Source organism: Tripterygium wilfordii, chromosome 4 (genome assembly GCF_013401445.1).
Source record: "Tripterygium wilfordii isolate XIE 37 chromosome 4, ASM1340144v1, whole genome shotgun sequence".
Taxonomy (NCBI): Eukaryota; Viridiplantae; Streptophyta; class Magnoliopsida; order Celastrales; family Celastraceae; genus Tripterygium; species Tripterygium wilfordii.
In genome coordinates, this window is record NC_052235.1 from 10,047,981 (window position 1) to 10,120,069 (window position 72,089).

At 36.3% G+C, this 72,089-nt stretch overlaps 4 protein-coding genes and 1 pseudogene across 15 annotated transcripts; 2 read left to right on the forward strand and 3 right to left on the reverse strand.

The window, feature by feature from the left end:
• Positions 1-1,225: 1,225 nt before the first annotated feature.
• On the forward strand, positions 1,226-2,436 carry LOC119996302. Of its 2 annotated transcripts, none has more exons than XM_038842886.1 (3): positions 1,226-1,477; positions 1,565-1,854; positions 1,960-2,436. In XM_038842886.1, exons 1-3 carry the CDS (start codon positions 1,268-1,270, stop codon positions 2,015-2,017), a joined length of 558 nt encoding a protein of 185 aa, XP_038698814.1. In that variant the 5' UTR covers positions 1,226-1,267; the 3' UTR covers positions 2,018-2,436. The 2 variants fall into 2 exon arrangements, with proteins under 2 accessions (XP_038698814.1, XP_038698815.1); XM_038842887.1 differs by having other exon boundaries at positions 1,235-1,477; positions 1,571-1,854.
• Positions 2,437-31,676: 29,240 nt separating this feature from the next.
• Positions 31,677-31,776, reverse strand: LOC119998026 (annotated as a pseudogene).
• Positions 31,777-34,175: 2,399 nt separating this feature from the next.
• LOC119996478 lies at positions 34,176-39,549 on the reverse strand. Of its 6 annotated transcripts, XM_038843120.1 has the most exons (8): positions 39,392-39,549; positions 39,227-39,291; positions 38,624-38,774; positions 38,397-38,435; positions 36,012-36,104; positions 35,806-35,907; positions 35,360-35,717; positions 34,176-34,481 (listed from the first exon to the last, which is right to left on the reverse strand). In XM_038843120.1, exons 5-7 carry the CDS (start codon positions 36,099-36,101, stop codon positions 35,364-35,366), a joined length of 546 nt encoding a protein of 181 aa, XP_038699048.1. In that variant the 5' UTR covers positions 36,102-36,104; positions 38,397-38,435; positions 38,624-38,774; positions 39,227-39,291; positions 39,392-39,549; the 3' UTR covers positions 34,176-34,481; positions 35,360-35,363. The 6 variants fall into 6 exon arrangements, 5 of the variants coding, with proteins under 5 accessions (XP_038699048.1, XP_038699049.1, XP_038699051.1 ...); XM_038843121.1 differs by lacking the exon at positions 38,624-38,774 and having other exon boundaries at positions 39,232-39,291; XM_038843123.1 differs by lacking the exon at positions 38,624-38,774 and having other exon boundaries at positions 34,176-34,477.
• Positions 39,550-50,899: 11,350 nt separating this feature from the next.
• LOC119997072 lies at positions 50,900-65,033 on the forward strand. Of its 6 annotated transcripts, XR_005467956.1 has the most exons (10): positions 52,967-53,092; positions 53,428-53,525; positions 53,622-53,937; positions 55,385-55,547; positions 55,779-55,945; positions 56,569-56,673; positions 56,772-56,880; positions 57,056-57,171; positions 64,251-64,420; positions 64,679-65,033. XR_005467956.1 is itself a non-coding variant. In XM_038843855.1 (4 exons), exons 2-4 carry the CDS (start codon positions 53,023-53,025, stop codon positions 53,844-53,846), a joined length of 393 nt encoding a protein of 130 aa, XP_038699783.1. In that variant the 5' UTR covers positions 50,900-51,039; positions 52,970-53,022; the 3' UTR covers positions 53,847-54,085. The 6 variants fall into 6 exon arrangements, 1 of the variants encoding a protein (XP_038699783.1); XR_005467953.1 differs by lacking the exon at positions 55,779-55,945 and having other exon boundaries at positions 64,679-65,022; XR_005467955.1 differs by lacking the exons at positions 56,772-56,880; positions 64,251-64,420; positions 64,679-65,033 and having other exon boundaries at positions 57,056-57,780.
• LOC119997071 lies at positions 64,979-65,920 on the reverse strand. The gene is made up of 2 exons (XM_038843854.1): positions 65,451-65,920; positions 64,979-65,223 (listed from the first exon to the last, which is right to left on the reverse strand). Exons 1-2 carry the CDS (start codon positions 65,835-65,837, stop codon positions 65,005-65,007), a joined length of 606 nt encoding a protein of 201 aa, XP_038699782.1. The 5' UTR covers positions 65,838-65,920; the 3' UTR covers positions 64,979-65,004.
• Positions 65,921-72,089: the final 6,169 nt, after the last annotated feature.

Here is a 72,089-nt window from a genome sequence, read left to right on the forward strand (position 1 = left end):
AAACTTTATGTATGGACTCGGGCTAGGAATTTAATCTGATGACTCTTATTTGCACCCCATTTTTTGCTAAATACACCCCAATCTAGTGTATTTTCAAAGGGTGAATGAGGTGTACTTAGCAAAAAATGGGGTGCAAATAAGATTCATCTTTAATCTAGGTATTAGATTAAATTTAATAATAAATTTTAATATAAGAAATTTTAAGGCTAAAATATTATATATGTGCTTAGACTATAGCAGTTTTGTCGATTATGTCCTTAAACTATTTTTTTTCTTCATTCTATCCTCAAATTATTGTTTTCCACATGGTTTCTATCCTGAGTCAGCATTCCGGTGTTGACTCCGGCGAAAATGCTGACGTGGCATCTATGTGATTATAAAATAAAATAAAAAACTCGTCGGAGTTCAGATGACACGTCAGCATTTTCGTCGGAGTCAACACCGGAAAGTTGACTGAGGAGAGAAACCATGTGGAAAATAATAGTTTAAGGATAGAATGAAGAAAAAAAATAGTTTAAGGACATAATAGAGAAAAATGTGATAGTCTAAGGACATATTTAATATTTTAGCCGAAATTTTAATATAAGAATCATAAAATCTAGTATTATAATATCTTAATTGAACAGTTTTTTCACAAGTGTCAACTTTTAGTTCACCAAACACCTCACAGCATATTACAACTTTAAGCTCAGTTTTTTTTCTACAATTTTTCCACTAACATTAAAAATCAATATTTCCACTCTACCAAACGGACACCAAATCTACGATTTTCTTTTTGGTGGGGTTAGCGTCATATTTTCATTGGTGTTTTGAAAACCAGACCCAACCAGCCACAATTTTTTATCCACACACGCAAAATTATTTATTTATTCTCTCAATATTTGGTCATTCTTTCCATAAAATAAAACAACACAATGAGTGTGATATTTGGTGGAATCGCTCGCTGATGACATTGGAATTGGATCCTAATCGTCAGTTTGCCACATATTCCTCCACAAAGTAGTAAAATAAAGAGACGACCAAGAAATTGAACAAGTGTAAAATGTCCACTATACCATCCTACCAAGTCCACAGCACAACATCGCGCGATTCACTTGCGACACCGCTCGCGCCCGGTCTTAATCAAGCTGCATTACTGGCAAACTTCCCTTGCGTTACGCATCATTTAATTAGCTTTCTTTAATAATGTTTCAACTTTCATCGATTTTTTCCTACGTTACTTATTGATTTTTCATAACTTGCTACTTACGTCCGCATTGCTATATATATGTGCTTCATCTTTGTAGTTCAAAGCCCTTTGATAGTTCATTTCCAGAGCACAAAAATGAAGTTCTTGCTATCAAATCGTTGTGCGCTCTCTTCTTCACGCCCCGGGCTGGATAGAATTAAGAGTGGACGGAATTGGGTATGCAAAAGAAGTCCCAGAAAAAATATGGTCCGGGAAAGGTCCAAACGATTACTCAACACAAGGCAATCGGTAATAATCGAACTTACTTAGTCATGTTTTTATGTTCTGATTAGTTTCTAACATTGCGATTGATTTTTTTCATCTTTTTTTTTTGAGAATAAGAGAGTAGTACTGAATGGGAAAAAAATAAAGGAAGGCATAGCACGGCTGAAGTTGGAAATGGCAGAGATAAGTGCGGAGCAAAAGAGCATAGCGGAGGGACAGAAACATGTGCGAAAGAAGTGCGAGGAGATGCAGAGGGAACGCGAGCAACTGCATAAGGAAACAGAGCTCATTTCGCTGCAGAGTATGGGCATCCGCATTCGTCTAAATTTAATGTTCCAAATTTTGAAAGCAAGGGTCGAGAGCGATTCTGCTAAGGTCGCTCAACTTACTCGCTCTCTCAGGTAAGTATACTCTTCCAGAACCAGAACCAGAACTAGAACATGAATATGATGATATTTAAGTTGTGTGTAATCAGAGGCTAATACAATTCTAGCCTTGTTTGCCAGGGACTTGATAGCCAACCCAAAAGAAGAACACAAGGGAAGTGTTGATGAATCCGGATAGAAATAATGATTAGGCATATATGTGTGAAAGTTTCTATAGATTGCTAATTATATTTGTGTTGAAGATTGTATTTTATGATAAGCAAATAGCACAAATCGTTAAAAATTGATAGAAAGGCTGTTGAGGTCTTGATCTTTCATGGAGTCTCCAAGAGCAGCTTCCCTCGTGTCTTCCTGCCTCTTAGAGCCGTTGAAGATTTTCTTCTCCCATGGAGTCTCTAAGCTTCTTGCTCTTACATTGTCTTCTTCCCCAGTTAGTGTGCGAAGCTCCTCTTCTTGTTCCTACATTGTCGAACCTTGTTGGGCTTGGTCTCTGATTTGTGCCTCTGTTTCTTTGTTTTGGGCTTGGTCTCTGATTATAAGCAACGTTGTGGTCAGTTTCATTTACAGTTAAAATAATTATTATTTTATGTCCTCTGATCCTCTCAAGTGCACAGCCGTTGAGAGCAGTAAAACTCTTGTTTATATATTCTACAGGTTCAGCAGTCGTTGTAACTTTTTGAATTGAATCAATAATCTTACAATAGTGTGTTCTTCTTCATCTTCTCTCTTTCTCCTTCCCCTTCTCTTCTTCTCCTCCACTAATATACTAAAATCTACAAGTTATCTCATGGTATCAGAGCCGCAAGATAATCCAATTGTACATGTAGTCAATGGTGCTACAAATATAAATATGACTTGAAACACAATATCTGAGTTTCTGACATGCTCATAAGTGTAGAAGTTCTATCTTTAAGCATAACAGCTTCAGCTGCCAATCTCACCAACACTTGAGGAACAAATTCTGAAGTAGTTTTGAATCTCCTGAGGAGTGCCTATGCACTGTCATCTGCTGCAACTAGTCCAATCTTTGCAACTAGTTCAAACTGCAAAGGAATATCACCATCAACTCCAATGAACACTTACAATCAAAATCCTTTCCAAAATTCATATAAATCTCTACCTAATGACTTCACAATAAGTAAGTTGATTTCACTAGAGCTTAATAAGTAAGTTCGTGAGAAAAGAATAAGCCTGATCCTTCTATTTCACTTTTCTTGAATTAGGAGTGGGTAAAATAGAACCATGCATATTCCCATATCCCATATCCCTTGATGAATAAAATACTGAACTGGAAAATGCAGGCCGACATGGCAAGGTTGAAGACAGAGAGGCTGAGATCAGTGAGGAAAAAAAATGCAGTGCAGAAGGGCAGAGACAAGCGAGGAGGAAGCACGAGGAGATCCAAAAAGAGCACAAGCAGAAACAGAGCTCATATTGCGGCAGCATTAGGACATCTGAGTTCATCTAAACCTTATGTTCAAAATTTTGAAAGCTCTTACTTGAAAGAGATTCTGCCAAGGTTCCTGAACTTACTTGCTCTTTCAGGTTACTATTTAGTCATGCTCTTCATGCTTTATAAGGCCAACAAAAGCAGAACAGGCCTTTGACATTAGAGCCTATGCAATTTTATTTTCTAAAAGTAATCAAAATAACAAATGTGAAATCAAAAGATGTCCTAGAATGTAAGGTCAAACCAGTAGAACACATTTACTTTTCTGTATAATATATAGAATCAATTCCTAATATACTTCTGCTATGCATATATTTCATTAACAAAATTCCTCCGTCTATGATTTACTAAGGGATGTATGTTTTTCCATAAAATGGTCTCCAGAAATTGTGCTGTGATGGCGTTCAAACCCTTTTATGGGTCGACCTATATATAAGCTAAACAGTGTATTTGCTAGCTTATTCTTTATTATGGTTTATATATCTATCTATCCATATATACTATATAGAAATACGGAAGCTCAGAGAGGATTTCTCCTGCTTCTGAGTCTGCCACGTCATCAGATTGGTCTCATGGTAATCAGACACGTGTATTTATATATAGATAAACAAATGAATTACTAACCCATTACAAAACGAAACTTGGCTTTGGAAGACGGAACGACTCTACAACAGGTGATAAAGAAGGAAAGATCCCTCGGTTCCTCTTCTTCGCGACAATTCACGAGGTGGGTATGGTTGTTCGCCGAAGGAGATGGGTATTGATTTTGGATGGAGTGACACGTGTTTCTGCAAGGTGTTTAGTTTGGTTCATGGTTTTGGTGCGATCAGACAGCTCAGGTAAGTTGTCTTTGATTTCACTTTTGCTAGCTTTTCGATATGCTGCATGTGCTTCCTTCCTAATTTTGTGGTATTGTTTCATGTGTGCTTGGCATTTTTTTATATTCTCAATTTATACAATATTCCCTACGAATTATATTGGGCTATCTGGAATGGTGCTAAAGAGGAGAGGTAGAGCTATCATAGCTGAATGTTTTGCTTATGGTGGGGTTTCATTAACTGATTATCGTGTCATATTTGTATTCAGATATGCATCAATATGGGTAGCTCTTTAGAAGAGTATTGGCATTATTTGTTAGCTCTTCATATTTACTTCAAAGGTGTATGAAGGAGATGGGTGTTGATTTTGGGTGGAGTGACACATGTTGCGGTGAGGTGTTTAGTTTGGTTCATTGCTTTGGTGCAATATTGGGGATTTATCTTGGGTTCACGAGGTGGGTATCTGTGGTGTGATTGGTTGTTCACCGAAGGAGATGGGTGTTGATTTTGGGCGGAGCGACACGTGTTGCTGCGAGGTGTTTAGTTTGGTTCATGGCTTTGGTGTGATCAGACAGCTCAGGTCAGTTGGATAATCGTTTGTCTTCCTTTGTTAGCTCTTCATATTTACTTCTCAGGATATTCTTTTTTAACTTGGATTAATTCTTTATAATTTTGACAGTTACTGCTAAACCAAGGCATTTTTGGTCAGCATCTCAAATGACAATGATTTTCAGGCATTGATTTACAGTCTATGCAATTTTTCTTTTCCTTTTACAAGGTTTTTCCCTTATAAAACTGAAACAAATTATGATGTAGAGCTTAACAGATGTGAATTATTCGCAAGCAGACAAGTCGCACAAGTAATAAAGAGTGAATAGAGTATCGTTCCCACGAGGAGGTTTTGGCAATTTCAATTCAATGACAATATAAGCAATTAACACACTAAAATGGCAAAGCGAATTGTTGATTGGGTTTTACCTAATGCTAAACAAGTAAATTAAAAGAGTACTAAGTAAATGACAAACTGAGTGATTAACAAAGCAACAAACCAGAAATTTTGTTTCCAAGCAAAGTAAACACTAAGGCTCCTAACTTCACCACTTCTTATCCGACTAAACTCCATCGGTTCATTAATTCTCACTTCTCAATTTACTTGTTGACAATCGATTTCCCAAACTATCCAATGTTCTATTCCTAGATACACTGAAAGTATTTTCAATAGAATCCCTGTTATTCCTAACATTCGGTTCCATATCAAAAGTCCCTTAAGCATAATGGAAATCAATTAATGATTGCATAAGTCATAAACATATATTCCTATGGTTCATGCAACCTATGTTTTCTATGGATTCTTGCAACCCTAAGTTTATCCTTCCGGTCTCAACCTAGGCTAGAAATCATTCAAATGGTGATCAAGCATTTGAAAGCAATAAGCATATCCACAGAAAATCAACAACATAAAAAGAGATTCAAGAACAATAAACCAATTTCATTTCATCTTTAAAGAAGGGTTCCATTAGGACCCTTAGTTAGAGGATTAGTTCCTCATAACTAAGGAATACAACACAAGATCCAAAATAGCAAACATTAAATACAAGATGAAAGAAGAAAAGAAGGAAAACCCCTTAAACCCCTTGCGCTTGCATCAATGGCTGCTGTCAAGAAAGCTCCTAAAACCCTTGGTTTTGCTCCAAAAGTGAAAAGTTTTCTTCAAACCCTAAAAATTTAAGCTTTTATACCCCTCACAACCCTCCAGTCGTTTGTTCTAATAAGTATGTACCGTTTTGAATGGGACCATTTGGGTTTAGGGCAAGTTCGGGCCTTTTACAAATCTTCAGACTCGTCTTGCGAACCTGACCGATCGATCGGACAGAGGTCCGATCGATCGGAAATCTCCTCTGCCTCGCTCAGCTCCATGATTGTCCGATCAATCGGATTTTAGCTCTGGTTCCAATTCTTGCTCTTTCCTATCCATTCAGCTGCTTTTCTTCCATTCATGCCCTGGCACCTAAAATGCGCAAATAACACTCTTTAAGCAGCATATAATCCAAAATAACTCTTAAACAATGCAAGATTTCATGTAAAAGGATGCACAATTATATTCATATGAATATAATTGGCATATCATTAACCTTTCGTCTTCAAGTTCCTCTCATTGATTATCTTCATTATGTTCTTTTGAAAAATTGAAGTCATGAACTTGGTCTTCTGTATTTCATTTCTAAGGATTGCCATTGAATCCATTTTTCTTCAACCTCTCGACTCTTTCAAACAATCAGACGTCACAAACCAGTGTATTCGTGCTGCCATTTTTGGTGAGTTTTGGTTGTGGATCTTTAATTTTCTTCAATTAAGGTTTGTATCAATTAGTTGAAAAGAGGATGATTTGATCATTTGTTATGGTAAATTTTTTACAGAATCAGCATGGAGATAATCACAGCAAGGTACAAATAATCGGACCTCACAACCAATGTGTATTCATTTTGTTATTTTTGGTGAGTTATGGTGGTGAATCTTTAATTTTCTTTACAAAATCAGTTTGGAGACAATCACAGGAATGGTTGAAGAAAAAGATGATTTGATCATTTGTGATGGTAAATTCTTTACAAAATCAGTTTGGAGACAATCACAGGAATGGTACAAACCAACGTATTCCTTCTTCTGTTTTTGGTGGTTAATGTTTAATTTTCTTCCGGGATTTGTATCAAGTAGTTGGAAAAAAAGACGGCTTGATCTTTTGTGATGGTAAATTATATACATAATCAGCTTGAAGACACTTGCTTTGAATCCCAGAAGAAACAGAGTTTCTTATATTTTTTATTATATTAAAAATACGTTTGTATATATTTGAGTATTCAATTTGTGGGACTAATGGTGTTGCCAATTACGGGCGAAATGTGGGACTGATAATGATGTTAATGGTTTAATATTTTTATGTCACACTATCAAATGTGAAAAGTTAAACCTTCTTTTTCTAATTAATAAGTTCATAATCTGCCAACTTGAATTTATGAAATGTTTCCTAAATGCTTTTAGGCTACAGATTCAAACCCTTACAGTTCAAATCAAATAAAAGTATTTATGTTATGTGTTGGTTCGCAAACTGCCATTGGAAATATGTAGGCGTTTTCTTTGAATTTATAGTTGAAAATAGCAAGCTAAAAGGCCATGTTTGTTCCTCCGGCTGCGATGTTTCAAGAATGTATGTTATGTAGCGAACTACACACACTTTCCTCATTGGTGCAAATATATTCATGCTCAATGACAGTTGTGTGCGGAAACATTTGCTTAATGTAGATTTTCTTCCTCAGGCTGGGGACCAAGACGGATCAAGCAAGTAAGCTGTTCTTCAATAGTTTGATTTTTTATGTCTAAATTTTTGTGGAGAAGCTTACAACTCATACTCATACTCCTGATTTTCTTGGCTTCTTGACGGTCTATGGTTGACTACAGGAGGAGCAGAGACATATTATATTATTATGAGGGGATTGTGATTGGTTTTGTTGATCCGAGGATAAATCCTAACCATCCCAGTTTTGTACCAAATGCTACACTTCGGAGGAAGTTGCGTCGCAGTGGAGCAGTTCCCTTTGATAGATCGTGCTTAACACAAGGGGGGGTGAATTGTGTCTTCAAATTCTGATTTGAATCCCTTTTTTATAATTTTAACAATTAATCACATATAACAAGTAACACACAAATTTGGTCCAATGCAAGATGTGATTCAATATGGTGAATGATCAAATATCAAATAATCAAGGAATTACAAAAACAGATTTTTCAAACAACACACTGCGTACAGATTTTGCAACTCAGATTTCACATATCAAATGATGTCGAAATGCAACGAATTTTTATATGAAATATAACAACACCTTGATAAACACTATATCAAAAATTCATACTAAAATTAAAAGTCTAGCTATGTGAACAGTGCACAGATAGATTAGTGGTCCAGAAAATTCTGCAATAAAAAACACTTGATCTAATGGTTTAGAGAAACCTCCACTAATGTAATTAACAACCTCAAACATATGATCAACACACAAGGGTAGAGAATCAGTTTTAATGCAAGGTCTTGCAATGACCAAAATAGTTTAGGAAGCAATTAAACACTTAGTCAATCAACAAGCAAGCAATGCAATCAAGAAAATCGACACAACGATTTATAGTAGTTCGGAGACTATTCTTCTACGTTTACTACCTAGGTTCACGAACCTAGGATTTCCAACCTCCACTAAGGATGTGATTTTCACAAGAGCTCCACAAAACTCACAAGGGTTTTTAGGTCACCCTTGAAACTGAAGATTTCAAGACAATCTTCAAACTTTTCAACCAAGGGTTTCAAACACTCCCTCAAACTCAACCTCAACAAGATTTTTGCCCAATGAAGGGACTTTTACAAGTGCTTGGTATAAATGGTTCACTCAAGGTTTGCGCTAATCAAATGGGGTTGAGGAACACTCAAGAATCACAATATCACCTCACGGGTTGGATAGAAAATGAAGAATAATGAGGATTTTCGAATCTAAAAATACAAAGCCAAATGAGAAACCTTCATCTTTGCAAAAGTAAAATAGTGAGGAAGCTTTTAGAGTGGCTTCGGTGAATTCAATGGCACAATGTAGCTTTAAAGCTTTGAGAGCAAGAATTTCACCAAGCTCTTGTGATTTCCACCATTGGATCTTTTTCCATCTTCAAATCTTGACCTTCAATTACATGTGCAGATCTCGGCGATTGAATGAAGAGATCATTAAATCTTGACCTTGCAATATGTAGCCGTTGCACTTGCATCATTTTCCAAGTCTAGCTTTGGAAAATTTGAGTTGCCACGTGCACAACCCTTTGATCTGGATTTGTCCTTCATCACAGCCCTTCATTACTTGCAGCCATCTCTGACCGTTTGATCAAACTTGCACCAAATCTTGGCCTTGCTATCTCCAACTGTTGCCTTCAATATGTGCAGCAAAATTGTACCACTTGTATGCCATGTTTGGTTGCCTCAAAAAGTCCTTCCTTCGTAGTCAGCTCAAAGCATGTCTCTCTAGGTGTCAAGCAAGACTTATAGTTTTCTGATAAAAAGTACAGAGACCAGCGACCTTTTCAGCAATGTTGGTACCAATTAGGTGATAGTATATGTGTCATGCTCCCCTCCAAGTATTTGGCCTCCAAGACTCTTTGTATTCAAAAGTGTAGAGACAATATCTCCTTGCTTAGACATCTTCTAGAAGCTTCAAAGATTAACTTTCAGCTGCAACCATACACCATAGTCGGTCCATATACATTTCATGCACATATGTCTTCATGTGTCACATATTGCTTAAATCGGACACCTTGTGTAACATTGAATATCCATGTCTGAATCTTGACTTCATAATATGAATTGGCAGCACCAATATATCCATAATATACAGCCCAAAGGCTAATTACAATCATCAATCAAAATACCTTAGTGGAAGGTTGATGAACATCGACTTTTCTTGGTTTTCTAGAGCTCCAATCTTATACTTGAAAACCGAACTTCAATTCACTTGAGCAAATTGAATTCTGAGTGATATAACATCCTCATGATAATTAACTTACAAAGAAATAGGAGGTAGAACTCCCCAATTGCATGTAAGCTCAACGAGCTTCATATGAATAACGTAAGTTAATCATAAATCAAACTAGCCTAGAAAATTCTAATTCATGCACGATAAATCATTTTAGACATGTTAGAATGTGTATATAAAGTTTCGTAATATTTGGGTAAGGTTTAATCACTCCAGAAAGCATGTAGCCTAAAATAGTCAAAAACGGATAAATTCCAAGTATATAGCTACTACACTGTGCAGCCCCCATATGTGGTGGTCGAAATTTGAACGTTAAGCATTCTATGAAAGATCACAGTGAATATAATTCACACACCAAATTTCAAGTCAATTGGTTCACAAGTGACAAAGTTATGGCCTAACCAAGTTGACTACACAAATAGGACACATATAGTAAACTCAATCTAAATTACATTTTCCCTTGAACCATCCTTACTCAAGTATGTTCATAATGATGAAAATAAGTTGCATACAAGTTTTCATGTAAATCGGAGTTCATTCAGTTCACCATGTTCACAAAGAACACATATGCGCAAAATTAGGTTAAACCTAGTTTTGACAGAATTTAAGCATATGACCAAATATATATGTGATGCACTTAATTTCTCATGATTATAGTCCTAGAATATATATTAGAGCCTTATGTGCATGTGGTTCAAGTTTCAAGTCATTTGAACCTAAGTTGGTTAAATTATGATCATTAGAATATTAATGTCCTAACTTAGTCCATGTATATTCATTTGCAAAACTGAATTTCCAGCATATATTCAAGCATGAATATATGTAAAATTCACATAAAATTAGGCAAAAGCCTCACTTAAAGCATGTGATCATGTAAGATAATCAATAAGATCTATCCATTCAAATTCAATTCACATAAATCAAATATTTCTTTAATGTTCCAATATCATTTATAAATGATTTAATATCATCAAAATTAGACATGAAGAACCATAGGTCCAACACCTTCACAAGCATGTAATGGAAAGTCTCGGTCGCCATGGTGGGCCGCTGATTTTTCTTTAGTTGTTTCTATATGTAGATACCCGAATCTACAATCGTTGAATGGTCAACATAATTTATATGGAGGCCTTCTACAGCGGGATTCTGAGAAACAAAGCAAGGTTGAAATCAACGAACTTGGACACTGGTGGGGTACCTGCCAAAGAACCTCCGACGCTCAAGTTAGTCAATCGGAATCAGGTTGGTCAAAGCAAAGATATAAGAATCGTAAATGCAAATGCTGGTATGGAAATGGTGGATGCAGTGTGCAAGAGAGCTATGAATGAGTTGAAGGTTGAAGAAAGTGAGAGAGCAAAGGGTCTGAGTGTTCAAGATTGCGTATCCCCGCTCTTGAGAAGGAGGGGACCTTTTATAGTGAGATAACTTGCTGACCAATGCTGACATACTGGGTACTATAGTACAATTTGTAAGCAGATATGGGAAGGTGGTGTCGAATGTCAGGACACGCAGCCTATTTTGGTTGGCTGAGGTTGGGGTTGTACAGTGGTCAGGCGGCTCAGTGTCAGGAGGTGGTTGCAGACTATTTGATACGACGTGCTAGGCTGTCCGATTTGTCGGGGCCAGGTTCAACAACGATCTCAGACGACCGTTGCCATAGGGCGACCGAGTCAGGATAAGAGACAGTGGTTTAGGTATACTATCAATATGGTATGGGATGTATGCATGTACAAGTATGTGTGTGAATATGATATAGGATATATACCTGAGGCTTGCGTGGTCTTTGTCTCTTGATGATCAGTTACGTTGGACATCTCCAGCTAGGGTGCCCTTTCATTGGCCGCCTAGGGCGCTGGATGTTGATAGACTTGTGCGCTCTTTATCCCTCATTTATTGAGTGAGTCAGCATTAACTGGTGTTGACCGCCAGTATTACGTTGACCGTAGTCCGATATCAATGGTTGAGTCATATGACGATTTTTGGCCACTACACTATAGCATGTTATTTATGTTTTTATTTATGAAACATTAATTGGTAGTTTATTATAAATTATGTTAAACATGAACATGACTAGAGCAACTATCTTCTATTCTCTATATAAGAGACCATGGTTACCGGCCGTGAAAACAATTTCAAAGCGCATCTACTTTGTTGAGGAAGAAAAAGAAGATGCATCATCGTTTCCTTCCTCCTCTTCTACTTTGATTTTCACCACAATGAAAACTGTGGTTCATTGTTATAATATAGAATATTTTCTGAATTGGTTCCGCTCCATGATCACCCTAAGGTTATTTTTCTTTAATAATCTAGAAGAACGGCAATATGCCTCGATCGATGACAACTTGGGTTCGGCAACAATATGCAGATATAGATTTTTGGAATAAGTATGTTTTTCAGTTATGTATCTAATTCATTATTCGAACTTCAATCAAGACCTGTTTGGAATACCTTTCTTTTGAGGGTAACTTCAATATTTCTTCTCTAAATCACAAGTATTAATTACTATGTGGTTGCAGTTTGGTGTTGGATAATATAAAAAAAGAAACTATGATTGCAATTCCAATAAATATTTTTTTGTGGTAAAAAATACACACCCTTCTCACATCTTGAAGTTGAATCCATATATGTGTGTGTGTGTCTTTCAAATGCAAAATATTCACAGAAAGAAGAAAATATAGCGACCATAATATTATCTGCTGTTCAAACAACTGAATGGGTAGGAATTCAATTTTCAAGGGATGGGCTGACAGTTGGATCAAGTGATGTGGTGGGATGGATTAAGAAGGAAGGAATTCCAAGCATCAAACAATACATCTTGCAGGGTGTGAAGTAATCACAGGTTATATCAGATGCAGGTGAACTACCACCATTCACAAAGGTTCCACCAGCTGTGGTGCTTCATGGGGCCATGATTTACTTGGCATTTCAAGCCCAGTTTCAGAATAAGCTTGGTGAACAAATAAAGATGAAATGCAAGGGAAATAGAATGAACTTAAAAATTGAAGGATAGCCTGCAAAGCAATACAAAAATCAGAAAGTTAGATTCCTCAAAAATGAAATTACATACAGTTTCAGGCATGCATCTAAAATGTTATTATAGCGCACACATTTATCAGGAGAATTAACCAAGAGACATTTACTAATGATAGAATTGTGCAAAACTTATTGCTTTGGATGAAGTAGCATTCCTTGAGAGTTTTAAATACTTGATAAATATAGAGAAGTAAATTGAAAGGTTAACATTAATACCCCTGTAGAATCTTTGATGAAGAGGCTATCATCCTTCCTGATCTTATTCATGACTGTCCTATATTAACAACTACTTCCTCTCTGTCTTCAATTGGACAGGCATAATATCCAAAAAATTATACATAAAAATGATTCTGGAAGTGCATCTGCAAACAAAGAAACTATTTGAAACAATCTACAAAATAGTCTTACTTTCGACAAACATTCACAGTGAACTACTGATTAGTTGGTATTGAAGCAATAAATATAATGTGTAAAGGAAAAAAGTGCATATATCATCCTTGTGTGATAGAAGACCGTGTATCCGATTAAAACTCTCCATTTTTTAATGTGTTCAAGGATGTCAAAGTGCCAGGGTTGCTTTAGCATCTAAGCTAAAAAAAACTATGTATGATCAGTACTTGATTCTTTGTTTTAGTTTATAAATGTAACCACATTATCAGCTAAACAACTGCGTATTTGCTAGTTAAACAACTGTAGATCATTTTGCCAGTGCTTTACCATCTTAAGCATCATTCATCATGGTGAAGGCATTCAACGGTCCGCCCGTGCTGCACTATAATGGCGGCTGGATCTGCTTTTTCTTTGCTTCGGATGTGTTGTCACCAAAAAGTTGCCCAAGGTGGTAATGAGTTGTAGGTGTGCCAAGGCTTATAGTTTCCTACACTACTTTGAATGAAATCACCGAATGTAAATAAGACTTCTATCTAGACGATTGAACGAACTATCTTGGAACCTCAATAGTTCTAAGTTCTCCAACTCCACTGTAGAGCGCTTTGTTGAGATTGGAATGAAGAAAAATAGATAGAGACCAAGAACAATTTATACAATGATAGTTGGCATTGAAACTTGACAAGGAACAAATACAAAAGAATTTGAAATGAACAACATGATATTTGCTCGAAATTGATACGGATTTGGAAAGTAATTAGAATGTTAGAATGCTCTGAAGCTTGAAAGTGCTTTTGGGCTTGAGTTTTTTGTATGTCTGTCTGACTGTTTGTGTGTTGTTGTTGTTCTTGTTTCTACCAGCTTTTATACTTTCTCTCCTTTGCGTGAAAATCTCCATAAAACCATGATCTTACTGCAGTTAACCTTGATTTGCTCCATGTTCTGTCAGTTGGAAGTTAATACCACCTTCCCACAACAACTTCCCTCACTTCTCTCATGTGCTGCCACGTGGATCACCTCTCTCTAACTGTCACAACCTCTTCCACTTTATGTGGACCACTTTCAACACACTTTTGCTTGGACAGTTATACTCTTCAATTGGGCTTCTCTTCTTCAATAATATGGGTTGTAAGTGATTGGAATCTAATGGGCCGCATGGCCCGTATATGCTGCACCTTGGCCCATGTGGTTAGGCTACTCCATGAGCTTTGTACATGGACTAAGCCCATTAGGTCCAACATATATTTGGTGCCAATAATTGCCCCCCCAACTTGAGTTCAACTGTTCAAAGTTGGATTTAAGCTGATTTGTCGGCCTTCTTCTTCTCCCTTTTTTTTATGTGTGGCCTGTGGCCATCTATCTCTTTTATTCATAATGTGCGGCCACTAAGGCCTACTCATATGCGGCTAAAAGTCTACTTTTACATTCTTTATGACATTACAGATGTAGATTCCCAAATGCTTGGGAAATATGGCTTTAAGTATTTGCCATTGATGAATCTTCTATGTGGTTGACCATCTAAGTCTGCCAATCAATATGCATTACCTTTGAGAATTCTGTGAACCTTGAAGGGTCATTCCCAACTTGAAGGGTCATTCCCAACTTGGAGACCACTTACCCAACTCTCTGTCTTTGATTCCTGGTGGTAGGATCACCTTCCACACCATTTGGCCTTCATGGAACATTTTCTTCTTCACTTTCTTGTTGTAGGCTTTTGCTATCTTCTTCTTTTGGACTATCATCCTGTTCAAAGCCTCCATCATACTTTCATCCAACTGTTCCAACTCCATGTTCATAGCTTCTGAATATTCATCGACAAATAGATCATGTTGCTTCATGACTCTTAAAGAAGAGACCACCAGCTCCATAGGTAGTACTGCATCATGCCCATAAGTGAGAGCAAAAGGGCTGGCTGTAGTGTTTGTTCTCTTGGACATACGGTATGTCCATAATGTCTCTGGTAGTATCCTGTGCCATGCTCTGGGATTATGCTCGATAGTTTTCTGTAAGATAGAGATGATCACCTTATTTGAAGCCTCTGCCTACCCATTGGCCTGAGCAGTATGGAGTAGAGTGAGCAATTTGACTCCATAATCTTTTAGAAATGCTTTGACCTCTCTTCTAGTGAACATTGTCCCCTGGTCAGTTGTGATGGTTTCTAGGATGCCAAATATGAAAATAAGTTGTTCTTTGATGAAATCTACCACCTCTGCCTATTCGACCTTTTTCAGGGGTATTGCCTCTACCCACTTTGTAAAATAGTCGGTAGCCACCAAGATAAAATGATGGCTCTTAGATGAGGCAGTAAAGATCTTTCCAATAATATCGAGTGTCCATCTTCTGAATGGCCATGGTTTAATGATGGGTCACAGATCTGTTGCTGGTGCTTTTTGAATGTTGCTAAATTTCTGGCATTGTTGATAGCCTTTTGCATATTTAATGCAATCTTTCAAGATGGTAGGCCAATAATAGTTGTGTCTCCTAATCAACCATCTCATCTTCGGACCGGCTTGATGTGCACCACAGATACCTTCGTGTATCTATTGCATTATTTTCATACTTTCAATAAAACTAGGGCAATGAAGTAACAAACCATCAGCTCCTTTTCTGAAGAGTTCACCCTCGATCATTACGTAACTCTATGCCAACATCTTGACCTTTCCGGATGCTGGATCATTGGGGTATGCCAGATGGTTAGTGATATCTTTCCTCCAATCTTTCATCTGATCTTCAAGAGTTAAGCATTCGACTGCCATGCCTCTTTCTCTAATAGATGGATGAGATCGCCTTTCTACCGTAATGATTTGCTACACTAAACTTTCTGGAAGCATTAGGCCAGAAGCTAGTTGGGCCAATCCATTGGCCTCATGATTTTGATCTTGTGGAATGTACTTTAACTCCACCTCCTGGAAGTCATCAAGCAATTGCAAGGTTGTACTGTAGTATGGAGCCAATGTAAAACTAGCATATTTGTATTCTCCAGCCAGTTGTTTTAGCACCAATTGAGAATCTCCAACCACCAGAATATTTTTGGCTTTTAGTTCAAGCAAGATTTCGAAACCAATGATCAATGCTTCATATTCTGCCTGGTTATTAGTGCAATCAAAATCCAAATTAAAAGCTAAGGTAGTTTTCGTACCTCTCGGGGATTGAATGACTACCCCAACTCCAACAGTCATTTTAGTACTAGACCCATCAAACTTTAGCACCTATTCACCTTCATCTTCAAAGGTTGGTGTAGTGTGCGCATCTATCATGCCTTGTAAGGTCTCAAGAATTTCCAGGCATGGGTGGTCAACAAGGAAATCAACAAGTGCTTGCCCTTTGACTACCTATTATGGTCTGCATTTGAGGTTGAATTATGTCAAGGCCAATGACCATCAACCTATTCTTCTGGTCAACAATGGTTTGGTTAACATGTGCTTGATCAAACCAGTTTTGAGATCACGTACACCTTAGTTTGAAGCAAGTAGTGCCTCAACTTGGTACATGCAAAATATAATGCAAAGCAGAGCTTTTTCACGATGGAAAATCGCCCTTCAGTATCTGTCAACAATATACTCAAGTAATAGATTGCCTTTTCTCTTCCAACATCATCATCCTGGGCCACTAAGCGCCCAATGGAATCATCAGTAGCTTATATATACAACTTAAATGGTTTGTGCTTATTGGGTGGCATGAGAACTGGAGGTTTGCTTAGGTAGGCCTTGATGGTTTGAAAGGCCTCTTCATGTTTTGGCTCCCATCTAAATGCATCCTCCTTCTTTAACTTCAATATCTTTGAGAATACCTTGGTCTTACTTGCAAGATTAGAAATAAATCTTTTAAGATAATTTACCTTACCAAGGAAGCTTTGGAGCTTTTGTTTGTTCTTCGGTGGTTGAGCTTGCCATATTGCTTTTGCTTTGTTTTGGTCAACCTCCATGCCTCTTTGATCAATCAAAAACCCCAGGAAGTTTCCAGCTTTAACTCCGAATGCGCATTTCAAAGGATTGAGCTTTAGTTAGTATTGTCTCATCCTTTCAAATGTAAGTCTAAGATCAGTCACATGGTCATTGGAGTTAACTAACTTGACCATGATGTTATCAATATAGACTTCTAGGTTCCTGCCTATCATGTCATGAAAGATAGCATTCATTGCCCGTTGGTAGGTAGATCCGACATATTTTAAGCCAAAGGGCATCATTACCCACTCATAGGTACCCAATGCTCCTGGACATCTAAATGCCATTTTTGAAACATCTTCTTCTGCAATAAATATCTGGTTGTATCTAGAATAACCATCCATCATAGATAGTAGCTCGTGTTGAGACATGCTATCTATCAACATATCAACAATTGACATAACATACACATCTTTAGGTGTAGCAGTGTTTAAATCACGAAAATCAACACAGATACGAATTTTGCCATTTTTCTTAACTATCGGTACAATATTTGATAGCCATTCAGCATACCTAGTTGGCCGTATGAAGCTGACCTTAACCAACTTTTGTATTTCTTCTTTGACACGTAACTCCACTTCTGAAAACATTCTTATAGATGGTTGTTGGTATGATTTGTACCCTGGCTTGATGGGCAGTCGGTGTTCTACCACCTTTCTATTCAACCCTAGCATTTCCTGGTAATCCCAAACAAAACAATCACGAAACTCGTGAAGTAAAGCTATTAGTTTTACCTTGATAGATGGATCCAAGGTGAAACTTATATAAGTGATTCTAGCCTCTTCTTGTCCCCCAAGTTCACTTCTTCAAAAGGATCTTGGGTTTCGGCCTTCAAATCATTTAATTTAGCCGGTACTATTGTAATACCCCGAACTTCTTTTTCTTGTAGAAATTAGGTAGGGTCAACATGTATTGAGTATCTAGATATATTTAAAACCATTAGAAATAAATACCAAGTGAGTTGAGAGTATACAAGTGGTTCAAAAACGGAAAATTTGGTTTATAGGTGTAATTGTCTAGAGAGCTTTATTAAAATGGTACAGATCTGCCAAATAGGCAGAGGTGTCCGGATAGCCATCCTGGCTGTCTGGACACCTCTTTAAAAATCAGCCCGTGAATTGTTTTAAAAACACCCATTTCGTGATTTCCACTCAAATATTCGACCAAAACAGACCCTAAACCCCATTTTCTCTCAAATTTCCTCCCTTCCATCAATCTAAGATCATCAACCAAGGTAAGATTGTCCACTTTCAAATTGTTTCAAGTTGGATTCATGACTTCTCTCTCTAGCTTACATGTACTTAAATTCCTCTCTTTATCCTAATCTTTCAACGTTTGAACCCAAACTCAAATCCATGAGTTCCTACATCATTTGAGGCCTAAAGGAAGCTTGCATCCCTTCCTTCTATTTGTCTCTGCAACCTTGGTAAGATTTCTTAAACCTAAAAGCTAGTATTTAGAGATTGGGTGATTTGGGATTCTAGGGTTTTATGGGTTTTGTAGATTTAGGGGAAAATCGTTAAATTTGATGAAATTAGTTATTTAATAGGTTGATTTAGACTTTTTTATGGTTGTATTGCTAGATTCTATTGTTGATTGGAGTAGCAAGCTTGAGTAGGTGAAGTTCAAGAACTTGGAAAGTTTTGGGCAAGTCAAGGTAATGGTTTCTTGATTTATTGGGTTAATTTGTGTTAGATTTATGAAATGGAAGTTGTAGTACATTGATTGGAGGATGGGCTTATCGAATAATAGATTGATTGAGGCCGGAGAATCCAAGGTTGAGTATTGGTTTATATAACTAGTTTTTGAAGTGCGAGGTAGGCAAATTCCACCCTTTGCTATTCTCTTTGAATATGTCTACTATTAAGAACGTTATCTTTTCTCATTATTCATTATGATTCGTTCTCACCTTAATTGCACCTAAGGGAGAGCAACCCCACTTTGTGATTTCTTCGTTGTATGATTTGAGTTATATTGCATACCCAACTTGTTCAATCTTTCATTGAGCATGAATTACTCTTGAACATGCATCATGTAGTAGTATACATATATAGGTTGTATGTATACCCTATTGCATAACCATGTTGGACATGCATTGTAATTGCATGGTAGATGTCGGATATGGACCCGTATATCTCCTAGTTGTAATTGATGTGAAATGTGGAATGCCATTGGGCCATTCAGGGTTCCTATGAGTACGGGGATGCCGGTGGGCCAAGTCAGGATTTCGTATGTGCTCGAAGCACCATGCGATGATGTCGTTGGGCTGTTCAAGGTCCCGATATGTATAGGGATGTCGGTGGGCCAAGTTAGGATCTCGTATGGTGTGGTTATCTACTTGTGTTTGGTGTACATGATGTTAGCTATCATATTGTTGCATTTGTGCCTTTCTTTAATATTTCAACCTTATATTATTCACTTACTCTTTATTATTTCCTACTGGGCCTTTTTCTCACCCTTTTCTTTCTCCTATTCTTTCCTCGCATGTGAGTCTAGTTCCGGTACCCGGGTTGTGGATCAGGAGGAGCGTGCGCGACGTGGATAGACCGCTGGAGAGTGATAGGACTAGATGGTTCTAAATTTGATTATGTTATTACTATTTTGTCGTACCTATGTTTTTGGTTGAGACATATTGTGTGATATCCCTATTCGATGGTAGGATGGACGGTTGGGAGGGTGCTCAGTGTGATCGGGACTCCCGAACCGGGTTTGTGGACTTTGTGACCTGACGATTTCTTATGTTTGCAGGATTGCTACTTGCGTTAGTTGTTGATTATATATGTTGTTGTGTATGGAGAAATTGTGTGTGATTGTTAGGTGGCCTGAGGCCCTACTTAGATTGAGAATTGATTGATGATATGATTTGTTAGGTGGCCAGAGGCCCTGCTTAGACTTGAGAATTTAATTGTGATATGAATTGTTAGATGGTCGGAGGCCCTGCCTAGGTTGTGAATATATTTGAGATATTGCTGCACGTTTACCCCAAGTTGGCATCTTATGTATTATGGGGAGGTACTGTCGAAATTTTCGGTGGTGTGATGATTGAATTAATTATGGTTTGATTTAGACGGTACCAAAAGTAACGCATTCTGGGTCGGGACGTTACAGCTATCTTCAAATTATTCCAATCCAACTCCTCTTTTTTATTCATGGCCAAACAACCATCTTCTTCTACTATCATTTCTTTTTCATTAATTTCTTCTGTTATAATTTTGTCAATGGTAGCTTGTACTATGATCTTATTTATTGCAGCCACCACTATCTTCTCTTCGTCTTTCGACCACATCATGGGACTTCTTCAATAATTGGCTCTGATCCCCTCGGCCTATAAGGAACAATGGTCGTTCGTTACAATAATTGTCTTGCACTTGTTTGTACCTCTTCTTTCTTGGTTGTAAACTGAATTGATCCACATTGAACATGGTAGTAGCAAGCTTCCACCTGATCTGATGTAATCCTGAATGGCTGGTTGTCTGCCCAAATGATTTCTACATCATTCCCTCTCCAACACACCAAAAGCTTATGCATTGAAGATGGGATGCACCAATTGGAATGAATCCAGTCTCTTACTAATATAGCTTGGATTTGGCCTGGCTGTCAATGACAAAAAAGGCAGTTATGGAAGATTTTTGCCTAATAGTCAGCTCCACTGGTAGTATACCAATTGCCTTAGTAACTTCACCTGTAAAACCTGTCATAGTCACGTCAATTGGAATTAAATCAACTTCTTTCTTACCCAACAGCCAGGGAACCAATCGCGGAATGGTATTGACTACAGAACCATTGTCCATCAATACTCTATCAATCAGCCTGCCATTCATTTGTGCCCTGACATACAATGGCTTGATATGTTGTGACATTTGGATTTAAGGTTTCTCCATGATAACCCTTTTGGGAGTTTTTTTCACCCACAATATGCACTATCACTGAGCTGAAAGGTTGATCACCTTTCTCTGGCAGATCGAACTTTGTCATATGATTTTTCTTTATGTGTTTCTTGGCTTGCCAAGCAGCTGGCAAAACTAAAGTAGTGGTAGAACATTCATATGGTACCTAAATTGCTCCCCGGCCACCATGAACTCATTTGTAGGTGATTGATCCATTTTTACTTGATGGTTATCCTCCTACTTCTTTTCTTTGCGAACCCATGTCCAGCTCCTGCGTTGAATCACTGGAGGTTTGTAGTGACTCCTCATATAGGCAGCATACTTCCTCTGCTTTCTCCTCAACTGACATCTGTTGGTAATGGTGCTGATTAGTGGTCGCACATAGCGTGGTTTCTGGGCAAACCCACACTTTCTTTTCTGAAGTCACCTCTGGGGCAACCATCTCCATCTCCTAGTCGTAAGTTCTCATGGAAGATTTCTTTCTCTTACTTTCTTCTTTCAGTAATTCTTCATACTCCACGACCTTTGCTACCATCTCATAAAAGTCATAAAATTCCATACCTTGCAACTTTTTGCTCAATTTAATGTCCAATCCTTGCTGGACCATTTTGACAAACTCTGACTCAGGTAGATAGATGCAACATCTATTCCTCAACCTCTTAAAACGAGCAATATAAACATCAGTGGTTTGTCCTACCTTCTGCACCAATCTGAATAACTCAGCCACAGACACCTCTGGTTCAGCTCTAAAAAACTGAGTATGAAATTACCATTCCATTTCCCACCATGTGTTGATGGAATTTCTTGGTAAGGTGGAATACCAAGTAAAAGCAGCTCCTGTCAAAGAATTTGGAAATAACCTGAGACAAAGGTTGGCAAAGTTGTCATAGTTCGCCAATTCACCACATTGCACAGTGAAACAACCGATATACTCTATGGTGGACAACCCTTCTTCTCCATAGAATAAAGTGAAATCAGGTACTCTAAATCCCTGTGGGTAAGGAATCTCCCTATCCACAATAGCTGGATAGGGTTTGTGATATTCTGGCCGACAAACCTGTCTGAGGTCGTCGCCATATAACTCTTGAACTACCTGTCTGAGAGCCTTTAGATCAACAAGTGGTATTTGTGGTGGAATAATGTGTTGAACCCTACGAGCAGCGCCCATCCCTGCAGCGACATTGCCTCCTGGTCCAACAGGTTCAGTGGTTGCATAAGCAGTTGGATTGTTCATAGGATTAGTATTTCCATATGCAACATGCCTGAAATTCTGACCATTACCAGATGGAGAGCGCACTGGAAGAGGAATGTACTTGCTGTAACCACCATCCACCTGATAGTTTGTTCCTTTCTGTGATGGGAATTGCCCACCCGTAGTCATATCTTCCAACTTCTGCTCAAACTTTCGTTCAACCTGTTTCATGGCATCTTCAATTGTTTGGTTAGAATGTACCTCCAGATTTTTGATGATTTTAACCAAATGTTCAAACATAATGGCGGCTTCATCAGATAAGCTAGCTGGTCATTTAATGAGCTCTTACTTTTCTTTAGTGCTACCATCATTGGCAGCATCTTCCATGTCTACCGGTGGGCTCTCCTCCTGCGGATTCTCCCCAATGATTGATTCTTTCCCTGACAAGCGAGTGCATTCTTTTTCCCCCGTCCCACCGGGTGTGCCAAAAAAAGGTTGTTGTCACCAAAAAGTGGCCCAAGGTGGTAATAAGTTGCAGGTGTGCCAAGGCTTATAGCTTTCCACACTAATTTGAATGAAATGCACCGAATGTAAATAAGAATTCTATGTAGACTATTGAACGAACTATCTTGGAACCTCAATAGTTCAAGGTTCCCCAACTCCACTTTAGTGCACTTTGTTGAGATTGGAATGAAGAAAAATAGATAGACACCAAGAACAATTTACACAACGATAGTTGACATTGAAACTTGACAAAGAATAAATACAAAGGAATTTGGAATGAACAATATGATATTTGCTCGAAATTGTCAAGAATTTGGAAAGTAATTAGAATACTAGAATGCTCGGAAGCTTGAAAGTGCCTTTGGGCTTGAGTTTTTTGTCTGTCTGTCTGACTGTTTGTGTGTTGTTGTTGTTCTTGTTTCTACCAGCTTTTATGCTTTCTCTCCTTTGCATGAAAATCTCCATGAAACCATGATCTTATTGCAGTTAACCTTGATTTGCTCCATGTTCTGTCAATTGGAAGTTAATACCACCTTCCCACAACAACTTCCTTCACTTCTCTCATGTGCTACCACGTGGACCACCTCTCTCTAACTACTATAACCTCTTCCACATTATGTGGACCACTTTTAACACAACTCTGCTTGGGCAGTTATACTCATCAATTGGGCTTCTCTTCTTCAATAATATGGGCTGTAAGTGATTGGACGCTAATAGGCCATATTGGCCCGTATATGCTGCACCCTGGTCCATGTGGTTAGGCTGCTCCATGAGCTTTGTACATGGACTAAGCCCATTAGGCCCAACATATATTTGGTGCCAACAGGATGATATATAAATTAGCTTTTATGGGTAAAGATTTTGTAGCGAGTTTTTATTTGCTTTGTTTTGGTTATGTGAAAGCTATATGCTTCAATGAAGATTGATGATGTGAAATTTCTCACATTCCAGCTTTTGCTGCCTTCATTTTCTCATTCCAGCTTTTGTTTCCTTCATTTCTATTGATTCCAAGAGTGATTGGGAAACATGAGGATGAGGACACTTCATGGCGATTATTTGGAAGCTTTAGATTCTGGTATCCTTAGAAATATTTATTTATATAAAAAAAAGGTTTAAATTCATGAATGGCCCTTATGAAAGCGTCATCCAATAAAAATTAGGGGTAATTATCAATAGATCCACAATTAGGAAGACTTGTTCTAATAAAGACAGACAAAAAATTTTTAATTATAAGGATACAGTTGATTAAATGACATAGATGCCCCTTCTCTTTTAATAAAATTATCTAATTCTATGCATGCGCACCTCTCTCTTCCACATTTTCTCCACATGCATGATATCATCAATTTTGATTTTTTTCTTTTTTTAAACGAAATTTCAAAATGATTTATGTCTCAAAATATATGACAGAATTTGAAAAAAAATGATATATTCTCAATCAACGTGAAAAACTCTTTCAAACAATCTCACTCATCGATATATTCTGAGATGAAAAAAATGTTGTTTATTTATCTACACTACATATGAATTTATCTGCACAGCATATTATTTATTTGCGCAACATATTATTTATTTGCACTACATATGATTTATCTACATTACACGTAAATTTATCTAAACTGCATATAATTTATCTGCGCTGCATGTTTATTTATGTGCACTGCATGTTTATTTATTTCTTTATCTGCACTGCATATAACTCCATCCATCCCATTTTGATTGTCCTTCTTTCTATTTTGGGTTGTCCCAAAGGGCTAAAACTATCACTTTTCTTCATTAATTAACAATTTTATTGTTGTATTTCAAAATTACCCTTGTTACTTTAATTACCCTTGTTTCAAGAAAAAAAATATATCACCATAAATAACGGTAAGTTTGGAATAACATGATTATTTTGTGTAATGCATTAAATCATATCTTCTTAAAAAGTTAGATTTTCAAAGGATGACAGACAAAATGGGACGGATGGAGTATTTATCTGCACGACATGTTTATTTATTTGCACTGCATATTTAAAATTTCACAAATCAGAGACAAACAAATTGTGATCCTCGATTTGACCTATAAAATGTTTGAATCTCCAAATATGTATTAGACATAAATATATGGGTATTTGAGTTTTCTTTTGAATACCATAGAAATCATCTCAATCAAGGCTCAAACGAGTGAGTTATGGCTGTTTGAATATACTGACGTCGAACACATTGATATTAGAAATACAGCCCCGATTCGTGAACTTTGAACCTCTATTTGATCCCTAAAATATTCGAATATTCAAATTAATATTAGATACAAATCTGTGAGTTTTCGAGTTTTCTTGTGAATGCCACAAGAATCATCTGAATCGAGTCTCAAACGAGTGAGTTATGATTGTCCGAACACACTGACGTCGAATACATTGACATCAGAAACACAGTCGATTCGTAAACTTTGAGTCTAGATTTGACCCCTAAAATATTTGAATATCCAAATGAATATTATATATAAATCTGTGGATTTTTTATTCTTCTTTGAAATGCCATAAAAATATTCTTAATTGAAACTCAAACGAGTGAGTTATGACTGTCCAACCACACTAATGTCAAATACATTAATCTCAGAAACACAACTTCGATGCACAAACTTTGAGCCTCAATTTGACCTTTAACATGTTCGAATCTTCAAAAATATATTAGACACAATAATGTTGCTATTTGAGTCTTCTTTCAATCGCCAAAAAAATCATCTCAATCAAAGTATAAAAGAGTGAGTTATGACTATCCAAACGCACTAACGTTAGAGAAATATTTGGTTGTTAAAATTTAGAAGTAAAATAATAGTTGAGGGTAGTATAGTCAATAAAAAGAAGTTTTAAATATTTTATCCTTAATGGAATAAATCTTATTCACTTATGGACCTTATGGGTTGAAAAAAATTAGAGTGGATCTATTGGAAATTTGGAATAAAAGTTTGATTTGAGGGACCTATTGCTAACTCTAAAAATTCAAATATAATAAATATCTATGTGACGCTTTCAAAGCGTCTTGTAAATGAGTAAAATAAACGGTGCTTAACCGGTCAATCTTGCTGCTTAATTACCAGTGCATCGGTATTTGTTTTAGTTACGATGTTTCAAAAAAACACTGCTAATGCATTCACGGCACTATGTATTAATGGTGCTTATGTGGCGTTTCACTAAGTGTCGAATATAACAATAACGATAGATTATTCACTTTGCCCTTACTGTTGTAGTGATGTCCAAGTATTCGACCATCTATATATTCCTAACAAATGTATAGAACTAAGCTTTCGAAATATGTTGGTTGCATAGATTATTTGCAATTATAAACCTTATAATAAAATGAGAGACATGTTAAGTCCATTATGGGCGAATGGGAGATGTTGGTTGAGATAGGTTTGGAACACTCATGATGGATCAGATCAACACATTCCCAATCTCAGCTGCCATAGTTGAGAGAGAGATGTAAGAAGTTGTAATTTTTCATGGAGATGTTTTGTCTTTCTTACTGAGCCCTACTAAGTGGGATCTTCATCTAGAGGAAGTGGGCTTCTAATTGGGTCTATGCCTTTTGGACCTGGGAGCATTGTTTGTATTGGGCCAACTTTATTACTTAAAGTCTTGGTCCACTACTAGCTATTGAGCCCATGATTTAATATATTATTCATATTTGTAAAACAATCTTATTAGTTGTCTAATGTCACATACTGTTATTACATTGTTTTTTACTAACACAATCTCTTATTATATTATTTCTAGTTAATACAATATCTTATTACATTGTTTTTTATTAACACATACTCTTATTACATTATTTTTATATGTAATTACATTATTTCAGTGTTCCAGATCTTTATTACACTTTACATGCTGAATCCGAATATGTAATTTTTTCTAAAATTTAATATGTATTTTGAGAGATAAAACATTTTGAAGTTTCGTTTAAAAAAAGAAAAAGTAAAAAGTTGTATGATGTCATCAGATTGGTTGTTATGAATAATTAGGTGTATTTCTGTAAAAAAAGAATACATGATATACTTTACATGTCATCTTGCTTAGTAATCATGCCATGTAAATTATGGACCCTTATGAAAGAAAAAATTATGGATTTGGAGAGGACGAATTTTTACAAACATTTAATGAAATCTTTCCTCCAAATCACTCTACTTTATTTTTTATAAGTTATCCAAACAAGAGAAGTATAAGGAAACTCATTTTCTCTTTTATTTCTTTCCCCCAAATACCTCAATTCAAACACACAGGGAATAGAAGGGAAAGGGAGGAAAGGGAAAGTAGCAAAAGGAAGAGGAGGGGAGGGGAGGTAGAATATTTTTCCCTCTCCCATGTTTGGATAAATAAAAATATAAAGGAAATAAAATTGGTTTAATTTATTAATTTATCTTATTTTTATGTTAAAATATTATGTGCAAGGGTAAAATATGTTTTATCTTACAAATAACTTAATTAGTCATCCATTCCCTCCAAATGACTTCATTTTGGGAGGAAGAATTTTGAAAAAAAAATTAATGAAATCTTCCTCCCAAATCCCCTCAAATCCCTCCCTTTAATATATATATATAAAAGTAAGATACACTTAAGCTTTCTTTTCTCTCCCAAAATTCTAAATGCTTTTTAGATTTTTTAATTTTTTCTCTCCTAAATTAATATTGAAATATTTTTACATCAAATATATAGTGGATAATATGATATCTCCTAAACTTCCATGATTTTTTCAAATATTTTTAAAACATTGAAAAAATATTGTGATACCAACATTTCAAAAAAAAATTTACATATTTCTAAATATATTCAAAAATATTATGATAACCAACAAAATATTTTTCCCACTCCTAAAATCGCGTAAATCATAAACCTATGAATAGATAAGAACAGTTAATTATTATCATTTCTTGGTTGCTTGAGTTCTACAATTACTATGAGTTCTAAATTTATTGTTTAAAAGCTTCCGAAAATTGGTTCATTTTACTCTTCAGTTTGTTGCTTTTTGTTCAAGCCTGGTTGATGTATGGGCTACTTTGAAATTCCATAACGACAAGGGCATCAACAATTTTTATAGCCTTCTTGGTTGGGTCTTGCTTGTCTTTTTTCTCTTTGGTATCTGAGTTTTCTTGGTAGTTTTTGGTATTGGTTTAGCATCCTTTGATTTGTTATTGAAGTATTTCATAATTGAATAGATGATTTAAATGTACAATTCTAATCATTGTCTTTCTCTGTGTGTTCCTTCCAGACCTTGATTTCACAAGCTCATTAAAAAGGAGCCATGAAGGACTAAAAGATCGCACAAGTTTTTCGTTTTATTTCAACGAGTAAGAAATATTTTTGTTGCACCAATGGATTTTCTTAGCTTATTAATAAAATCTTTGGAATGCTCATTTGTATCCCAAATGCAGGTTGAAAATTTTTAACTTCGATCCGAGCTTCAGTGACTGGGGAGAAATCTTCTAAGAAAAGTCTAGAAAAATAAGCAAGTGGCCGTAGAGAGAAAATGGCTTCAAGGTTCTCAAATCCATTTGGATGAAGGCATTACTAATGATAACCTGATCACCAAACTTCCATCATCAGAGATTATGGCCACTTCAAATGATGCGGTATGTCCGGAGCTTTCCCTTGTCCCACATCGAAAGAGTGGGAGCAAGCCGAGTGTCATATATGCTTGAGGCTTGCCTTAAACTAATACCCAAGGTTTCCAGGCCAGTCTTGTGAAGAGGTTTGGTTTTGGGCCTTGGGTACAGCCGGCCCAAGTGTGTATTGGGTGTCGGTTGGGCCTGGGTAGAAGTTTGCATCAATTTGGTATCGAAGCTAAGGCTCGCTTCCGTGTGTGGGCGAATGTGCACCTACGGGTGGGCGAGTGATTCGCCTCGGGTCACGAGATGTGCTCATGTGTGTTAATCCTGCATGTGGGACACGTGTTGTTGTAAAAGACGGAGGGAATAATGCGGTATGTCCGAAACTTTCCCTTGTCCCACATCGAAAGAGTGGGAGCAAGCCGAGTGCCATATATGCGTGAGGCTTGCCTTAAACTAATACCCAAGGTTTTCGGGCCAGTCTTATGAAGAGGCTTGGTTCTGGACCTTGGGTACAACCGGCCCAAGTGTGTATTGGGTGTCGGTTGGGCCTGGGTAGAAGTTTGCATCATCAAATCTTGAGAAGGTGAACGGGGGGCTCAATATTCTTCAATTGAAACTTGTGCTTTAGAGTCTAGAGCTCTTGAAAATCTGGTTGTGTTACATGGAGCAAGAACTTCACTGGATGAATCTCATATCAAAAAAGATTCAACTAGATTGTACTATTGATTGGACCTCTATTTTGAGGTTCCAATGTCCTTTAGTTAGGATGTTCTACAACTTAGCTAATGTATTTGATTGCATTTTACCTTAATTTTACACTTACAAATGTTTCCCTTTGGTTTTGTAGGAATCGGACCTTGTTCGGGCAAGTTTGAGCACTTTTTGGGCACTTTTTGCTGTGAGGTGTCCGGACACTCACATTAGGTGTCCGGGCACTTCCTTTGAAAAATGAGATAGACCCTATAACGAAGACTTGATGAAGTCCAGGTGTTCGGACACCTTCCGAAGCCGTTCGGACACCTACCGCGGATCTGTAATTTTCTGCACCAAAATTTCAAGGGCATTTGGGGTAAATCATGTATGTAACCAATGGGGAACGATTTAATAAGGGTAGTTAGGTATTTTCTATTGTAAAAAGAGGGGAAAACCCTAAGATTTGGTTTTCTTTCTCATTCATTGATTACAAAACATCTAGCCTCCATAGTTTTTTTCTCTCTCTCTCTCTAGGGTTTTACTTAGTTCTTGTGATCTTGATTGTAAACATTGGTTTTCATCTATAAAATTGATGTTTATTCTCATTATAATGAGTGGCTAAGTTCATTTTCTAGTTTCTAGTCCCGAACTGTGGGTGCAAGGTTTCGATTACTCAAGGTATGCTCAAAGAATCGTAGCTTCAATTTTTCTCTTTTAATTTTGTGATAGTTGTGTGATTGGATACATAAGAATGACATATTTGATTGTATTCTTGGATTGTCTAGTCTAGGGATTGCATCTAATGTGTTTGATTGAGAATTGTTAAATCCATTGCATGATTTCCTTAATTAATTGAGTTTTCCATTGCATAGCTATTAATTATGTGTATTGATGATGGGGTTTTGGGTTAATTTAGGAATGTGAATGGGAGAGTTATGGTTAATTGATCTTTGAGTGTGAAACTAGGGTGTTAGCCAAGCCGAGCCCCAAGGGGGAACATTAATCCATAATATTAGGTGTTTATCCCTTTGCGTTCATTGTAGATTAAGAGACCCGATGGCCTACATGTATGAATTGAAGTCTTATATCCCAATTCTCTTTGCATATGTATGATTGATAGTATCACACAATGCATTGTGTATGGTTGTGTGTGTTTGCAATGATACCTTGAGTATGAGAACCGAGTAGCCACCGGGACGGATTAGAGACTAGGTTTTTAATTAATTGTTTTAAATCCAATTCGTGCTTACTTTGATTACAAAATCGCTCATGCTACCGAGTCATTCTGCCCATTTCATTTACTCGCTTTTATTTGATATTCATTGCGTTTGTTAGTGTTAGCTAGTCATTTGCATATCATTCACTTCAAATTTGCATTGCTTCCTCGTGGATCGATACCGGACTTACCGGTTTATTACTTGACGATACCCTACACTTGGGGTAAGTACACACACACACTTTGGTGTCGGTCAAGTTTTTGGCACCGTTGCCGGGGAAGCGAGTGTCAAAGACGGAGTTGGGTGGCTTGTAGATGCTAGCTTTATGCTATTAAACGCCATCAAATAAGGAAGGAGCACGGTCAAGATTCAAGGGTAACTTCGTTCCTCCCTTTTACTTGCTTTTTAGAGTAGTTGCTGAAAAGAGAGAGAAAATTGTGAGGAGAACTTGGCGGATGGGGCTGACTTAGATTCCTGTGGGAGATGGATGCCACCTTGTTTGCTGCTTGGTAGTGATACGTTGTTTGAGAGAGCTTTGCGCAATTTTTCTTTCTATCACTACTTGCTACATCTTGGTGTGTTATTGTTCCTAGGATTGATTGTTGCTCTATTCCTATCTTTGCTCTTATTCTTGCTTGATATTGTTCTTGGTTGTTCGTTGATTGAAAAAAAAAGAAATAATTTTTTGTTACTTGACTTGGTTGGTTGCCATCTTTTGTGCTACTTGCTCTTTTTGCTTGCCATCATGTCTCAACCTAGAGGTAATGCTAGTGGGCATGGGTCTAATAGAGATGGGAGAGGTAGTGATATAAATGCGAGTGATGCGGGAAGTGTTCGTGGGGGTGATATGAATCTTGATGCATTGCGTCATCTTTTGCCACATGTGAATATTGATGAGTTGATGAATCCGGGGCAAGGGCAAGATGTCCAAATTGGAAATGCCCAAAATGCACCAAATGCCCAAAATTTGCCAAATGTTCAAGTTGAGCATGTTTTGCAAAATGCACCTCAACCATTTCAACAAGACAATGCTATGCAATTTGCCCCCCAAAATGTCTATCAACCTCCCAATATGCCTCTTCCATATAATTATGTGCATCCCATGTATTACAATATGCCTCAAATGCCACAAGTGCCACAATATGCTCCCTATGGGCAAAACATTCATGCACCTCCTCCTATGCAATACATTCATGCCCAAGCCCAAGAGCATCGTACTTGGAGGGAGCTTACGCATCTCACAAGGCAAACCCAACCTTCTTGCATCATCATGTCACCGAACCAACAAAATGTGAGCCTTAAACCGTCCATGTTCCAAATGATTCCCAAATTCCATGGAATGGAATCAGAATGACCATATTTACATGTGCATGACTTTGAATCGGTGTGTACTACTTTTGGTGATGCCACATGCTCACAAGAAATTTTGAGACTCAAACTTTTTTCATTCTCTTTGAAGGATCATGCAAAACAATGGTTTGAGAAATTGCGCCCCCAATCCATTGCGACTTGGGCGGCAATGCAAGAAGAATTTCTCAACAAATATTTTCCTTCCCACCGTACAATTTCTTATCAAACACAAATCATGAATTTTCATTGCAAAGAGCATGAAACCTTCTTCCAAGCTTGGGAGAGGTTTAAGGATTTGTTGTTTATGTGCCCTCACCATGGATTTCAAAATTTTCAAATTGTGAATTTCTTCCACAAATCTTTGACTCCATCTTTGAAGAAATTGGTTTTCACTATGACTCAAGGTGACTTTTTGAATAGGGATGCCAATGAAGCATTTACTTTCTTTGATGGGTTGGCGGAGGAATCTCAATCTTGGGAAGCTCCTCCACTAACCCGACATGATGTTGTGCCAAGCTCTAGTGGCAAGTTTGTGTTGAATGAAAATGATGATGTGCATGCTAAACTTGCTTTGTTGTCCAAGAAATTGGAATCTTTAGAGTCACAAAAAGCCCCTATAAATGTGGTTGGTGTTGATGAACATGTTGCTTGTACTTTGTGTGAAAGTAGGGATCATAGGACGGATGAGTGTAATGCTTTACTGGCTTGTAAGGAAGTCCTATTTGGGCAAGGTTATAGTGGGAACAATTCTCAAAACTTTAGGAAGCCCTACCCTACCAATAACCAAAGCAACAATTCTTACAATGAGAATTACCCTTAGAAGAATCATCCAAATTTTGGGTGGAGGAATGATGAGAATAATCAATCTCAATCACTCCCCAATCCACCCCAACAACAATTGCCTCCTCCAAGTGTTGCACAACCAGCCCAACAACCATAAATTCCACCACCTAAGAGGTCCCTTGAGGACACTCTTAACATTTTCATGCAAGCTCAAATAGGGGAGAATCAAAAGGCCACCAAATTTCAAGAACAAACCAATAGGGTCATTGAGGATATTAGGAGTCAAATGACCAAGGTCACACAAGCTCTCACCACCTATGAAAAGGGAAAATTTCCGGCTCAACCTTACCCTAATCCTTCCAAGCAAACCAATTTGATAAATTCATCTAGTGGGAGTGGGGAGGTTAGTGGACATGAGCAAGTACAATCTATCCTTACTTTAAGAAATGGAAAAGTTGTGGATAGACCTATACCCTTTGAGAATAGTGAGGAAAATGATGTGGTGCAAGACTTTGGTAATGGTGTGAAAGAGAAAGAGGAAGAGAAGAGTGAAAATGAGAAAATTTTGCTTGGTGAAAGAGAGTTAAGAAACAAAGAGACCAAGTAGAAGAAAGTGAGAGACAACCAAGAGAGGATAAGGTAGAGCCTAGCCAGGATAGTGAGTACATCCCCAAGCTACTTTTTCCCCAAAGGCTAAGAAAGAGCACCAATGAGGCATTGCATAAGGAGATGTTTGAGCTATTTAGACAAGTTAAGATCAATATACCTCTCCTAGATGCCATTAAGCAAATACCCTTTTATGCCAAATTTTTTAAGGATTTGTGTACGGTGAAGAGGAAATTAAATGTTAAGGAGAAAGCTTTTCTAGCGGAACAAGTAAGCTCCATTATTCAAACCAACACCCTCCCTAAGTACAAAGACCCCGGTTGCCCTACTATCTCATGTGTCATAGGGAACCATAGGGTAGAGCAAGCATTGTTAGACTTGAGAGCAAGTGTGAATCTCCTTCCGTACACAATCTATCAAAAATTGGTGTTAGGTGAATTGAAACCGACTAGGATCACCTTGCAATTAGCCGATAGATCCGTTAGGGTTCCTAGGGGTATTGTTGAAGATGTGTTAGTACAAGTGAAAAATTTTTACTATCCCGTGGATTTCATTGTGTTAGATACTCAACCCCCCACTAGCTTTAGCACTTCCATTCCAAACATTTTAGGTCGCCCATTCCTAGCAACTTCCAATGCCTTAATCAATTGTAGGAGTGGGGTGCTACAAATTTCTTTTGGGAATATGACCATGGAGATGAATATCTTTAGTGTGACTAAGCTTATGGGTGAGTGTGAGGATATAAGGGATGTAGATTTTATCCATGCCTATGTTGAGGATACACTACAACAACGATGTCTTTTACGGCGCTTTTAAAGCGCCGAGAATAACCAAAAAGCGCCGTTAAATGTCTTTATCGACGCTTACCTAAACGCCGAATAAGCGCCGTAAATATTCGTGCCGTTAATGATAGCGCGACGCTTAATGAAAACGTCGTTTTAATTATATTTAGCACGGCGCTTTTTAACCGCCGTAAAATACAAATAAAGCGCCGTGATCTAATTAGTAGGATTGATATTCTAAGAAGGATAAAGCGCCGTTTGTTATTTTTATTTTTTTAAATATGTTTTATAACGACACTTATAAAGCGTCGTTAAAATGTTAAATTATTTTATGTTATTAATTTCCCGACGCTTTAAAAGCGCCGTGGATAACTTATACCTGTAACCAAAAATAGCATATTAAATGGTTCCACAACCTGCAAGAATTGATTTCTCCATTTCAACATACAAACAGACATCACAATATTAAGCGATCACTTTCCATTCTCCACTTCATAGCATTTACACAATTAAACAAGAACTTCCATTCTCCACTTCATATCATTTACACAATTAAAAATATATGACTTTTCATTCTCCACAAGTGATAATATATAATTAGCCAAAAACATACATAAAACTATCTAGGTTCCACAAGTGATAGAATAGGTTCCACAAATGATAAAAACATACTATCTGTGAACATACATAATGATAGAATAGGTTCCACAAGTACTGATAATAAACTATCTAGCTTGGTCAGATAGCAAGAGAAACTGCATTGTCAGCCTCTACCAAAATGAGCAGGTCCTCATTTCTCAATGTTCTTCGTCAAGATCACAGTGCAATACAGCAAAATAGTTGCAGTTCCACACCTATCTGTGACATGTAAATGAAGTCTTAGGAGCATATATACAAGCATTTCAGATTGTTGCTGAAGTATGAGTAAAAAATCAATACATATTCTCAAAGAAACATCATCCATATGTAACGTGAAGTGATTCAACAGAAAATCAATCAATTTTCTCAGAGAAACATCTCCCGTAACTTGTGATTCAACAGAAAATCAATCCACTCAAATCACATCTTCACCCTTCAGAGTCAATTTAGGCATGTCGTGTTATTCAAAGTCAAATTACACTAGCAGCCCAACACACCACCAAGTAACTTGTGTAACTTGTTTATAATATGTTAATGTCTTTAGTCAATATACAAACAGATGAATACAAATGAAAATAATAATAATGAAGAAAATTTAGGATGACATGCAAAAAGATCAAAGAAAGAAATAACTGATGGTTTTCTAGTCACAAGCAGGTTTCACAATATGCATATGAAGTTTAGGCATTTCATTTCCTCAGAGCTGCACCAATAGAAATGATAATATGTAATCTAAGTCAAAAAGAGTAGTTTTGATAATACACTAAAACTAGAATTATTGATTATCGAAGTTAATACAGAATTATGAATCTAATATTGCAGGTCTGGTTTACAGAAATAAAAAAGACAGATGGAAACAGAGTAGCATAAGCAACAGGAGCATCATAGCAAGTCCAAGGCAATTAAGTAAATCATAACAAGCAGAATAGCACAGACAAATATTGTCAAAAAAACATGGCAAGCAGCAACAGCTGGAATAAAATTAAATTTCATAGTAACAATCAGACTTGAATTTGAAGCAGTAGCAGCAGCAGCAAGTCCAATGCTATTTAGTAAATCATAACTTCACAGTAATAAAGGAACAAAATTAAACTTACCATGTTAAGGGTTATCACCATTGCCCCTTTCTGTAAATCTCAGCAAAGCCTGCGTAAGCCTAGCCACATCTTCCTCCATTTTTCTTGCTCTCTCATCGGATATTTTCTTATAGTCTTCAAGCTCGTTCCTTGCCGCTTCAGCTTCTCTTTGCGCAATCTCAGCAGCTCTTTTTGCTTCTTGTATAGATTGAGAGGATCCTGACCTACTATTAAAACCTTCAGAAGATGGCACTACTCCATGTCCTCGACAACGCACACGACCAGGTCTGTCTGGCCCGAGAACTTGGGTGAAGATGTGCTCGTCGTCTAAGGAGTTCAATCCCTCCTCTCGCTCGTTGATCAAATTACCCATTTCCTCCTATAGACAATTACAGGCATCAATAGTTTACATGTAAACTATTGTATTAAACTTGACCAACAATAAGGAATACAAAAATAAAACATACAGCCTTTTGTTGTGTGAATGCATTCGAATATGTTCCATCTTTCTTCACATAGCCAAGCTTGAACATTTCAATGCGGCTGGGTCGAACTCCCCTCTTTTTTGTCTAATAACAATGAAAAAAAACACAGGTTATAAGTCATTATGCTTTGTATTTTGTACTTAATCAGTATTGAAGACTGTAAACTCATAAATACATATATACTTCACCTCTTCATGCTCAATTGATGCAAACGATTTTCGACCGGTGCGATGGAGCATTTGTTGCACTTCTCGGTTTTCCCTATTTTTATGACACATTTCCTGCATAAATAAATTATCATTAAAGCAATGTAAATTATAAATATGTAACTGATAGTTGGTTATGCATATTACTTGGCAATAAATATAAGAAAATTATAACCTTGACTTTTTCCGTCCCCCATTATTCTTTCACCAACCATTTCCAATCATTTTCACTAACTATTGATGGTTGATTAGCCAATCTTTGCTCGTCTGTTTCATATATATCATAGAAGTCCTTCTTCAACCTATAACGAAAGTCCCTCCATTTCTTTCCCATTGATGAAAGCGCCTGCTTCTCTCTACCTGGCTCATCACCTATGTCAAACTTCTCCTAAATACACAAAGTTCAACAAATATTAATACATACTTAAATGATGCCAATCATCAAATTCCAATTTGTACTTCTACTTACCTTCACATTATCAATCATGAGATCTTTCTTCTCCTTTTCAATACCTCGCCAAGATGACACATATAACATTGTTTCTTTCCATGTACTAATCTTTTTGAACATGTTTGCACATTACAAACTGGGCAAGCTAAATGTCCTTTGGTGCTCCATCCTGATAGAACTGCATATCCTGGAAAGTCACTAATAGTCCATAACAAAGTTGCCCTCATCCGAAAGCTTGTCTTATTGGATGCGTCAAACGTATCCACACCTTCTTCCCATAATTCCTTCAACTCTTCAATCAATGGTTGTAGGTAAACATCAATATCGTTCCCAGGAGCTCTCTCTCCCGGAATAAGTAGAGACAAAATCATATTCGTCTGTTTCATACAAATCCATGGAGGCAAATTATATGGTATGAGAATAACAGGCCACATACTATATGATAGACTCATGTTGCCGAAGGGATTGAATCCATCACTTGCCAATCCAAGTCTGACATTTCGTGGTTCAATACTAAAGTCAGGATACAATCGATCAAGATGTTTCCAAGCCTCCGAATCTACCGGATGCGTTAAATTGCCATCTGTAATGCGATTGTCATGGTGCCATCGCATATCAGAAGCAATTTTGGAAGACATGAACATTTTCTGAAGCCTTGGTTTTAGAGGAAAGTGGCGCAATATCTTTCTTGGGACTCGTTTTCTTTTACTAGAATTCACATACCCGTCATCATCGTCATCATCACAAACTCTACCACTATTTAGTTTCCACCTCGACTCTCCACAAGTGGGACAATAGGATACATCTGCAAGTTCTTTGCGAAATAGAACACAATCATTAACGCATGCATCTATCTTGTTATATGAGTGCCCAAGATCTTGGAAAATCTTTTTTGCCTCATAATACGACTTCGGTAGTGTTTCACCACTAGGAAAAGCATTCTTCAACTCTTTAAGCAACATGGTGAATGCATTATTATTCATCCCCCCAACACATTTAATATGTAGGAGTTTTAAGATGAATGAGAGTAATGAAATCTCACAACCAGGATATATGCTAGTTTTGGCATTTTGAAGAACCCTATAAATTCTTTCAGCCTCATTTTGTGACATAGTACTACTAGTAGTACCCACATCATATTCATGGTCGGCAAAATTCTCCGGATTAAGACCTGGTAAGGTATTTGCTATCAACTCATCTATTTCATCACATTCCACCTCAAGCTCAAGCTCATCATCTTCATTGTCAACGGTAGCCGATCGTTCTTCGCCATGGAAGTTCCAAAAGGTGTAAGTACGAACTATCCCACTTATGATCAAATCTTCCTTAACATTCTCTCTAGTCTTAAGATGTCCATTAAAGCACTTTCGACACGGGCAATATATCAGATTTCCTACTCTTGGGTGTCGAAAAGCAAAATCAAGAAATCCCTCAACCCCCCTAATATAATCAGGGTCCAAACGGTTGATAATATTCATCCAGCTTTTGTCTAGTTCGGCCATCTATCTAACTAACCTGTATGTACATGAACAAATGAACAAGATATATTGAGAAATCCATTGAAATGGTTCTAGCATATATATACAGAACCCCACCCAGTTATGAATACCAAGTTTTATTCCTCAGTGACACAAAATTGAGTCAATGAGTAATAGTTAAGTACAAATATTGTCATTCAAGCACATAAAAAAAAAGCACAAGTGATGGAGAACATTTGCATGCATAACAAGCATAGTTGGGAAAGGTTTTAATATCATATTCCATTCAATAGCTACTTTGAATGATTGTAAGAGTTTCCCATTCTGTTATCCCATTTTCCTTTTAAAACATCCTAATTTCAATTAAAGAACAGAAGAAAGAAAGAGAAAAAAACAGGCACAAGTGAGGGAGAGACTTGTAGGAAATTAGTATCTAACCTTCAAACACAGTCAAAAAGCTCCAAAACGTTTCAAAAGCTGCCTCAAAGACGATGTCCCAACACCCAGATATATGGAGATATCCCATGCAAAAAAAAAAAAACATTCAATAAATATATCACTTTAGTCAACCAGTAAAAATAACTGATGCGTCAATCTCCACAATTCTCTCAAACACAGTCAATAAAATAACAAATCATTTTCTCCCAATTCTACAAAATAGCAACCACACACAGGCGCATAAGCTGACTGGACACTCAATGCCTCTGCTACTGCTTTAATGCATGTATAAGTTTCAAATCCATCTCTACTCTTTAGATGCTCAGTAGATAGAAATTTTTTTAAAAAAATCTCTCCTTTGAGGGCACACGTGCATACCTAGGCACAAAGAGCATTTACAATCACTTATACGCTTAGCAGATAAATTTGCTAGGATGGATAAGACAAAATCTTTCCAAGTTGGGGAGATTTTACATAATTGCCTCGATAAATTCCCAAATTCAAATTCAACATAGAAATTAATACCCAAGTTCGAACTTGCTCAATCATTAGGAAGTCGATCATGAAAAAGATGATCAAAAACCACAGCACATAAACCAAAACCCACTAAAGTCAAGGACAACCCACTTCAAGAAAACAGAAAACAAAGCAAACCCAACTGAAAACACAGTCAAAAGAGCAGAAATAAAGATGTTAGAATAACACTCACAGGGAATTAGGATGACGTATATCCTAAACCCACTAAGATTTTATGTGCAATATTCTAATGTCTCTAATACCCAGATAGCACATAACACAATTGAACAAAAAAATGGTGGCAAGCGACTCACCAAACCTGCTAGATGGTGGTAATGAAATCTCCCAATTCTAAACCCTATGCAGCGCACTTGTGTATCTGAGGAGACCAAGGGAAAAACGAAATCAACTGAGAGATTGAAAGCCACATACATTCAGAGCTCTGCCCTTAAAGCAAGAAAATCGATAGGAGATTGTACCTGAGTAAAGATCGTGCAGAATCAAGAACGAAGATGAATCATACAACGGTCAAAGGAGTTCAGTGGTTAGTGGTCGAAGAAGTGCAGTGTGTGCAGTGATCGACAGAGTGTATGACGGAGTCACGGAGCGCAGTCGTCGACAGAGAGCAAGAAGTGCAGTGGGGTACTACTGGTCGAAGAACTTGGTCTTTTGCGAAACAGGGATTTGATTTTGCACAACAGAACGGTGTCGTTTAAATGTTTAGGATATTATGGCACTTTACAAGCGTCGTACAATTACATACTTTTCGACGTTTAACCGAGTAAACGTCGTCATATTATTTCAATAAACTAAAATCACTTAAAATGATGTCGTATTTGTTTTACTTTACGACGCTTTAAAAAAGTGCCGTTAAAAATATAAACAATAACGACGCATTTATCATTAAGTGCCGTGAATTAAAATATTAAACCCTAAATAATTACACTAATTTCTTTATTCTTCATTCATTAATATATAATATCTTTTAAAAACTTTGGGTAATACAATATTTGAGTTATGATATATATGATCTTTCCAATAAAATACTATATTATATTTAAATTATACACTACTATAATACTCCTATATAGTACCCATGCCCTAAACCCTAAATGAAATTGAATCTCAAACCCCAAACCTTAAACATAACTCTAAATATTGTTAACCTGAAAGCCCTTACATAAACCTAAACCTGAACAAATTACTTTTATTGCTTCAATATATAAGTACTGAGTTAACACCCTAAATCATAATCTTAAAACTCAAACCCCAAACCCTAAACGTAACCCTAAAGTATTGATTTACTATTGTTGTGATATGTATATGTCTTATACATGCATGAGTGTACATATAATAAGTGTATAACTTGATATGATTTAAAGTCTATTATTTTAGTTGGTTCATATTGATTTTTATTTGTAAATATGTGTAACGTGGAATTAATCTAAAGTCTTACCACTATTTTATTTAACAATTTTAACGGCGGATTACAAAAAAAGCGCCGGTATTTTAGGGCGCTTTAAAATAAACATCGTAATTTTATGGCGATGTACATAAGTGTCATTATAATGAATTATATTATGGCGGTGTGTTATAAAGCGCCGGTATTTGACGACGCTTCTTTTGAAAGTGCCGTAAAATAATTCGCGCCATTCAATTCGCGCGTATTATTTTCTGAATCGACAACGCTTTTTCATAAAGCGCCGAAAATTTAATTTTAAGCCGACGCTTTAAATAAGCATCGTATTTGCTTTAGAAATTTACGACTTTTTTTAAAAAAGCGTCGTTATATTCATTAAGCGTCGGCGCTTCTGAAGAAGCGCCGATAACTTGCGTCGTAAAAAATCCAGTTTTTGTAGTGATAATTTGGAGTTAACCCTTGCAAAGGATTCGGTTGAAGGTGTGCTAGCATTGGGTGCGAAAGTTAGTCAACCTTTGTGTGAGAAAGATGACATTGAGGAATTAGAGCCTCCTACACTTAGAGTTGAATCATCCCAAGTGCATCCACCAAGACGGGAAAGAAAACCTTTAGTAAGTGGAGTGAAAAAGTCTCCTAAACGCCACATTGTGCCAAAAGTCATTGAAAAAGCTAGGAAGGTGTGGCGGCCCAAATCTCGGGTATAATTTTTTCCCGAAGATTTGAGGACCAAGGAGAATGGACTTTTAGATGTTCGCCATGTTCCTCAACATGGAAGTAGTGATTTTGAGCACACTAGTGGAGGGAAAGTGTTTAAGGTGAATGACCAATGCTTGATACCATTCATGGAGAACTTTGATGCTTTGGTTGTTCCCCGGGATCTAAAGGATCCCACGCCCACCTAGTTTGTGGGAGATTTCACCCTTATACCATAGTATGGTTGTGATTAGTTTTGATTTGATTTCAATTTTTGTGTGTGTTTTGTATGCTCACAATCCATTTCATAATTTTCGCTCCTTATGCACTTATTCAAGTTGGGGGGTGAGAATTGTGAAATGGTTGTGTGTTACGTTGTGATTTTCTTACCCTTAATTTTGGTGTGCTTTTGCATGTTTACAATGCCTCTCACAATTTGTTCTTGCCTTGTTTTCCATTCTTGACATTGGGGACAATGTCTCATTTAAGTTGGGGGGTGAGGGAATTGTGAATCCATTGTGAAACTTGCTTTATTTTGGTGTGCTTTTGTGAATATCAAAAATTTCAAAATTTTGAAGGAAAAAAGAAAGTCTTGTTGTGTCATGCTTGGATAGTGTGGTTGGTATTAACTTTTTCAGGACATGCTTCGTTTCTCATGATTCCGACCATTTTTGAAGAGTATGGTATGACTTCCTACCCTCTATCCTATTGTGTTGTGCTTTGTTGTTCATACATGCTAGATGGACTTTAGGAGGGGACGGGGAGGTGCTTTTGGGGATTCACTACCAATTTGACTGTTAATTTCTTATTCTTGTTCACCTGTGCAAGTGTAGAGTAGGTTCCTTGGTTTCTTTTACGAAATCGATGCATGTGATTGAGTGGGATGACTATGATCAATTTCTTTTGGAATGATTGAGACCTAGTTTGATATAGAATTGTGTAGTTGAGCAGACATCTTGGCATTGAAGCATTTGTATGACTACATTTTTGGATCCTTTTGTCTGAAAAATTACCTTTTTACCCTTCTCATTCCTTTGAGCCATTCTTCATTGATATACATTGGGTTTTGGGTGATTCTCTTCATTGATATTCATTTGACATCCTATGAGCGTGTTCTTCAATAGCTTTGTAAACATTACATTTGATTACTGAGAAGTGTGATTTTTGTATTTTGCCACTTGCTTGTGAACTTAGGATTGAAGGATTCATTAGGTTGAGAGATTTGAGCCTAACATATTCATTTGTGAGTGACAATAAGCCCTAAATTTCTTTAAGCCTCTTGATTTCACTTACAAGCCTTGTGTGAGCTATTTTCCCAAATATTTCCCACCTTGGGTTGCAAGGTTGAGTAGGAGCTTGAAAAATAAATCGGTAGTGATATTACCCCTCCTTATTATGAGGAAAAAATTATGAGGGTTGTTGTATAAATGATGTTATATTCAAAAAAAAAAAAGAAAAGAAAAAAAAATGCATAGAAAAGAGAAGAAAAACATCAAAAAAAAAGAAGGTGTATGCAATAAAGTTAATCCTTTGTGTATAAAGGATGAGAAGTGTTTGAATTTGTGGTACAATGGAAGGGGTGACAAAATGAGAATTTAGCTCACATGTTTGAACTTAACCTTGCAACTTGTTACCTAGATCCAAATTCTTCCTACCTTGTCCCATGGCCACATTACAACCCATTAAACCTATTGATGAATTAGATCCTAGGTAAGCAAGTGAGTTGACGGATGCATTAGTTGCTCTTGTAGGTGATTTCTTTCTCAAAGCTATGCCCATCCAAAATTATCTTTCATAAACACATGCATTTAATCCAATTGTGTAAGTCATTCACTTAGCACAATGCTTTTATGTTTTCGTGTCCATTTGGGATTGGGGATTTATGAACACCAAAAGGTTTCATAACAAGGTTTTACTTGTGTGAATGTGTTGAGTTGCCTTGCTTGATTGCACATATATTTTACATAATATAAAATGTTCTTAGTCATCTTTGAGGAGATTGAGATTGGTTGTCCAAAGATTTTGCATGTTTTCGACTACGCGGGGGAATTGGGGGATTAGCTCTATTTCTTACATGTGAGAACTTAAGAATCATATATGGTGCTTTCAAAGTAATGGTGGATCCCTTTGCAAGTGTTTGTGGGTATCACTCTGTGAAGCCCTCACGAGACTACAACTCGTCCACTAGGGTGACCTAGGGGTTTAAAGGCTTGTTGCATGCGCTAAATGCAACCGTGATGCCTACGTCAGTGAGTTAGGATTTTATTTAGTAGATTTTAGTTTTAGGTAGTGGTTGCATTGCTAGGGACTAGCAACGTCTAAGTTGGGGGGTGTGATTGGACCTCTATTTTGAGGTTCCAATGTCCTTTACTTAGGATGTTCTAGCACTTAGCTAATGTATTTGATTGCATTTTAGCTTAGTTTTACACTTACAAATGTTTCCCCTTGGTTTTGTAGGAATCGGACCTTGTTCGGGCAAGTTTGAGCACTTTTTGCTGTGAGGTGTCCGAACAGTAAACACTTACTGTCCGGACACCGACAGGCCCTATAACGAAGACTTGATGAAGTCCAGGTGTCCGGACACCTTCCGAAGCCGTCCGGACACCTACCGCGGATCTGTAATTTTCTGCACCAAAATTTCAGGGGCATTTGGGGTAAATCATGTATGTAACCAATGGGGAACGATTTTATAAGGTTAGTTAGGTATTTTCTATTGTAAAAAGAGGGGAAAACCCTAAGATTTGGTTTTCTTTCTCATTCATTGATTACACAACATCTAGCCTCCATAGTTTCTCTCTCTCTCTCTAGGGTTTTACTTAGTTCTTGTGATCTTGATTGTAAACATTAGTTTTCATCTATAAAATTGATGTTTATTCTCATTATAATGAGTGGCTAAGTTCCTTTTCTAGTTTCTAGTCCCGAACGGTGGGTGCAAGGTTTCGATTACTCAAGGTATGCTCAAAGAATCGTAGCTTCAATTTTTCTCTTTTAATTTCGTGATAGTTGTGTGGTTGGATACATAAGAATGACATATTTGATTGTATTCTTGGATTGTCTAGTCTAGGGATTGCATCTAATGTGTTTGATTGGGAATTGTTAAATCTATTGCATGATTTCCTTAATTAATTGAGTTTTCCATTGCATAGCTATTAATTATGTGTATTGATAATGGGGTTTTGGGTTAATTTAGGAATGTGCATGGGAGAGTTATGGTTAATTGATCTTTGAGTGTGAAATTAGGGTGTTAGCCAAGCCGAGCCCCAAGGGGGGAACATTAATCCATAATATTAGGTGCTTATCCCTTTGCGTTCATTGTAAATTAAGAGACCCGATGGCCTACATGTATGAATTGAAGTCTTATATCCCAATTCTCTTTGCATATGTATGATCGATAGTATCACACAATGCATTGTGTATGGTTGTGTGTGTTTGCAATGATACCTTGAGTATGAGAACCGAGTAGCCACCGGGACGGATTAGAGACTAGGTTTTTAATTAATTGTTTTAAATCCAATTCTTGCTTACTTTGATTACAAAATCGCTCATGCTACCGAGTCATTCGGCCCATTTCATTTACTCGCTTTTATTTGATATTCATTGCGTTTATTAGTGTTAGCTAGTCATTTGTATGTCATTCACTTCAAATTTGCATTGCTTCCTCGTGGATCGATACTGGACTTACCGGTTTATTACTTGACGATACCCTACACTTGGGGTAAGTACACACACACTTTGGTGTCGGTCAACTATAGGAGCAAAGTCAAACTACAAGATAAGGCAACACCCCCGAAGTCAAATGCTATACATACCTTATAAATTGAGGATAGGGGCTGTAATTACTCTACCTGTAATTACCCCCAAATCCCCCTTAATTTTTTTTGTTATTGAGTATTTTGATCATTATAATATTAAATATAGATGTTTTTAATAAAAAATAATCTTAAATGCTAAATCCCAAATTCTAAAGCTAAATCCTAAATACTACACTAAACCTTAAATATTAAAGCCTAAACACAAAATCATAACTCCTAAATCCTAATAACACAAAAAAATTTATTCAGAGTGATTTGGGGCTGTAATTACATTCCCATTTTTTTTTCTGCAAATTGCATCTACAAATTTGGTTGGTCGGGATGATAGAGATCAATATATTGTCACCAATGGAGTTTATTGTTGTTTGACCTCATTAAGCACGAATTTCTATGCTAAGTTTGAGCATAAATTTCTTGATAAATTAAAAATATTTTAACAAATAATGGAGTCAGTACAATCAAAGCTTGACACATTAATTATAGATGATCTCCATTTTGATATTCGTTTGTATCGCATCTTTTGTAAGATGAATAGGGAACTCGGGACTATTGTTTAAAGAAATGATCCAAAATAACGTTGTGTTTATTCATTGATAATTTCATATTCTGTATTACTTAACTAATTTTGGTTATTTCGATTTCTTTTTAACCTTCTTAGTTCTCTCTTGGATTGTAAAGAATGACAATTTCGACAATGTCCAATTACTTATTTTATGAATCTATGTGATTAAAGTTTAGTCTTTTTAAATTTTGTATGTAGTGATTATAAAGGTTTTACTTAGCGGCAAAAAGTCTTCCGTATATTTTTATAGCGTGTTTATATTGTTTTTTCTTCTTTGATGAATGATTTCAATTTCTCGACATGTTAGTAGTGTATTCTCATATGATACAAATTTGATGACCTCTCAGTCAAAACAATATACTATATTAATATGATCAATGTTAATTATATAATCATATTGAAACAATCTTTGGTATGAACTACAAAATTAATTAATTTAAACCACACAATTTATTGAATGTCATACAAAGTGTGGGCAAACACCTAGAATAACATCTTCTAATCTTCCAAACCACGAATTAAAATTGAAGATTGGTGTTCCAGGCATGCTATTTAGAATTATTGATCAAAATTTAGTTTATGCAATAGAATCATATTGATAGTAATACAATTGGGAAAACACTTTACAGAAGCTAAAGTTATATTTCAGAGAACAATGTGGGTCACAAGGTATTTATTTCTCACATGATCAAATCTCAATCAGATTCTCAGTTATTATTTAAATTTCAACAAAGATAATATACATTAACTATTTGTTCTCATATTAGTTTGTAATTGTCAAGGTCGGTTTTTAGTCATGGCCACTATATGTTGCAGTCTCTAGGGTAAATAGTAGAAATGAGATGAACGATTACATAATACTACAAGTAATTTAGTATTGAAAGAAGTGTTTCAGAAGTAACATAGGTATGACATACTCTTGTCAAATTTCTATTATTATCCACTTCAATAAATTCTTGCGAGAAATTTAAAATTAATGTCTATATTGTCTCTACAAAACTTTTGTTGAATATATGTTTTTTTACAGTTATATATAAGTTATTTAATATCTTTATTATAGTTGTTGAATGTTCGTTTAGTTTATGGTAATATATTAAAAAAGACAAATCACGATCATAATTTTTCTTTTGATGGTTTTTAAATTATTACATCTTAAGTATTTTAAACTTCATTAAGTTTCATTTGTTCCTACAACTTAGCCTTTCCTCTCTTTTTTTTTCTCCAATTCGTGATCAACTTATATTTGTATAACAACTATTACTCAACTAATGACTTTGGAATGAGGATAGGTTGATCATGCCTTTGTTTTACATTGACATACTAGGGATGGATGAAACCTGGATATGCTAATTGATTTCGTCTTTCTTCTCGCTTTTTTTTTGGCATTGGTTTTATTAATATCAATAAAGTTTATTTTTTCTTTACTTGCAAGTTTTTGAATAAGGGTTTATCAAATTTTAAATTGGCATTGTATTTGGGGTTCTTAACAAAAGACTAGGAAATACACATTCTATAAGTCAAATTCATCATATTGTTCCTGGTTTTAAGCTTGTGAAGGATGAAGGTGGAGTTAAGATGGACAAAACTTAATATAAACAGGTTGTGGGTAGTCTCATGTATCTCACGGCTACTCGACCGGATATGATTGTGGTGAGTCTCATTGGTAGGTATACGGAGAATCCTACTGAGCTTCATATACAAGTGGTAAAAAAGGTTCTGAGATATTTACAGGGAACATCTGGGCTTGGATTTTCTATAAGAAGGGAGGAGATGATGAACTTATTGCTTACACTGATAGTGATTATGCTGGAGATTTGGAAGATAGAAAGAGCACTTCAGGTTATGTGTTCTTATTGAGTTTAGGAGCAGTATCGTGGTCATCAAGAAAGCAACCAGTTGTAAGCTATCTACCATAGAGGCATAATTTATTGCTGCAGCTTCATGTGCATGTCAGGCAGTATGGTTGAAAAGGGTGCTGGGAAAGTTGGATCAGAATCAAGACAAGTCAACTATTATTCGTTGTGATAGTAGCTCTGCGATCAAGCTTTCGAAAAATTCAGTAATGCATGGTCGTAGTAAACATATAGATGTGCGTTTTCATTTCCTTTGAGAGCTCACAAAAGCTGGCACTGTGGAGCTGGTGCACTGTGGCACACCGGAACAGTTAGCTGATGTGATGACTAAACCACTCAAGCTGGATGTGTTCTTGAAGCTGCGAGGGCTATTGGGAGTTTGTTCTGTGACTAATATAAATCGACTGACTGTAGCACTCAGTTTAAGGGAGGAATTGTTAAGTATGTTTTAGTGTTTTAGTGGTTTGTTACCACTCAGTCAACAAATCCCTATTGTTAAGGGTAGCATCTTTATTTTGCCTTAGTCCTACCACGTTATTAGGATTGTTAGACGTGGGCCATTTTCTTCTTGTTTCCAGAGTTGTTCTGTAAGGCTATAATATAGGCAAGCATGTTCTTCAATAATAAGTGATTTTCTCCCAAATTTCCGTATCTTTTCATAAACTTAACACTTATGATGCGTTTGGTAGAGGGGTAATGAGGTGTAATGGTTACAAGAGTAATTAAATTTTAAGTTTACTTGTGTTTGTTATGTTAGTATAATCTTTACTCCTGTAATAAATTTTAGTAATTAAGCAGTAATAGACAGTTTTACTCTAACCTATTACTCCCTTAATTAAATCCCGAAAAAACTCCTCACACATGGTAATTGAAAATAAGCTCCAACGAGAAGAATTTCACACTAGAAACTTATATATATATATATATATATATATATATATATAATATGTGTCTGCATGTGTGTGTGTATATTTATATATATATATGCATATGTATCTATATTTTTTAAATTTTGATACATTATAGTCGTAACAATAAAAAAAAAAAACATGATCTTACTTTTTTCTAGTTTGATTCATTACAATAATAACAAACAAGGGTAATGGTATTACACCAGTAACGTATAGCCGTAACAAACAAAAGTAATGAATGCTTAGGTAAATTTTACCCTTCTTTACCAAACAATGGTAACAATTATTCTCCATAATTATTATTACCCTTGTAACATTTACATGAGTAACAAATTATACCCCAAATTCTTACCCCCATACCAAACGCATCCTTAGGAGCAATAGTAGTAGAAGACTTTTGTGGTAGGACTTCACATGTCTTAGGAGCAGTGTTGTGATCACTGGTTTCTATAAATGGAACATCAAGAGATAATCTTAAAAAATAAAGAATGTTCTATAAAAAAAAACGAATGTAATAATTTTATTGTATGTATTGTGTGTTATTAGAATATTTCAGTTAATATAAACTCTCTAGCTGATGTGATAGATTCATACCAATATATGATCCTTGGATATAGACTCAACCTAAATTTGAGAGTCTTTATCCTTATCCAATAACAAGGATTAACCAATTTGATTGAAAATTATAATAATGGGGGCCACATGTTTACACAATGCAATTAGGGAAATAGCACCAGCAAACCCTCAGGATCAGGAGAAAAGAAAAGAGGCTTGTAAGCGCTACCATGAAAAATAGAAGGTTAAAGTCCACGTGTGTTATCATAATTATTTTTCTTGGATTATTTGAAGAAACGTATGGTAATTGGTAAGTTTGGATAGATGTATTATGTGGCACACGTTGGTTTGTAGAATGGTGGTCATGGATGTGGATGCTTTCACTATTCTTGGTCCCCGCTCCAGCCCGAGCTTCGTCTTTTTTTCTATTTTCTTGTACCAACCACCGGATTCAGTCTGATTGATTTTGCTTTTACTTTTGTTTTTGCCTAAAATAAAATTGCACTCTAAAAGTTGTCTAGATTGAGAAATTTAGGGGAAGGAAAGCAAAGGAAAATAGATTTTCTTTTCAATTATCTTGTTTGGATAGTTTATAAAAAAATTAAATAGTTTATAAAAAAATATGGGGAGGGATTTAAAGGGAAGATTTCATTAAATTTTTATCAAAATTCTTTCTCCCAAAATAGAGTCATTTGGAGGGAAATGATGACTAATTAAGGTCATGTTTAGTATCACTATTGTTTTTTGTATTGTTTTCTTTCTTTTTTTTAGCTATCCAAACATGGGAGAGAGCAATGTATTATTCCTTCTCTTCCCTTCTTTTCCCTTTCCTTTCCTCAATCCAAAAAGACTCTTATTGAAATCTTCTCTCCAATTCTCTTCAAATCCATTTCCTTAATTTTTTATAAACTATCCAAATAAGGGAACTTAAAGAAAAGTCTATTTCTCCTCTCTTCCCTTTGGATTGAGGGATTTGGAGTGGAGTGGAGTGGAGGGAAGGGAAGGGGAGGGAAGGGAAGGGAAGGGAGGGCGAGAGAAGGGAGGGGGAAGGGGGAAGGGGGAATATTTTTCCCTCTCCCATGTTTGGATAGATAAAGAAAGAAAGGAAATAAAATTTATTTAATTTACTAATTTATCCTTAGTTTTATGTTAAAATATTATGTATAAGGGTAAAATAAGTATTTAACTTATAAATGACTTAATTAGTAATCTCTTCCCTCCAAATGACTCCATTTTGGGGAGAAAAAATTTTGATAAAAATTTAATGAAGCCTTCACTCCAATTCCCTCCAAATACCTCATCTGAATTTTTTTATAAACTATCCAAATAAAAGAATTGGAATGAACCTCTCTTTCCCTTCCATTTCCTTCCCTCCAAATTTCTCAATCCAAACATACTCTTAGGCTCACCAATATAGTGTCCGAATCATATCCTCTGGTTATGGCAAAGCCAAAAGCAACATCCTCTCTTTCATAGCTACTGAAGCGCTTAGAGCACTTGCAATGGTTGGTATTTGATGGCCCATGGAGTGTTTTGTTTGCCTATTCTAATGACCCAAGTAAAATAAGAAACTCCAATGGATCAAATTAGCTTGCTCATTTTTGTTGGTTCATTATTGATGTAGGCATGACAAATGTCATGTCCATATCTTTGTTCTCAGGTGGGTCTCACAACGCACACACTTATATTTTTATACAAAAATCAATATCGGATCTCATCTTTATTGCACAAAAATAAAGCCAACAATTTATCAATATATTTTATTGAGACAACCACGTCAACAAAACACATTCTCAATATAATCATATCAATAAAACATAAATCTCTATACATTATTTATTCCCCATTAAAAAAACCATCAGTGATTGCTCTTATAGGAATGCTTTCCGAAGCAACGGTGGGTAAAGTGTGAATGTGTGATAGACGATGAAAATCGACGGTGCTCCTGCAAAATATCATAGAAAGGTCGGTGACCCGTATTTGATTCTCTTTTGTAGTTGTGTAAAGAAAAACAGACTCATTCAAGCCTTACCCTTACGTCAGCGACTATCAGAGTACGAATATATCAATTAGCAACTTGCTTGATTTTAAAGGCCAAAGTTGACAAGTGAGGAGAGAGAGCAAAGACTACTCGCGCGAATCGGTGAGGTGTCCCTGCTTTCTCACTAACCCCTCGTTCGACGGAAAATTGTGGGACACCCTTGAGTTATCGATTTGGCTTTACCCACTATAATCCAAATCACATACCAACCGTCATTTCCGTCTGCAAACAGTCCGACCCCTTTTCAACTTTTGAAGCTGTATATATGGCATCTGCTCCATTCTTTTTGGGTCCTGCTATATACACCCCCTATTTTTACTATTTACACCCCTATTGATTAGACATTTTTTGGTTTTGGTGCCTTATTGGAGGCTTGTCTCATTTATGTGTGAAGGAAGTAAAGGTGGTCAATCAAGAGACAAAGACACGGCTAAAGAATGACAGAAAGTGATTAAGAGAGAGATCAACGGAGAGAACTCCCCCACACACTCTTTGCTTTTTTTCATCCTTAATACACGTGGCAGAGTTGTACTACTATGTTCAAGGACTTAATATACTAACTAAGAGCGGGACAGGTCATCACGAGGAAAGTAAATAAAAATATTAAATTTAATAAATGGAGTAAAAACAAACGCGTAATTGGAAGCATAAAATTTAAAAAGAAGGGTCTCTGACCTTTTTTCTTCTTCTTTTTTGTGTAGTGTTTGAAGAATTTTGTTTTAGCTAGCCTAATAATACGATTTGTGAATAAATCCTAAAATAGACGGGGTTTATAGTATATTGATTGGTGTAGGTTAGGTGCACTACAAGGTTTCTTCTTGCGTTTCTATGATCTTTCGCATATTTCTTCCAAGGCCATTGTTACTAACTCACTCTCATTTGTTACAGCTAATTTGACACCAATTCTACTTTGACAATTCTTTATAACATTTTGCACTTTACACAACCATTTAAGTTTTTCATGCATCTTATTTGATGAATTTAGTTTTTTATTCAACATAAAATACAAAATTAGATTCAAAATCATTGAAATGTATAATATTTTTGAGAATTTTTTAAAATATTGGCATAAAAGGTAAAGAAAATGAGGAGCTGCAACATTTAGCATAAGCCCAATCTGAACAAAATTTTTGTAAAAAAATCACGTTAATTGCTTTTGGATGACACATAGATAAAAACACAACAAATGATTTAGGCATGAATATAAAGCTTGTAAATATGTAGCTGTTAAAACAAACACCAGGATTTAAAAAGGGTAATGCTATTGACACCCTCATTTTTACTATTTAAACCACTATTGAAACAAATACACTTTAAATATAAAATTTAATTTGATATTTGTAAACAATTAAAAATACGCCTTAAATATAATCTCATATGAAATAAAATGTAATGATAAAAAATTTAATATAATTTTTAAATTTGATATTATATTTATAAACCCCCTCTATTAATTTTCTAAATGTTCCTTTCAAAAGCTTATCTGTAATTGGGACAAGTTGGTCCACATTCATTACAATGAGGGAGTTTTATTTGAATAGGGAACTATTTTAATGTTATCTACAGTCATACATTGTGTGTGCTTATAAGTTATAACTAGACACCAAATTGCATAGATTAGGATGAGGACGTATGTGGACTATATGTGTGTATGTATAAACTATGTATGTAGACTACATATATGTATAGGACAAACATTCATAATTGGGGGGACTCAGACAGTCAGGCCTTTTGCATTAAATGGAACAACACTTCCTCTTATGGTTTTTGGCCTTTTGGAACTTTTTGACACAAACATTTAATGATCAAAGAACAAACAATATTTTTATACTCTTTTTATCATATACGGATTCCAAATACAACCAAAGTAGAACATAAATACCGTGTGTGTACTGCATAAATAAATGCTTTTTTAAGGCTGTCATGGTGAAAGGAAAAACAGGGAAAAAAAGTTTAAAAAAAAAATGTTAAATGTGATATTTGCTATCTTTATCAACCAAAAGATGTTTTTATTGAGTTCTGTGCATGAATGCTTTCACAGCTGATATGAAAGTTTCTGAGTTTTTGTCAGCTTTTCTGTGACTTTTGGGCCAAATGGTCATTTCGCTGTAACCTCCTCTTTTCATATAAAGGTGACAGGTGGGTTGTGATTAGACAACAATCTGACAGGGGGTGTAAGAAGTAATTTTGGGGTACAAATAGTTCCGCCGTTCTTTTTTCACAGCGGAAGAAAGTAGTTCTCAAATCTCTCTCCTGAGAGCAGATGCTGTATTTGAAGAGCAAGAGCACAACGAAACCTGCCTGGAAACAACGTCAGAAAGAAATGACTGAAGGTATTGACCTCTTTTCTTCATTCCTATTCTTCTTCACTTCGTGTGTACAATATCTGTTTACTCAGATCTTCAATTTTAGCCTAATTATGCTTCATAATATTAAAATCGCCGAGTTTTGATCGGGATTTCTGTTCTGGCTTCGTTGCGCTTTAAATTTTCCATCTCTTCCCCTTCATAGTCGTTCATCAACCGAAATTCTTTCACCATTGAAGAATTTGAATGGCCTAAGATGGCTAATTGGATTTCTCAGTTGTGAATTTTGGCAATAATGAGAATGGACTCTGCAGTGAGTGGAGAAAGCGATACTGACAAATCTCCTAAATGTATTTAAACAGGTAATCAAGCCCCGGGATCGGCCATGTTAGTGATGACACAGAAAAAGGCCAAGGGTTCTGGACTACGGCGCCGCAGGACAAAGAGAAGGAGCCTTGTGGTTTGTACCGTTAGATTTTCAAATCAATTGATGCTTCTTTTTTCCGCACTTTTTTAACTAGTTCTCATTCGCTCTCCCAAACAAAACTAACTGAAGGCTACAGTGGAGAAGCTGACTGCAATGATGTCAAAGAAGAAAGCAAAAATTGAACGCATGAAGAAGAGGCTGAACAAAATGAAAGCCAAAGTGGAAGAGATGGAGTCAGAAGGTGCCAGAATGCTTGAGCAGAACAAGCTGGCAATTGAGGAGAATGTTGACATCCAACTCTCTGTCGATTACATGGTGCTTGCCTTCTTATGTGGCGGCAATGGTGGAGACTGATTACTGGCCCCAAACCCTAGCCCATGCCTATGTGTCTTTTCGGTGTGCAATAAGCTGATTACTGTTGGTTTCCCCAAATCCTAGCATATGTGTATGTCTCTTCTTGCCAGTAGTGGGATAAAATTCCAAGCAATATGTTCTACAGTGTTATAAATTGCTTTTGATGATATAGTATTAGTCTATCAAATCTGTGGACAAGCATCTATTTTTCCCTGCCCATTTGTCTCATCAATGCTCCATGATGGCTCTTAAGAATTATCTCTGCTACATGGCAACTATGTCATACTTTTTCTTTCATAACATATATGAGACTCGTTCTAGCCTGAAGTTTATATATGGCTATCTCATACTATGCTTGTTGCTCGAGGTTGATTTAGGCTCGCGTTGTGCTATAAGCTCCCCTAGTTTGCATGGTCTAGGAATATTGTTAAGTTACACAGAACATGATTTCAGAGGTCTTTTGTCGGTGAAGTGAAAAGAAATTATTTTAAAATATACCACACCATTGAGCCGCATTTCTCGATATTGAAATCGGAAGTGTTATGTAATTTCTTATTTTTTATGCTATGCATAATCGATTCTTTAATTTTGTACTCAAAGTATGGAACAATCATGTATATTATGTAATGCATTACTCATGCACTGGTTCTTTGAGTGGCTATACCATACCCCCCCCCCCCCAGCTTCCGGTTTTGTCGTAACCGAATTAACAACAAAATTATAAGGCAAATTGTTGGAGATTGAGCTTTCTCAGAGAAATAGATCTTCGTAAAGCTTGGTAGATGTATGAATGCATTCAGAAGGCCGCTTAATGTGCAAATTACTGCTAATTACTTGTAGTCGGACGATTGTTGTTTATAATTAAATGATTTTTTTGGTACTCTTATTACCAGAGTTGGCCATAGTCTGAAGATAGGGAACTTCAGTAACAAAACAAGAACATGGAAAGTCCTTTTATCAAAGGAATCCTTGCTTCATAATCTTGTTACATTTCTTCTTCCGAGAAACTGTGAAGTTATTTCTTGTGTTAAACAATCTATATGTAGCATGATTTTGTCTAATGTTATTCTATGTTTTTGCTGGCATTTGTTCCTGGTACATCACATAGTTCCTGTGAATAGATCGAGGAGAAGGTTTTAGGCTACTACTCGTTGATATGAAAATCCAACATCTCTTGATTGGTTATCCATTCTTCATTTCCTTTCTTGCAATGCCTGTGGGTTTTAGTCGTCCTATAGTTTTTCACTTGGATTAGATGGTTTTCTTAATTGCATCTTTCTAGAGCTTGGGAAGAAGATTGTCTGATCTTCTATTTTATGCTTCTAGATGTAAGAGTGCTTAAAATGGAAGCATGCGTATTTGGACCCCTTGAGTGTAATGCTATTTTGGTAATTTTAGTATATTGCTTGATGGTGAGGTTCATAATTATGGGATGGCATATTGATGAACTGTTAAAAGTTGTCAATTTTCGCCTTAGATAAATACACTGCTAGCCAAGTTCAATCAATTTTATGTCACAAATTGGCTATGCTTTGCAGGGTAGATAATAATTGAAGTTTGGTTCAGCTCAGAACCATTGAGCCTTGCTGTGGACTTCTGAATTGGCACCATATGAGATTTTCTTTCCTTTATGTTCCATAATGGTTGTCCAGTGGAATGTGATTTGAACTTCGAGACAAGTGGTAGCTCAGAGATTTTTAGGTACGAATTACTGCTGGTGCATCTTGGATTTAAGATTTTTCTTTGGTAACTACTGTTTTGCTTGTGACTTCCATAACAAAGCATTTCTTAATTAATAAGTTTTCTACGGTGTACTCTATAAAATCCGTTTCCCCATCCTCTCTTTAAAAGCATTATGTTTTCATGTGAAAGTTTATAATCGTAATATATTCAGTTACTTATATATTAGTGTATGAATGAATTGTGACTCAGAACTTATGAGTAGTGGAAAATGCATATCCAACTTGTTGGTCAAGAATGAAACAATCTGGGTAGTTTAGCTCGCTGCAAGGTTCATTTCCAAATTCTGAAGGAAATTTAGTTTGTTGAAGTTGATACACAAGGTTGTGTTAGCATTTGCAGACGTTGTTGATGTTAAGGTAAATGTATAACCTGCAGATTGCAGTATGTACTTACTATTGATCTGCAAATCTACCGCCACTGAATAAACTATTCTTTTTTAGTTTGTCACTGAGGGTAGTGGTTTCCTGTCGGCATATAATCTTTACCCTACATATATGATTATTTCTTGAAGTAGCAGTAGGTGCAATGAAAATATCATCTGGTTGCATTATATCATAAAAGCCATTTTTATTCGTGAATTGAGCATATGGATTTTGGCATTGTTTCTTTTGAGGTTGTGAGTTGTACAGCTGATGTTAAAATTATTATTTGCAAATCATGATGTTAGAACAAAGAATTCGATATGTACATAAAAAATAAAAGGAGTAATGAAGTAAACTCATCCATGATTTTAACATTATGCAAATTAGTTTGTCCCAAAAATCATGGATGAGTTTCTTCATTACTCTTTTTATTTTTTGTTGGGCTTATCTCATTATTCCTGACGTCAAGGGCGTGTGCCATCTCCTATGCAACTCATATTCAATTCCCACCCTTCCCCTCACCCCTTTACTGCCCCTGTCAGGCCTTACTTTATGAGAAGAAAAAAAGCAAGCCTGTAAAATGGTAATCTAACCATCTTGCTTTCTTTTTGAGACAGCTGCTCTACTATGCTGTTTTTGACAAATTGAAAAAGAGCCGAGAAAGTAGAAAGTGCTGCGCCTTTTCAAGAGCCACCTGCCTTAATCGCCTCGAGGAAGGAGAGGTAATTGTTTCTTGCAAACTCCTCTTCAGTGTCTATTCTTCACATTATCTAGTGTCTCTTCTTCACATTATCTGTAGATTGTGTTATGTTCTACACAGATTATTTGTTGTGAGCTACAATTTTCTGGGTAATCAGATGGAGACGTTAACCGAATTACAATAGGGGATGGTTAAATACATCGCTAAATACAACACCACCGGTTAAAATGTATGTGTTTTTATAAATACACTACTATAAATTTATTATTATACCCTTGATAGATTTTGATTAAAATACACCCACATATACAAAACAAGAATTAATACAATGATCCATTGAAATAAACCAAAACAAACATATATAAGATCACAATAACATCATTGTACTACACTTTCGCTCGTAGGACTTATCTCTTTTGCACCGTACGAGGGTATTGGAGACAAATGAGGAAGATTTGCACACTGGAGCTGCTAAGCGCAAGAAAGATGCAAGCGATGATGCCAGTTCTGGTAAAAAGAGGTAAAGGAGTTTGTTAATTCAATTTATTCCAAGGTAGGATCAAAGATCAATCTTAGCGAGATGTTAATTTTTTTACCATATGAGAGCACATCAAGAACAGCCTTCGGTGGGAGAACCAAGGACCATGAAAAATTTATACCACTCTTATGAAAAATGGTCGAGTTGGCTGAATAAAAAGATAGATTTGATCCTCGTAAAAATCATTGAATAACAGACTAAAGAAGGCAATGATTGATTCTAGTGAAGATGCTGCAGACGATGATTTGGTGGATGTTGTTTTGGATCTTCAAGAAAATGGAGACTTTGGGTTCCAAATCACAATCAACAAGGTGATTTGCGATTTTGCAATTCATATCCATGTGTTTCCCTAGTACATATCGAGAGGGAAGGCTTCTCACATGCCGTAAATTTTTTTTTACGCACATGTGATTACTTTACGGATATTAGCGTTGTATTTAACATCAAATGTTAATGTGTTTTTTAGTCATTTTGTTAAAGGTTATTATTGTCTAAAAAATACAAAAAATTTATGGTGTTGTATATAACAAAAACAGTGGTGTCTATAACCGCCCCCACTAAAATATTAGAATCGACGAGTTTTGATCTCAATTTCTGTTTTGGTTGCCTTGCCCCAGAAATTCTTCTTCTTTTTCTGTTTGTTCATCATCCCAAATTCTTTTGAGTTTGAATGACTAAGATGGCTGATTGAACATATGATTGGTCTTCTTTCTTCTTTCTTTGTAATAATGATCATGCAGTGAGTGGATAAGCCGATAATGACGATGAGGATGGTCAAGTAGTCAAGAGCTTTCCTACTTAAATTCTTTAAAACTTGAGGTCGAGTTTTCTCCAATAAGGGGAGAATGATGAAAAAAAAAAAATTGATTCAAAGATAATGGGATTTTGGATTATGGTTTATTTGGAAGTTTAGGTCCTTTTCAATTAGGTTTATGTTGGATTTTATGTTTTATTAGGTAGTATAATAATTGTTAGGTCACTTTTATTTTATTATGTTTTCTATAGATTTTTGAAGCGAGAATATTATCGTAATTTCCAGGTTAGTTAGAAAAACGAAATTAATTATTTTTCTGTTTTTTATTATGGTATTTTAGGAACTCTATTCCTTGTTAAACAAGTAGCTTTTAGGGTCAAATATCTTTTTAATTAGGAGTAGTTTTTTTCTTTCCTTTTAGTATTTGTTTCCATTAGGAGTTGTTTAGGGTTTCTCCTCTCCTTCGACTCTGAGAAGTTTGGTGCGGCTGCTTCTTGTAGCGAAATTGTCACCGGAGAAAACCCATCTCTCATAGTCCCAACGCAACTAGTGATAAGCTGGAGTATTCGATCTCTTTTGGACAGCTTCTGTCAGGTCCTGCTTCATCTTCTTCGTATGGGTTCTCAGCTTTGCGGCTAGGGTTTGATTTGGGGGAGTTATTATGGTGCGAATGATAGTCACTCTAATGGTTCAGTTAGTTAACCTTGGTCTGATTAATTCCATCTTGGAATGTTCACCAAAAGGCACCGTTTCACTAGAAGGCTCTCCTATGCAGTGTTTCATCAAGTGCACTGTTTTGCTGAAGAGCCTCATTCACTGTTTCAATCAAACTATGATGTATTGATGTATTATTATAATATATTATTCAATGTAATTTTAGTGATCATTATTCAAATGTAATTATTCTTGACATTTTTGTGTTATATTATTGATAATTATACTTAATTCTACAAAATACATAAAATCTTACGATTTTACGATATGATTTTTCGATTTCGATTTTACACCCCCTTTCTGATTTTAGGTAAAATCCCGATTTTGACTACCTTGTTAATTACTGTCCCCAAACCCTAGCCTATGCATATGTTTAGTTTTGGTGTACACATTCCAATTTCTTCGATTGCGGGGGAAGGAAGCTATGATAGAACCCCTTTCAAACCTAAACTTAGCAAGAAGAGGTAATGGCGGTGGAAGGTAGAAGAAGTTTACAGAGAAAGCAACAAAGGATAATACACGTGAAGAGAACTCTTCTTTCTATTTATTTCATAAATTGTGTTTTACAAGCTAATATGTGATTACTTTTATGAAAACCTACCCGACTTAACGAAACACTTTTAGTGCCTCCATTAGTGCCAATTAAGCATTCTGTTAAACATCACAGAATTACTTAAAGGCAGAATACCAGAACTAACAAATACTGACAATATTTGTAGGTTCATATCAGTACTTCCTCCTTAAGATCATCCTTGTCCTCAAGGATATAAGACTGAAATGCATCACCATTGAATTTAGAAAGACAGTTCCACCAGGATCCCATTCTCTGCTATTTGCATATGGTAATTACTTTCCAATAGAAACCAGGAGATGCACCAATCTGGGATCCTCTGCTATTTGCATATGGTAATTACTTTCCAATACAAACCAGGAGATGCACCAATCTTGTCATGAACTAATGAAACTGTCTTCCCTATCTTCTTAGTCATAGCCACGTCTTCTCCATTCCTAATCTTTTCCACTTTCGCAGCAATCTGTAGGCCACTTTAAGTTTGTTCACTACAAGAGTTGCTGAAGTCTCTTTATTAAATCTTATGCACTCATCTGCATTCTCTATCAATTGATGGACAGAAAGGATGGCATATAGGAAGAGACATAGTGTGGACGACCATGATGTAAGGTAAGATCTCCACCACCAAAGGTAGTCATTCTCAGAGCATCCACATCAGATTACTTAAACATGTGTCTATCTGTAAAATAGAGAACTATTGTAGAGAATTTGTCAAAATTTAGCTCTGCATTAGATTACCTAGAGGTTCCCTATTTTACAGAACATGAACAGCGATTCCTTACATCTAGAGAACCACTATTCACTTCTCTAAACATAAAATAATACAATTTATTACTTTATTCTCTCCTCTCTTTTCTCTCTCCTCACTTCTCTCTCTCCTCTCTTTCTCTCTCCTCACTCTTCTCTCTCCCCTCTATCTCTTTCTCTCTCCTTTCTTTCTCTCTCCTCTATTTCTCTCTCCCCTCTCTCCCCTCTATTTCTCTCCTCACTTTTCTCTCTCCTCTCTTTCTCTATCCTCACTTTTTTCCCTCCCTCCCGTCTTTCTCTCTCCTTTCTTTCTCTCTCTCCTCACTTTCTTCTCTCCTCACTCCTCTATTGTCAAAGAAAATAATTAATCTTCTCCAATTTTTAATAGCATTAATTTATTATTTTAAATAAAAATAATTGATTTATTTCAAATATAATTAATCTATTATTTTAAATTGAATTAAAATTATTTTAAATAGAAGTAATTTATATTAATAGAAAAGACAATAGAAAGAGAGATTATTTTAATGCAGTAGAGAATATGATAGGTAATCTGATGCAGTGTTGGTTAGATAGGGAATCTGTAAAATAGAGAAAAGTGGCATTTTGTTTGTATTTTAGGGAATCTGTTAAGGTAATCTGCTGCAGGTGCTCTCACTGCACAACTAGAAGTTGCAAAGCACAGTTGTCATCTCAGCACAAGTGACCAGGAGGATTATGAAGACCAAGAACATGAACCCAAGAATGTAGTAGAACTGATTTAGCACATAGTTTCCCACAAACACAAGTAAAACTGAAATGCCAAACAATAAGAACACCAGAACAAACACAGTAACAAGTAACATCCCAAAGAATTCAACACTAGCATATTTGTCAGCCAATATCAATCCACCATGGTCCAAAATACATTTTGCATTCCTCAAAGTACTCCAAGCAGCAGTATGAACTTCAAGTGTCGATGTGACACTATCATCTTTAAAATCAGAAGATGCGATCAAGTTAATTATTGACTTCAATGAACAAGCAATGCAAGCATCTACCTTTTCCAAATCCAAGGCTCCAGAACTAAGGCTCTTCCATATATCAGTTTTTCCTTACCATAATCAACTTGCTTATTTTTATCTTCCAGAGAATCCCATGACTCCTGAAGATTGAGTTTCGTTTTAACAATTTATTCTTTTTCACCTTGTAAGAGCAATTTCTTAAGCTCAACATCCATCTGGGCATCATTCAAACTTCTTTATTTGTCTAGCAGATGATTCAACTTTTCAGCAACATCTCTCTCTTTTTCTACTAATGACTTTGACTGAAGTAGTCATGATCTCTTTTCAGAAACAGGTCTTCCCTTTGGTTCTGATCAATCTCCCTCAACACCCAAGCCCTTCTCTTGGTCACAATTTCATCTTCAACCAATTTACGCTTTCTCTCTAATTTAGCTTCAAATTTAGACTTCCTTGTTCTCAAAACAGCTTCATGACAAGCTATAGTGTTTTTTTTTATTTCTTCGGATTCCTTGCTTGCAACTTTTTCTTGTAAAATAAGTAGATCCTACTTTCTTGCCAAATATTGACAATATTTGCAGGTTCATACTTCATATCAATCTGACTACTGTGGTTTCCCCAAACCTAGCATATGTGTGTCTTTTTGTCATGTAATTTCATGTTTCTTGGAGGGAAGCTGATTGCTGTTGGTTTCCCCAAACCCTAACCTATGTTTTTGTGTCTTTTTGGCTTGCAATTTTCTGTTTCTTTGATTGTGGTCGAAGGATGCTGATTACTGTTTGTTTCCCTAAACCCTAGCCTATGCATATGTCTTTTTTGGTCTGTAAGTTCCTATCTCTTTGATTGTGAATTGGTTGAAAGCTCTGTAGAGCACGAGAGGAAGACCCTTCTTGTTGTTGAGAGGATGAAAAAGAAAATTAAGATGGAAGAGCACAACTTATATTCCTGATCGCAAGTGGTGGAATATAATTACAAGTAATATGTTCTACAATGTTATCATTTATCAATTTATTTTGATGATATACTGATTAATCTATCAAATCTGTGGACATTCATCTATCTTTCAACATCAATTTGGCTCATCAATTCTCAATTATCACTCTAAGAATTATCTCTGCTATGTATCAACTATGTCGTATTTTTCCAGTCATAACATACATGAGACTCATACTAGCCTGAAGTATATACTCATGCAAATTTCCTGCTGCGCTTGTTGCTCAAGGAGGACTTAGGCTTGTGTTATGCGATACGCACCCCTAATCCGTTTAATGTGTGAATATTGTTAATTTGCATGGATATGATTGCAGAGATCTTTTGTTGGTGAAGCAATAAAAAATTAGTTAAAATATAAATCCAGTCATGCATTTGCGGATGTAGCAATGTTGAGATTTTATATTGAAATCGACAATGTTATGTGAGTTCTTATTTATTCTTATTCTGATGTCTAATCAGTTCTTTATATCTAAGTATGGGACAATTATGTTGAATATTTGTAACACATTGATCATACAAATACATGGAAATACTTAGATGGAGTGGTAGTCTCAGTTATATGGACTTATAATCGACTCTACATATCGATGATAGGAGTTTGGAATCTGATACAAAATTTCCTAATCATGTTATTATTGAGAGTAGAAGCTTATTTACAAATAAAAATGTTTCTTTTCTATTGGCTTAGTATGTTAGTTTGTTAAGGTTGATAATGCAATTGGATATTATTGTAGTCCGTTTCTTCGATTACGCTACTAAAATTTTTGTCATTTTGGATTCCCGACTGATTTCAGCTCTAGTTATATAGGGTCAACCATCCATTGCCTTATAGCTTTTAATTTATTCTTTAGAAAATTAGACTTTCTTTTTGCTGCAATAGGTTGTTGCACACAAATCTCCAAGTCCTCTCTACTATGAATGTTTTGGGAATAGGTTACATTTTATTAGCTTACAAGCATGTTATTATTTAACTATGTCTGGTAACACAGCTACTCCTAAGCCCGGATAAAGGAGTAGGATGTCAGTTAATGTAAACTCTTCAAACTTTATGAATTAATCCAAAATCTTTGGCATAAAGGCTTGATGATGATGAAAAACATGTGGTCAGTTTTTTTGTCGTGCATTGTAATAGTGCGAGCGATTACACTTATTTGCCTTCCCTTCTTCTAGATTAGTCTTTCCAATAACTGCAACAGTCTTGCTAGCTATCTCTGCAGCAGTTTGTCTCGATAGAAAGAGGAGCATTTCAAGTTGTTGAAACGCAATTCAATTGGCAGTTCTTCTTTATTCGTAGCTTAGGCACTTTAGTTTTGTATAATGGAAATATTGATTTTCATATTCTCTCTTTTAGATGTTATGGATCTATTTACTCGACTGAGTTTAAAGCAAGTTGCACCCTTATTGTTACTACCAAAATGGAATATAATGTTCTTTATATTTCCTTTTTATCCCTTGTTTCCATATCCAAAAGCAAGGGTGAGTTTCTTCAAGAGGTTTATATGTATTACCAATCTCCCCCAACTTGGAGTTTTATTGTAAACCAATGGTTTACAGAAAAATTGTAGGGAAGCTTGGGGTTTTGTACTAAACTGAATAAAAGGCAAAATTGTAAGGCAGTACGGCATCATGGTTGCTGTATGTGTTCATCTAGCTATGGAAAAAATCACTCCTTGATGCATCCAGAAATTTTATTGGTGCCACAAGATGCGCTTGTTTATCATTATGTGTTGTTTTGATCTAGAATGTACTTGTCAACTGAGCAGAATGCTTATGTAATTGATATTCAGTACCTCAATTATGTGCTTTGTTTGAGAAAACCCACTTGAAGCAGTGAGCTATGCAAGTACTCCTATAATGTCGTTGTAGATTTGAAGAATTAAGTAGTTTAAGTGGCCATCCTTATTGGCGAAGCTTCAGCTATCTATTGTAGATGTCTTTGCTATTTCTTTTGATTGCTAACGTGGGAGAATTTTTTTGTGGTAGTGTCTTGTGTATGTGTGTGGGTGCATGTGCAGGAATCTACATAGTAGGGGTGTGGAGCAGTTTTGTTTCGGCAGAGATTGAGGTTTCTGTAAGAGAGTAATACAGACCACTTTCTGTATCTTGGAACTAAAATCATAGTACTGGTTTGCAGGCAACTTCCCGTGCAAAGTATTTGTTACTTATTAACTTTGTTAATGTTGTACTCTGTAATGCCTTTTCCTTTCCTCTCTTTAAAAGCATTATGTTTTGATGTGAAGGCTTTTAATCTTGATATATTCATTTATTAATGTTATTGTAGAAATAAATTGTGACTCAGAACTTGCGAGCTGTGGAAACTGTCATCCGACTTTGTGGTCATGCATGAAAATCTGGGCTGTTTAGCTGTCTGCAAGCTTCATCTCCAAATTCCGAAAGAAATTCTGCTCGCACAAGATTATGTTTGCATTTGTGAACTTTGTAGATGTCAAGGTAAATGTATAATCTGCAATATCGTTATGTACCAACCGTTGTATCTACCGGCAGTGAATAAATGACACTTTTTTTTTAATGTGTCCTTGAAATTGTTGTATTTTCTTGAAGTTTCAGTTGTTGAAATGAAAGCATGCTGTTCTAAATATCTGGATGTGGGATGCATTTTATCATAAATGCCGTTTATACATGGATTTGAGCATTTGGATTAAGGTTATTGGTGAATTGTGCAGCTGATGTTAAGGTCATTATTTGCAGATCTTGATGCTAAAATCTAGTGTGAGAATCAAATCTAGAGAAAGATTCAAGACTCCAATAAACAAAAAGGTCAACTTCCTTATGAGGCAAGAGTTATGCAACAACAAAGGAGGCGAAGAGACGGTCGTGGAAAGTGTTTCTTCAAACAGGGCTTATACAATGTGTGGTTGGTAAACAAGGATCAGTTTTTTTAGCAAGGTATGGAAAGTATGTCAAATATTCAATATGATCCCACGAGGTACAACATTCAAGTTCTCCGTGTCTCTACATAACCTGATTTCATGTATTTCTATTCTATGTGGGGTGTAAAAAAGAAATATACCCGGTCATAGTTGTCTCTCTTGATGGTTCTTCTCGTTGTAGATCATCTCGCACTGAGCTTGAACTTGAATTTTCAGGGATCTGCTCTGATGTTCCAAATTGATTTTTCGTTCCAAAAGTAGTTTCTGCTCTTCCATTTGATCATTCCAGGTGACATTTCCATGCAGTAAAGCTGTTTCTTGTCTAAGCATTAAAAGCTGGCGATCCGCATGATTTGGAAGCAGCTGTGAGAAAATTATCTTAATGTTACACATCAAATAATCGACAAGTCTATTTCATGATTAGATTAATCAAAGTTTGTAAGTGACAATGATGTGTGTATGATTAACAACATCGAGTTCAATGATGACTCAAATAGGAAAATCTCCTTTTATAGAGGAAATATACGAAAATTGAAAGACATGTAAAGCACAAAGAAACCTGAGAAATAAAAAGAGATGAAAAATCTTACTAGCTTACGTGAAAATGCATCTACAAGAACTTGTCGCTGACTAATCTTTCCACTCGAACAACATATTTCATTCTGTAGTCTCTGGTTCTCAGTTGCTCTCTCTTGCAGACTTTGATCCATCATATCTTTCTCTGATCTCAACCGTTCATTCTCCCTCTTCAAATCTTCATTTTCGTTGCCAACAGTTCGTAAATCAGAGTCCATCTTCTCTCTTTGGAGCTGCCAGAGGAAATACAATACAATACAAACAAGTGAAAAAAGGAAACACATGAACAACTTAATTAAAAGACACCACCACTTTACCCTCAATCGCTCTCGGTAAGCTTTGTCGCACAATCCTTGGTTCCTTGTTACTTTTAGGAAATTTTCCTCCAGTGTAGCATACATTTGGAATCCGAGTAGATATTACTGGTTCACCTGAGTGGTTCTGAAGTGTCACATTTACTTCTCTGCTTGTCCCAGCAGCCTGAGTAAATTGTGCTACTCCTGCATTTAAGCCAAACGTAGTGTTGAAACTTATGAAGATCTATGAATCTATAGAAGTCTAAGGTACCTTGTTTAGGGCAGCTGAAACTTTTTGTGATTCATCAAAAACCGCTGCAATATTGTCTGCGAAACAAGAAGAAAAATATTCAACATGACTGATATTCTATACATGGTTGTGCAAGACGCAAAAATAAGTCGTATATAGGTGTGTATCTCCATTTCTTCATGATGTGCCAAATATATACATACATTTGCACATCCTTTACACATAAGTTCATCCCACCATTTTGAGTTGATATTGCCTAAGAAAACTATATTTGCATATTGTAGGTGCCAAGGCAAAAAAGGGAGGAAAAGAGTGCAAAATGAAGATTTGGACTCCAGAACTGATTTCCGATCGATCGGAGCCATTCCCGATCCATCGGACCTGCCAAAACACTAAAAAACTCATGGAGACAGATTGTATTTCCGATCGATCGGAACAGTGTCCGATCGATCGGAGGTACTGACCGACACCAAAGTGTGTGTGTGTACTTACCCTAAGTGTAGGGTATCGTCAAGTAATAAACCGGTGAGTACGGTATCGATCCACGAGGAAGCAATGCAATTTGAAGTGAATGATATGCAAATGACTAGCTAACACTAATAAACACAATGAATATCAAATAAAAGCAAGTAAAAGAAATGGGCCGAATGACTCGGTAGCATGAACGATTTTGTAATCAAAGTAAGCACGAAATGGATTTAAAACAATTAGTTAAAAACCTAGTCTCTAATCCGTCCCGGTGGCTACTCGGTTCTCGTACTCAAGGTATCATTGCAAACACACACAACCATACACAATGCATTGTGTGATACTATCAATCATGCATATGCAAAGAGAATTGGGATATAAGACTTCAATTCATACATGTAGGCCATCGGGTCTCTTAATCTACGATGAACGCAAAGGGATAAGCACCTAATATTATGGATTAATGTTCCCCCTTGGGGCTCGGCTTGGCTAACACCCTAGTTTCACACTCAAAGATCAATTAACCATAACTCTCCCATGCACATTCCTAAATTAACCCAAAACCCCATCATCAATACACATAATTAATAGCTATGCAATGAAAAACTCAAATAATTAAGAAAATCATGCAATGGGTTTAACAATTCTCAATCGAACACATTAGATGCAATCCCTAGACTAGACAATCCAAGAATACAATCAAATATGTCATTCCCATAGATCCAATCACACAACTATCACGAAATTAAAAGAGAGAAATCGAAGCTACGATTCTTTGAGCATACCTTGAGTAATTGAAACCTTGCATCCACCATTCGGGATTAGAAACTAGAGAAGAGAACTACCCACTCATGATTGTTGCAATAAACATCCAATCTATTGTCATCTAAATCAGAGTTTATACAAAATCAAGAGAAAGCACCAAAAACAACAAAGAAAACTTAGAGAGAGAAACTAGATCTACACTACTCCTATGGTGGCTTCATCTTGGAGAAGTCAATGAATGAGAAAGAGAACCCCAATCTTAGGGGTTTCCCCTCTTTTTACAATTGAAAATACCTAACTACCCTTATAAAATCGTTCCCCATTGGTTACATACATGATTTACCCCAAATGCCCTTGAAATTTTGGTGCAGAAAATTGCAGATCCGCGGTAGGTGTCCGGACGGCTTCGGAAGGTGTCCGGACACCTAGGCTTCATCAAGTCTTCGTTATAGGCTCTGTCTCATTTTTCAACGGAAGTGTCCCGACACCTCACAACAAAAAGTGCCCAAAAAGTGCTCCAACTTGCCCGAACAAGGTCCGATTCCTACAAAACCAAGAGGAAACATTTGTAAGTGTAAAACTAAGCTAAAACGCAATCAAATACATTAGCTAAGTGCTAGAACATCCTAATTAAAGGACATTGGAACCTCAAAATAGAGGTCTAATCACACCTCCCAACTTAGACGTTGCTAGTCCCTAGCAATGCAACCACTACCTAAAACTAAAATCTACTAAATAAAATCCTAACTCACTGACGTAGGCATCACGGTTGCATTTAGCGCATGCAACAAGCCTTTAAACCCCTAAGTCACCCTAGTGGACGAGTTGTAGTCTCGTGAGGGCTTATCAGAGCGATACCCACAAACACTTGCCAAGGGACCACTATTACTTTGAAAGCACCATAAATGATTCTTAAATTCTCACATGCAAGAAATAGAGCTAATCCCCTAATTCCCCCGCTAGTCGAAAACATGCAAAATCTTTGGACAACCAATCTCAATCTCCTCAAAGATGACTAAGAACATTTTATACTATGTAAAATATATGTGCAATCACACAAGGCAACTCAACACATTCACACAAGTAAAACCTTGTTATGGAACCTTTTGGTGTTCATAAATCCCCAATCCCGAATGTACACAAAAACATAAAAGCATTGTGCTAAGTGAATGACTTACACAATTGAATTAAATGTATGTGTTTATGAAAGATAATTTTGGATGGGCATAGCTTTGAGAAAGAAATCACCTACAAGAGAAACTAATGCATTCACCAACTCACTTGCTTACCTTGGATCAAATTCATCAAAAGGTTAACTGGGTTGTAATGTGGTCATGGGACAAGGTAGGAAGAATTTGGAACTAGGTAACAAGTTGCAAGGTTAAGTTCAAACATGTGAGCTAAATTCTCATTTTGTCACCCCTTCCATTGCACCACAAATCCAAACACTTCTCATCCTTTACACACAAAGGATTAACTTTATTGTATACACCTCTTTTTGATTTTTTTTCTATGCACTTTTTTTTTTCTTTTTTTTTTCTCTTTTCTTCTCGAAAATGAACAACATTTGAACAACAACCCTCAATTTTTTTCAACATAAGAAAGGGTAATATCACTACCAACTTATTTTTTTCAAGCTCCTACTCAACCTTACAACCAAAGGTGGGAAGTATTTAAGGAAGTGGTGCACACAAGGCTTGTAAGTGAAATAAAAAGGCTTAAAGAAATTTAGGCTTGTAATCACTCACAAATGAATAGGCTATGCTCAAATCTCTCAACCTAATGAATCATTCAATCCTAAGTTCACAGGCAAGTGGCAAAATACAAAAATCACACTTCTCAGTAATCAAATGTAATGGATGCAAAGCTATTGAAGAACACGCTCATAGGATGTCAAATGAATATCAATGAAGAGCATCACCCAAAACCCAATGTATATCAATGAAGAATGGTTCAAAAGAATGAGAAGGGTAAAAAAATAATTTTTCAGACAAAAGGATCCAAAAACGCAGTCATACAAATGCTTTAATGCCAAGATGTCTGCTCAACTACACAATTTTGATATCAAACTAGGTCTCAGTCATTCCAAGAGAAATTGATCATAGTCATCCCACTCAATCACATGCATCGATTTCACCAAAAAGGAATTAAGGAATCTACTCTACACTTGCATATTTGAACAAGAATAAGAAATTAGCGTTCAAATTGGTAGTGAATCCCCAAAAGCATCTACCATTCCCTTCCTAAAGTCCATCTAGCATGTATGAACAACAAAGCACAACACAATAGGATAGAGGGTAGAAAATCATACCATACTCTTCAAAAGTGATCGGAATCATGAGAAACGAAGCATATCCTGAAAAAGTTAATACCAACCACACTATCCAAGCATGACACAACAAGAATTTTTTTTTTTTTTCATGTTTTTGATATTCACAAAAGCACACCAAAATAAAGCAAGTTTCACAATGAATTCACAATTCCCTCACCCCCAACTTAAATGAGATATTGTCCCCAATGTCAAGAATGGAAAACAAGGCAAGAACAAATTGTGAAATGCATTGTGAACATACAAAAACACACCAAAATTAAAGGGTAAGAAAATCAAAACATAACACACAACCATGTCACAATTCTCACCCCCCAACTTGAATAAGTGCACAATGAGCAAAAATTGTGAAATGGATTTTGAGTATACGAGACACACAAAAATAAAAGTGATCTCTAAACCAATCCTAAACATATATGTACAAAAGTGGATCGACCATAACACAAGAGAGGGATGGGATCCTTGAGATCCCAAGAACATCCTCAAAATCACTACTCCCACTTTGAGGAACATGACGAACCACACATGATTCGGTCCCCTTTTCCCCAAACTCACCTAAAAAGAATTGTAATCGTGGTTTGGGATGCCACACTTTTCTAATTTTGGTAAATATTTTATGTGTGACATGATGTTTAGAGGATTCTTTAAATCCACTTGCAAAAGGTAACGTTGTCAATTCTTGAGGATGCACTTGGTACGCACCGACTTTGATTGGGAAAGCTTCTAATGCTCCTAAATGAAGGGGCAAATGTTCTACACTATAAATAGTCAAGAACTTCAAAACTTTTTTCATAATATCTCCCTCAATCAAAAGTCGACTACCTTTCTCAATCAAAACTAGCACACCCTCAAATGAATTCTTTGCAAGTGTCATCTCTAATTTATCCTCAACATGAGAGTGAATATAAAGCTTAGGGATGTACTCAATTGCCCTCCCACGGTCTAACTCATTCCCTTTTGGTCTCACTTTGTTCTCCTCTTTCTCTTCATTTATCTTCTCTTCGCTCTTTTCCTCAACCTTTTCAACTTGATAATTGTCCTTGTCTCGACATGATCTATCTCCAACTATAACATTTTTCACCTCACCACCCACTTCTTCCACTAATTTCTCATCCTCACTTACCTTAGGAGTCATGGTATTGTCAATTACTATCCCACTTCTTGAGGTAATGATGGGTTGTTCTTGTTCTTGCACATTCAACCCCTCACTTGAAGTTTCGAATTGAAATTCTAATGTTTGAGTGATCTTTGTCAATTGGCTTCTTAAATCTTCCACGGCTCTATTGGTTTGCTCAAGAAATTCAAATCTCCTTTGATTAACCTCTAATTGAGCTTCCATGAATATTTGAAGCGTATCCTCAAGTGATCTCTCTTGGGGTGGGGTGCATGGTTGGTAAGATGGTGGAGCTATACATTGGTGTGAAGATTGTGCTTGCCTAAAGGGTTGGTACTCATGTGCATGAATGTAGTCAAAAGGAGGAGGAGGAGCATGCACATCATGCCCATAATATGCATATTGTGGAACTTGAGGCGCATGAGGCATATAATGCATGAGTGGTTCATTGGGATATTGAAAATCATGTTGGGGTGAATTTTGAAGTACATGATCATGTGGAACATTTATGGTCACATTTTGCAAATGGTTATCCTTTTGCACAATTTGTGGCACATTTTGCAAAACATTACCTCCTTGGGCATTTGGTTCATGCCTAGAATTTGACAATTCCTTTATGTTCACATTTTGCAATAAACAACACAATGTATTCAAATCAATTTTGTTTCCTTGACCACCCCCCATATCATTAGCATGAACACTACTCCCTCTAGATAATGACATTTTGGCACAAAGTTTCAATTAAGCACAAGGAGCACAAGATAGTAATCGAAGAGTTTCAAGCAAAGAGATCACAACCACAGGTTCATTCAAAGCAAGAATTCATGAGAATAAGCAAAGGCAAGGATAGATCAACAATAGGTTTCCAAGAAAAGATAACCACACCAAGTATGCAAGCAAGTAGTAGGGAATAAAAAAAAAATGCTCAAATCTCTCTCAAACAACGTTCCACTACCACAAAGCAAACAAGGTGGCATCCATCGCCCATAGGAAACTAAGTTAATCCCATCCACCAAGTTCTCCTCACAATTTTTTTTTTCTCTCTTTTCAGCAACTATACTAAATCAACTATTCTAGAAAACAAGGAAAATGAAGGAACGAAGTTACCCTTGAAGCGTGACCGTGCTCCTTCCTTATTTGATGGCGTTTAATAGCATAATGCTAGCATCTACAAGCCACCCAGCTCCGTCTTTGACACTCGCTTCCCCGGCAACGGCGCCAAAAACTTGACCGACACCAAAGTGTGTGTGTGTACTTACCCCAAGTGTAGGGTATCGTCAAGTAATAAACCGGTGAGTCCGGTATCGATCCACGAGGAAGCAATGCAATTTGAAGTAAATGATATGCAAATGACTAGCTAACACTAATAAACACAATGAATATCAAATAAAAGCAAGTAAAAGAAATGGGCCGAATGACTCGGTAGCATGA

Excerpts from the sequence above, each read along its gene's own strand:
- LOC119996302 (XM_038842886.1), top strand. The coding sequence starts at position 1,268 with ATGTGCTTCATCTTTGTAGTTCAAAGCCCTTTGATAGTTCATTTCCAG. Across the intron at positions 1,478-1,564 it reads TACTCAACACAAGGCAATCG|AATAAGAGAGTAGTACTGAA; the intron begins GTAATAATCGAA and ends TTTTTTTTTGAG. Across the intron at positions 1,855-1,959 it reads CAACTTACTCGCTCTCTCAG|GGACTTGATAGCCAACCCAA; the intron begins GTAAGTATACTC and ends CTTGTTTGCCAG.
- LOC119996478 (XM_038843121.1), bottom strand. The coding sequence starts at position 36,101 with ATGTGTCATAAAAATAGGGAAAACCGAGAAGTGCAACAAATGCTCCAT. Across the intron at positions 35,908-36,011 it reads CATCAATTGAGCATGAAGAG|ACAAAAAAGAGGGGAGTTCG; the intron begins GTGAAGTATATA and ends CATTGTTATTAG. Across the intron at positions 35,718-35,805 it reads CATTCACACAACAAAAGGCT|GAGGAAATGGGTAATTTGAT; the intron begins GTATGTTTTATT and ends AATTGTCTATAG.
- LOC119997072 (XM_038843855.1), top strand. The coding sequence starts at position 53,023 with ATGCTGTATTTGAAGAGCAAGAGCACAACGAAACCTGCCTGGAAACAA. Across the intron at positions 53,093-53,427 it reads TCAGAAAGAAATGACTGAAG|GTAATCAAGCCCCGGGATCG; the intron begins GTATTGACCTCT and ends GTATTTAAACAG. Across the intron at positions 53,526-53,621 it reads CAAAGAGAAGGAGCCTTGTG|GCTACAGTGGAGAAGCTGAC; the intron begins GTTTGTACCGTT and ends AACTAACTGAAG.
- LOC119997071 (XM_038843854.1), bottom strand. The coding sequence starts at position 65,837 with ATGTATGCTACACTGGAGGAAAATTTCCTAAAAGTAACAAGGAACCAA. Across the intron at positions 65,224-65,450 it reads ATGCATTTTCACGTAAGCTA|CTGCTTCCAAATCATGCGGA; the intron begins GTAAGATTTTTC and ends ATTTTCTCACAG.